The 72,089-nt window shown below is 39.3% G+C and overlaps 3 protein-coding genes and 1 pseudogene across 5 annotated transcripts; 3 read left to right on the top strand and 1 right to left on the bottom strand.

Annotated features, from left to right (window-relative positions):
* Positions 1 to 11,754: 11,754 nt before the first annotated feature.
* On the top strand, positions 11,755 to 14,040 carry LOC103715020 (3-ketoacyl-CoA synthase 4 pseudogene; annotated as a pseudogene). The gene has a single exon (XR_015968919.2). The product of XR_015968919.2 is annotated as a 3-ketoacyl-CoA synthase 4 pseudogene (transcript).
* Positions 14,041 to 27,545: 13,505 nt separating this feature from the next.
* On the top strand, positions 27,546 to 29,200 carry LOC103714997 (GATA transcription factor 15). The gene is made up of 2 exons (XM_008802497.6): positions 27,546 to 28,656; positions 28,748 to 29,200. Exons 1-2 carry the CDS (start codon positions 28,195 to 28,197, stop codon positions 29,066 to 29,068), a joined length of 783 nt encoding a protein of 260 aa, XP_008800719.2. The 5' UTR covers positions 27,546 to 28,194; the 3' UTR covers positions 29,069 to 29,200.
* A 5,988-nt stretch (positions 29,201 to 35,188) lies between these two features.
* Positions 35,189 to 46,758, bottom strand: LOC103714996 (sugar transporter ERD6-like 6). 2 transcript variants are annotated; one of them, XM_039131561.3, is made up of 17 exons: positions 45,987 to 46,758; positions 45,799 to 45,888; positions 45,611 to 45,670; positions 45,443 to 45,508; positions 45,283 to 45,348; positions 45,091 to 45,166; positions 44,730 to 44,794; positions 44,564 to 44,656; positions 44,315 to 44,395; positions 44,133 to 44,217; positions 39,856 to 39,902; positions 39,654 to 39,716; positions 39,508 to 39,567; positions 39,242 to 39,307; positions 39,098 to 39,157; positions 35,812 to 35,926; positions 35,189 to 35,665 (listed from the first exon to the last, which is right to left on the bottom strand). In XM_039131561.3, the coding sequence occupies exons 1-17, from the start codon at positions 46,269 to 46,271 to the stop codon at positions 35,553 to 35,555; spliced, it is 1,491 nt and encodes a 496-aa protein (XP_038987489.1). In that variant the 5' UTR covers positions 46,272 to 46,758; the 3' UTR covers positions 35,189 to 35,552. The 2 variants fall into 2 exon arrangements, with proteins under 2 accessions (XP_038987489.1, XP_088560787.1); XM_088704661.2 differs by having other exon boundaries at positions 45,611 to 45,705; positions 45,987 to 46,445.
* Positions 46,759 to 51,302: 4,544 nt separating this feature from the next.
* Positions 51,303 to 54,188, top strand: LOC103714995 (alkylbase DNA glycosidase-like protein mag2). Its single transcript, XM_008802494.6, has 2 exons — positions 51,303 to 52,046; positions 52,132 to 54,188. The coding sequence occupies exon 2, from the start codon at positions 52,851 to 52,853 to the stop codon at positions 53,922 to 53,924; it is 1,074 nt and encodes a 357-aa protein (XP_008800716.4). The 5' UTR covers positions 51,303 to 52,046; positions 52,132 to 52,850; the 3' UTR covers positions 53,925 to 54,188.
* Positions 54,189 to 72,089: the final 17,901 nt, after the last annotated feature.

Raw genomic sequence — 72,089 nt, forward strand, 5'->3', positions numbered from 1 at the left:
GCCCGAAGGGGCTGTCCCCACTCTGTTCTCATTTTTTTCAGCAGCCTGCGGTCTCTAGCAATCACGGGCTGCCAGAATAGCAGAAAAAGGCCTTAGATCTCGGGTGACCCTTCATAGAGTGGGGTCTTTTCCTTCGCCTGCTGAAATATTTATCGTTCGTATTGCTTGGAGCACTGCCTGCACGTGAATTCAGGTGCATGCATTTTGGCTATCCCATGTCACGTAGGTCCCATGTAATCTTCACTTCTATCGATCCATCAGCCATTGCTTGTGAACGTGTGTTACGCTTGCTTAATAATTTGTTGTTGTTTTGTTTAAAAAAATAACTTTTATTTTTCAATTTTGGAATTATAATAGTAGAGGCTAAGCTAAATATCAAAAGTTAGATTGGGATTGCTTTTAGATCTCTTATATTGATGCAAGAGATTTTACTAACTCAAAAGTTGGCGTCTTCCCATTTATAACGCCCGATTTTGTGAAAAATACACGGTTAAGTAAATGGTGAAGGCAACGAAGATGCAAGTTGAGCAATTGCAACTTTTCCCAATAAGGGTCGTCAAGAAAGCATCACCGAGCTTTTTAGTGGTGAATGTTTTGGTTTTCATTGATGTAGTCCTCAACTCCAGTGCTTCAACCATTATAATCAAGAAGTGAGGAGGGTGGCAACATGGATCAATTATTTTGAAAAAAAAAAAAAACATGGCAATCAGCCATTAGGCCAAGGTGAGAGGATTTTTATACTTTTTAGGAGCTGGTTGGAAGTATGCAGCAATAGTGTTGCTTGTTGCCATTGTCATTTGATTTATACGATACAGTACGCAAGAGAACTTAAGTGGAGAACTTGTTTGTGGAGGCTTTTGGGCCTTAATAAATCACTGGAACACTGTTACACTAATCAAATTAGATCGGAGTCTTTATGGCATAAAAAAGTAGAGGGGACAAGACAATGTTCGGTAGTGATGGCTACTTAAGCGCATAAAAAAGATAGCCACCAAGAGTGACAAGCAGTATTAGAAAGTAGGTATACAAGAAGATGATTGATTCGATGGCACAATTTGTTTTAATCTACTCCTATTTTGTATATTCTCTGTATTCTCTTCCCATCTGGCTGTAGCCTTTGAGGTCTGTACGTAGCTCTCTCTATAAATTTTGGTGGCTAATGTGGCTCCTTGCCCATTAGTCTCCTTTTAATCAAAAAAGTCAAAAAAAAAAAAAAAAAGCTGGAAGAGAAGTGATCCGAATCACCTGCATGCAGACTGCTTGTGTACAGGCCACAAATTGAAGTGTTTGGCTTGCCTATGTAATTGTGTCCTTTTTTAAGTTTGGAACCTTATGGCATTCAGAAGGTTTTCTTCCTCTATATATTAGCGTTCTTCTTCTGTATGATTATATTCAATGGATCTACTCACTTATAACAGAAGGATCACATACATATTTACCATTTCTTCTCTTGGGAGCATCTGGCCGATCCAACTACTAGTATCGATTGCTGTGAAAAAAACGAAAAATGAATTTGCAGTTGATTCACCACTCCATAAGTCCATATTATGTAACTAAACAAGAGAAGCGGGAAAGTGGAAGAGGTGCAAAACATTTTTTTTTCTTAAAAAAAAAGAGAGATAATCTTTATACTTTGATAGCCAAGGGACAAATTTCTCACCTCGTTGATTCACATTTTAAATTTTTATTAAATATTGCTATAATAAGCATTTGTTCTCTTAGAAAGCTATAGAGATATATTTAATATCAATTTTTATGTAAAGTTCAATTCTCTACATAAAAGCCTAAAATCAATTGCTTTTCTACATTTTGTAGGCTGCTGTATGGTTATGGTTTCTTTTAACATGGGATAGAGCTATGTAAAAGGAGTGTAGTAATTATTTTTTTTATAAAATATAAAAAATAAGTCGATTTTTTGTATATAATTAATAATAATATTATGTGAGAATTCATGCAGGCATATATTTAGTCCTACATCAGTATTCATCGGAAAGATCTTGGATATTTATACAGAATTAAGAAATTCAAAAAATTCCTTTTAGCTAGCATTTTTAGATGAGAACTGGATTGTTATAAATAATATCAGAGCGGATTTTGTTCATAGCTTATATGGATTAGAAGACATTACAGAATGGATTTATTATTCGTCAGGGTTTAAATGGAGAGAGAGTGTGAGAACTCTGTGATCATCTATATCTCTTTGATATCAAATCATTGTACAACACTTTCAATCTTGCTGCAGCTTTGATTGAGGCAAGCCTTAAAAGAAGATTGAAGTTACAAGTCAGCTCTGTTTCGACAACCATGGGTCCATGGCAGCTATGTGAGTCCAACAACAGCCGTATAGGTCCATGAACTTGGACGTGCTTACGTATGCTCTGTTTTGAAGTCTAGTCTGCGGCAATTTGTTTTATAGCTGCAACTGGTTGAAGCAGAGTTCTTGATTCAATGGTTTCTGAAATATGAAAAAAAAAGTTTAGACTAAAACAATGTTCACAAAATAACAATTGATAGATTTTAATGATTCTACAAACTGAAGATATCGATCTCTTGAGGCTAAGATAACTATGTCATTAAAGATTTGATATAATTTGTCAAATTCACTCACCGACAATCTTAATATGGGAATACCTCTAATAACTCTTCAAGTCTTTTGACGCACATTGCTCCTTAGTCCTATATAAGTACCTATAATTTTTCCAATGAATAATCGATGTGGGACTAAATAAACGTCTCCATGGGTCCTCACATGCTCTTCCCATTTAAGTTCTGACATCTTCATCGAAATGAGGGTCTAAGTTCATTTAAATTTAATTGCAAACACCACGATCTATGCTGCAGTGTTTCTTAGTCCACATAGGTCATAAGATGGGTCTGCTCTGATACTATTTATAACAACTCAGAACCTCACCTAATAAGACTAACTGAAAGGTATTTTTTGAGTTTTTTAGTCATGTATAAGTATTCAAAATTTCTCCGGCGAATAAATGATGTGGGACTAAACATATGCTGACACGGAATCCTCACAATAACAACCATGCAATTGAACTAACTTTATTGTGCTCTCGCAAGGTATAACATAACAACCATTGGTATAACATTATAACCATCATCCTAACATTCATGGACTCTCTTTGCTACGTGGTATATATAATAATGAGAAAAAGACAATGATCATTATAACAGGTTATAAAAGTGTATAATTACAAATGATTATAATGCATGTTATAACCCTAATTTCTCATTTGTATTTTTCTTGTTTTTTTCGTTGATTGTAATGCTATTATAACTAAATCATATGGAGATGGAGCAAATAACGGCTGTTGGATGGGATCCGCTGCAATGAAGCAACGGCATTACTGAAACCTTTATAACTCTCGTATGCAGGCGCTTTGAGGACTCAACTCCACCAGGCTGACCTCACCCATCCATCCTGCTCCATTTTCTCTTAACTTGGCATGACGTGGCCCATTTTAACTTGCCAACCCAATCCATCTTGCTTTAACTCAACCTGAACCACACGTCCTAACCCATCTCGTAGTTATCTGTCATAACCCAACTTTAGATTGCCAGGAAGTAGATTAACAAAATTAAGAAAAAAAGAAATCCAAGGGAAAGGAAAAAAAAAAAATCGGAAGTTAGTGTGGGAAGTATAAGAATTCAATGAAAGTTACACCTTGTGAATTTCTCAATCGACATGGACTCGGTATAGATTGTATGTGAAGGAGAGAAAATTGTAAGACGTGGAATATTCCAACAAAATTAAAAATTACATAAACAAGAATACTGAATTATAATAATACAAAAGAAGTATAATAATCTGGCATATTTAAAATGTGAATGGAGTGTAGAGTATGGTGGAATTCGGGTTTAGTTTTGATAACATTGCTCGAGCCTTCAATCAAAATCTACCCTGACTTTTAAACCATATTCACCAATCCAAATCCAATTCCACTTATAAGCCTAACCTGACACTCCCGACACGAACAACGGGTTGAATCCGAACCAGGTTTTGGTTGACCGGACCCAAGTTGCACCATGTGAAAATCAAGAACCCATCAGGCAAGGCAACCCGACCCGACCCGACCCAACCCATCTGGTGGTGCCATGAATGTCTCACAAAACATAATGAAAGAGGCCTTCATAATCTGGCACTGTGAACAATAGTGAAAGATCAAGATCGAAATTGCAGCAGATAAAGACCCATTGGAACAGATAATGTATCGCAAAAAGATGCCATGCCAATAGATTAGGACTCCAATTTTTTGTTACGCCCGTCACACCGGCAATGGCCATAGGGTTGTTTAATTGTTGCGAAGGAGGTCATCCGAGCCCAAAATTTACTCGTTTGCGGGCTCGGGTTCGTCCTCATTCTCATTGATAGGAACAAACGACCCGCCCGTTCCGGCCCAAATCGGTGCAAGGCCTTTTTCTACTTGTGTTCTGGGTGAACGTTCTCTGTGATGTGTTACGGATCGAAGATCTAGTTGAAATATTTCGTTAAATCAATCGTTATTCGGTGATGAACGCAGGTAAATCTATTCTTCGTCTAAAAGTTTTCTTAAATTTCCATCATGATATAGGGCATTCGCTTGTATTTCTTCTTCTTCTTTTTTTTTAACTTCCCTTCGAGATTAACAATTTGATGCTCTCTTAGATACCCTCGGAGCCGAATTCAGTTAGGATTTTATCAGTAGGTGGAATGTAGAAAATTTTGTAGCATTTGGAGGTGTAAAATCGTGGTCAATTTTTTTTTTTAAGATTAAGAGTGAATTTTCTGCTTGATTTTAAATAACTCATGGAAACCATTGATTTTACTTGGAAATTAATCTCTTTCCTTCCTCTCTTCATTGCCCATGTGGAAGGGATTGGAGAGAATGCTGAATGAATTGGGAGAAGTTTATTCTTAGTGTTTTTGAAGTCCAGTGGGCAAGGAAATATATCTTAAACTATATATAAGTATGAATAAAACTTCTGCCATTTGACCTTACTATATATAATTAAGCAAGGGAGTATCTCCTAATATATTCTTTCTCATATTAGATTTCCCTCTAGACTTGACTCAACTTGTGATTGTGCAGGATTGCTCCATGAATCTTGGTGCAAACAATGGAAGATTTTTCTGTCTGAATGGTGCTTGCTGTTGCTTGCACTAGGCAATGTTTGCTAAATTGGAGCAACAAAAGCAATATGATTTAAAATTTTAGCCAAGAATGATATTCGGATGCAAATTGGTTTGTGGCTCGAGTACACAGGACGCGCACTTAATATTACACATAGAATTGTCAAGAAACAGGCCCATATAGTCTGCTTTCAGATCACAAAAATTCCTTCTTTTCTTATATTACCATGCTGGATGATGAACCATCAGAGCAATAATGCTACAAAAAATCAATAACTAAGGTTTTTTAATTGATTACATCATAAACCCAAGAATCTGTGGGTACATGTAATTAACCCACCACTGATAAGTGTCTTTGATAGAGTGAAGCTTGATAAAGTTTGTGAAGATTTCTTTTTGGATTTAACTTATAACTTAAAGTTGAGGACTTCCTTTCTTTACCTGTCTCTGTTATAGATATACCACTACATAACTTTCTTTAATTTTGTGGTTTAGCATATGGACTCAGCAATTTATATTCAATTCATACTAAAGTTTTCCTGGAATACTTTCCTAAAGGGCAGGATAGATGTTGTTGTTGCCTTTTTGTCAGTTCATTTTTGGTTGGGTTCCATCTCTGTTATCTTTATGATCGAACGTTTTTAGAATAATTTAGGAGTTTAAGCATATTGCCTTGCCATTCAATGATAATGAGATTATTTCTTGCTGCTTCTCTACTTGCTTAGGCTTGAACTCATGAATAGTAGGATCATAGCTTAGATTACTCTGATAAGTTAATGCTATTATTTAATAATGGTTCAAAGAATGTATATATAATCTTTATTACTTAAGTAGTTATTAAAATCAGTATGAGCCATGTCATAAATACATGCATATGTATGTGTTTATGCACATGCGTACATAAAATAACTCTGATGTGAATACTATCAGATAAGGCAAAATTTCTTTTGCTACATTGCTTATGTGATGTCAGTATAACAGTATCAATCATCTAACATATGACCATTTTTGTTTTTTCTTTAATTTTTCATGTCCTTGAATTAGTAAATCCATAATGCTGCTCTTGCAAGCAAAATTTATGAATTGGAACTTGCAATTTATTACCTTGCTTCATTATTACCTAAAGTCAGCATGGATGCCAATATCAGAGCCAAATGGGTGTTGTTCCCATATTCACATCGTTCTCTTCACTAGATTTCATCAAATTACCATTTCTCATCGTAAACTTCAGCTTGTCTTCAGTTATTAGTATTGATTAACACTAAACTTACTTTGTATATGCAAGTATATAGACTCGGCACTTCTGCTCATGCTGCAATTAGGGAGTTCTTTGCTTTTGTTCTTTCATGAGAGTCATTGGCACAAGTTACAAAATTGAGGCAGAATGAACTACTGTCTGATTGAGCAAAATTATGGAGCAGAATGAATGATAGCTGCTACTTTTTTGCTGCATCAATGGTAACATAGCATTGGACTGTATCCTGCAAAGGATTCAGAGGATATTTGTGTATCCCAGATTTGGATGAGATATATCCTCTAAATGGTATCCTGGAGAGGATATCTATATAGTTATTGAGTTAGTTTTGGAGACTTTAGCTGCATCCATTTATGAGAACACCCCTACTTCATTTAACTGGTGATTTTTGGGATCTCAGACCTTGAATTGTAAGTCCAGTGGACCCTACAAGCCCTCCAACTTCAGCCCTCCTCTTGTCAACTGAATCATAAACTTGAACATTCAAATTATGTGTTCCACCATGAAGACAAATCATAAAATAGGGTAGCTGGGCACCAGTTTGGTTCACAATTTTTTTAAAAAAAAAAAAAATAAAAGGGAGTATAAGTTTGGTCGGCATGCTAAGACCATATAACCTTCCTAGTCCAATTGCAGGGAACATTTCCTTGTCCACAGACCCATATATGAAGTATCTTGATGTAGTCACTCTTTCAATGAGGATGTCAAGTTGGATTTAGGTGGAGGGCCGACATCAAGGTGGCAAGCTGTCGTAACATAAGATGCTTAAAATATGAACTGAATCTGAAGAAAAAATTTATGCTGCTAGTGGACCCTTGTTTCTTATGAGAAGAGATGGAGAAAAATTTTTGAGCTCGATACAATGTAGCTTGGTTGGCTTGCTAGTTATGTTTATTTATTTTATTGAGACGGATGTATGATTAGGTGCCTGATTTCTGCTTAACAATGTTCTTTTAGCCTTCTCTTATTTGCTTCTGGTATGATATCTTGAAACCAACATAGATAAGCTAAAGCTACTTGATGTCTTGATTTAGAATGGCTTTCACAGGCAAGGTGCAGGTTAAAGAACTCGCAGTATCATGCAGAGAGTTGCCAATTGAAGTGAATAGGTGCAGCATGACTGAAAATTTAGAATTGGAATTTTTATCGGAATCTCTTACATGCACCGCTATCATTATCATCACCTTATCCAAGCATATCATCTTTCCTCTTATTTCAAGAACCTTAGATCAGCTGGAACAAAATTTGGTACTAGAAATCTTCAATCTAAAGATTGATGTCAACCTACCTCTGTTAAGCCCCTTGCCTTCACTTGAGAAGCCTGGACTACAATCCTGAACTGAAGTCAAACAAGCTATACATGTATCTCAAACTGAAGTAGTGAACATAACTTCACCACAGATTACCTCTGCTCGATCAGCGCATCACCCTCACTTCTCGATCGGGCAGAAACAGTTCTAGTACTAATTTCGGAGCCAAACAACCCTATCAGTAACTACGGTGAGATATTAATGTTTCATCAGTCAAACAAGTAATGGCTATGTAAATTTTGAAGCCTTATCCACTCTATCCATTGTTTAGAGTAGTCAAAGGTTACCGCCACAATCATGTTGATTTCTTATAGCCCAAGTTTCCGTGTGTTTTGCATTAGGGGCATAAGTTTCCATGTTGAATCCAAAGTACGGTTCCACAAAATGAGGCATGTTTTTTATTGCTATAGAAAACAGCAGCTAATTTTTAAAAGGTTACATAACAATTTATTTTATGTGGTACCTAAGAATTTATGGTACATGTAATTGAAATCAAACTGAATTACCCAACAATACCTCCAGCATTTTTCTTCAGTCTGTCCCATCTAAACTGTACTGTAAACTTGAAATCAGCTTTCCCCTGGTGAACAGGACATCCTATGAATAAGTTAGCTGGGCATGCAAAATCCCACTATGTTGGTTTGAAAATATATTTTCATATGTTGATAACAACAAAATGAAAAAGAAGAAGAAGAAGAAGGAAAACAGAGGAAGTAGAGTATGTGTTTTTGGACATTTAATTGGCTGTTAGGAGAAGGCATATCTTGGAGCATAGACCCGGATCTGGTGGGTGCTGACGAAGTCATTCTTCAATCGGTCTATCAGGCTGATTGGTGGAGGGTTAACATCAATTATGACAACCAGTTGAGGCATAAGATTTTCTCTCTGAATTAAAAAACATGTGTTGATAGCGGATCTATTTTCTGATAAGGAACAGAGGAACTTCAGAGGTGGATTCCGTGTGGCTTCGATCAGCCTTGTTGGTCACGGTTACTCATTTTATTGAGAGAGATTTGCAGTTTGGTGATCAAAATCTGGTTAACAATGCTCCCTTAGACTTGTCTATCTGAATTCAGGTGACATATATATCATACAACTTAGGTGACCTTAGGCTATTGGATGCTTTGGTTTAAAGTGGCTTTCATATGTAAGGTCAAGGAATGATGTCAATGCTACCTCCACCAAACTCTTTTGAGGGTAAATGGAGGAGGCGAAGTGCTTCCCCCAGCTTTTCTTGAAGTGTACAAGTTAATTACAAAGATACAAAGCAACATGATTACGCAACATAAGGTAGAGGAACTACATCAGTTGAATTGTATGCAACTATGTTCCTGAACTCAGACAAAGCGTGTGCGAGGCTAAGCCGAAACTAACAAGCTAAAGCGATAACGTAGCATTATTAAATTTGGCATTGGGTCCTATGCCACACATTCATATACTAGTTTGCCCTCTTGTACAAGTATGCATGAGATTCGAGGGCCATTCAGTGATTACAGAGACACGAGTTGAAAAAAAAGAAAACTAAGTTGGTCATGCCTTTCTTCCATGTTTAACCTTTCACCCCACGAGAAAAAAAAGGAATAGAAAAGTAGCCACGAGAAAAATATGGGAATGAATTTGTCAATCCAATTTGGTAAGTATAGCTGTGATTTTTAGAATATCACCAAGTAGAAAACGTATAGCAGGTATTCGATGTTCTTATTTCATTGAAGAGATAATGCCTGAAGTCTTTCTGGCAAACATTTTAATTAGCCTTTTGAACTAGACCTTGCCGGCTGCGCTGAAGGATTTTTTTTTTCTTGATTGAAGTGACTTTTGATCGTGCGGCACAAGTTATTCGTCAGCAGTTGTGTTAGCAACGGGAGAAGTCAATGTCCTGTGCAATTAAAGAGTGATTCTGGCGAAGCCGGATAAGATTCTCCTGCTCTAAGCCACTGTACTTTGACTGGGCATCACACCTAAAATTTATTGTTTAAACTTTGTAACTCGTTTTATATGTCCAGTTGTTAAAGGGATGATGTTAATCTGCTTCTCTTTCTTCTTCACGCTGTTGAAAAGTATTCCAACCATTTTAGAGACATGTTTAGATTAGAAAAAGAAAGTGTAATGCGCTTCGAGATGTAATATATTTTGATTTTTTTTTAAATTTATATGTACTAGCTTGTAAGAAAAAAAAAATCGGTTCAAAGCGGTAGGTGGGAGAATTTGGAGCCCCGCTGTGATCTGACTCTCTCCAGGTGTCGGGGACTTTGACTCCATCCAAGGGCTGTCGCTTTTGTTTTCACTGAAAATCAGATTCAGTGTCGCATACGGGTCCATCCATCACGAAGTACAAAATCAAGAGGTTTGATCCGGTCAAAGTCCACCACAATATTAGATGACAGGTATTTTGTTGGGATGTTATTTTTTAGTATTTTTCCCCTAAAATTGGACGGATTAATTATGCTAGCAATCGTGGGCGTCCCAGGTATTCTGGCCCATTTGGAGCTCGCGCACCTTTTATTTATTGGTTTAATTACTTTAAAACTCTCAAACTTTTTTGGGGGTTTTCATTTTTATCCCGACCTTTCTGTAAGGGGATCACTCATAGCACATTTAGATGCTAGAAGGGACATTATCATTAGTGGATCTAGTCAGTCTACTTCTTCTCAGCCAGGCGCTCAAGAAAGTAGTGTTAGGGGGACTAACCTGTAGGGTCAGTATGTTGGATGGTTCCAGGAGGACTAAATTTTGAAACAATCTTAGAATTATTGGGCTGTCGGTTAGGGCTGCAAAAGGGTTGGATCAGACTGAGTCACGAGTGACTCCGATTCAATCCAATTCCATATTCGAATCCTAATGTTAGACCCATAAGTTCAATGTCTCAGAGCTATGCTATACAGTTGGCCGTACTTAACTTGAATGCAAAAATGTTTTAAGTTCAATTTGTTTTATAAGAATGTTTTATAACTTGAATAATATACAGGTGACTGCAATAGGATGAAACTAATGATATACATGAGAACTCTGAAACTGAGCTCAGTCGCAAAGTTTCAGCTAAAACTTTTCACTTACCTTTTGGTCAAAATCTCAGTTTCGAAGGTTTAGTGCTCCTAAAAAATAAGCTATCAAAGTTTCAGAGCCCTGAAATTGAGCTTAGTCTTAAAGTTTCAGAGCTCTGAGCTCATTCTCAAATTTTTAGAGCTCTGAAATTGAGCTCAGTTTGAACGTCTCGGAGCTCCAAGTTATGCAGTGAAACTTATCAATTTCACTTACCTTTAAAATGTCTTCAGTCCATGTTTCAGAGCTTAGCTTCATGGCTCTTAAACTCTCTTCAGTCCATGTTTTAGAGCATAGCTTCACAGCTCTTAAACTCTCTTCAATCCATGTTTCATAGCTCTAAAACTCTCTTCATTCTATGTTTCAGACCTCAGTTTCACAGCTGTGAAAACTCTCTTCAGTCCTGTTTTAAAACCTCAGTTTCATAGCTCTGAACTCTCTTCAGCTTCAGCTTTGAATTCATGGTCCATTTAATTCATAAAACCTATATGGTAATGCTAATGCAACAGAGTTCCACAACTGGCATGCAGCTCACAGAAAACCTATATAGCGAAGCTTCACAAAACTATTTGCCATTCATAGCATTCAAGAGGTCATGCCATGTATTACAGATGATCTTATACCAAGTTTAAATGCCATATGCATTTGTATTTGCATATTGCCACATCACGTAGGAGAGAAATTAGAAAGGAAATGGAAGGAAAGAAAGGAAAGCAGGATGTACTTCAGTCTACATCAACAACTATGTGGTTTTCTTGCAATATCAGCTTCCTCTATGTATCAATGATCGCACGGGTCAACTTCCATCACAGCCATCAGACGGGAGGACAGAAATTGCAACAATTTGAAAGTTCGAGGGTCTGATTGCAACGAAACAAAGTGTTGGATAAAAATAATTTTTTTTAAAATTTAAAATTTTTAAAATATTTAAGCCTTGTTTATTAGTGTTTGGTCTTTCCCCATCTCGCTTTCGATTTTTTTCTCGCACACACGCTCTCTCTCTTCTCGACGGCATCCCTCACCCACCACAGCGTCGGCGGGCCCAGCGGGGGAGACTTTTTCATCCGCGCGCGAGGGGGACAGCGCGGACGCCGTCGTTTGCTCGTGCCGCCATCACTCGCCTCCTCTCTGAGGATCTCTCTGTTCCGTCGCTTCTTAAAACCGTCGATAGCAACACCAGCGCCTACATCGCGTGGTATTATTCCACTCGCCAGTCCAATCCGTCTCCTACTCGATTTCTCCCAACCATATATTATTCTGCTCTCCTGCACGGGTCGGACTTTTTTTTTGGGGATATTCTTTTATTTCTTATGCCTATATAAACAGAAGCCAACCAGCCACCGAAACAGGGGGTCGAGGGTGAAGATACGTGCAAAAGACCAGCCTGGAAGCATCAAAAATAGACAAACCGTAGACGCAGATAGATAGCAAACGGGATCCTGCCCCCTTTCGATCAATCTATCTATCTGTTCATCATCCCCTTTCCGGAGTCTCTTATAGATTCAACTTCCAGGAGGGGTCCAGGATGGGCGACGGAGGAGCGGGTAGCGCCCCGATCCAGCATCCGGCCGACGGGCAAAGCCCGAGCCGGCGGCTGCCGGACTTCCTCCAGAGCGTAAATCTGAAGTATGTGAAATTAGGGTATCATTATCTGATCACCCACCTGCTGACCTTGCTTTTGATTCCATTGATGGCGATGATCCTTGTGGAGGCGGGGCGCGCCGATATCCGGCAGCTGTGGGTCCACCTCCAGTACAACCTGGTGAGCGTCGTGGTGTGCTCCACCTTCCTCGTCTTCGGTAGCACCCTCTACATCATGACGCGGCCCCGCCCGGTGTACCTCGTCGACTACGCCTGCTACCGCCCGCCGGACCGCCTCCAGGTCCCCTACCGCAGGTTCATGGAGCGCTCCCGCCTCTGCGGCGGATTCAACGACGACGCCCTCGAGTTCCAGCGCAAGGTCCTCGAGCGCTCCGGCCTCGGCGAGGAGACTCATCTCCCCGAGGCCCTGCACTTCTTGCCGCCCTGCCCCTCCATGGCCTACGCCCGCGAGGAGGCCCAGCAGATCATGTTCAGCTCCCTCGATGCCCTCTTCCGCAACACCGGCATCAAGCCCAGGGACATCAGCATCCTCGTCGTCAACTGCAGCCTCTTCAACCCCACCCCTTCCCTCTCCGCCATGATCGTCAACCACTACAAGCTCCGCAGCAACATCAAGAGCTTCAACCTCGGCGGCATGGGCTGCAGCGCCGGCGTCATCGCTGTCGACCTCGCCCGCGACCTCCTCCAGGTCCGCCGCAACACCTACGCCGTCGTCGTCAGCGCCGAGAACATCACCCAGAACTGGTATTGCGGCAACCGCAAGTCCATGCTCATCCCCAACTGCCTATTCCGTGTCGGCGGCGCCGCGGTGCTCCTCTCCAACCGCTCCACCGACCGCCGCCGCTCCAAGTACAGGCTCGTCCACGTCGTGCGCACCCACCGCGGCGCCGACGACAAGGCCTTCCAGTGCGTCTACCAGGAGCAGGATGACGACGGCAAGGTCGGCGTCTCGCTCTCCAAGGATCTCATGGCCATTGCTGGAGGGGCGCTCAAGACCAACATCACCACGCTCGGCCCCCTGGTGCTCCCCATCAGCGAGCAGCTCCTCTTCTTTGCAACCCTCGTCGCCAAGAAGCTCTTCAATGCCAAGATCAAGCCCTACATCCCGGATTTCAAGCTCGCGTTCGACCACTTCTGCATCCACGCCGGGGGCCGCGCTGTGATCGATGAGCTCGAGAAGAACCTGCAGCTCCTGCCTGTCCATGTGGAACCCTCTCGGATGACCCTGCATCGGTTTGGCAACACATCCTCCAGCTCCATTTGGTATGAACTCGCCTACACCGAGGCCAAGGGGCGGATTCGGAGGGGCCACCGGGTATGGCAGATCGCGTTCGGGAGCGGCTTCAAGTGCAACAGTGCAGTGTGGCAGGCTCTTCGCAACGTGAAACCTTCTCCCAACAGTCCATGGGAGGACTGCATCGATAGATACCCTGTGCACTTAGTTGATGGTATTCCTTCTTTACAGCCTCAGAAATAATGGTGGCTGCATCGAAAATTAGGCTGATTGGTTTTGGTTGGGGGTGGGGGGGGGGGGGGGGGGGGGGGGGGGGCGTGGTGGTCTGGTAAGGGACATGATTGGGCTATTCTTCTCTTAGGTTTTGTTCATCTATTATTCCATCTGCTATTTAATTATGGGACTCATAAGATTGGCTGTCTTAGTGTATCTGTAAAAGCACTTTAAATTATTGGATTATGGGATTGCTATTCTTGTACTTTAATAGTGTGAAAGCTTTCAGGCATAGTGCCCTCATGTGTGCTAAGGTAAAATGCCATTGGAACTGAGTATTGACATTATGACTCGCTTCCTGCTTCCGCATACTGCTTTTTCACCTTTTCTTGTTCTTCTCTAATGAACTTTCATTTCAACATGCTCATGTTTAAGGCTTCAGTAATAATTTCAGTGCCATCTAATTTTGTATGAAATCTAGTATTTATTTTATGATGTTTGCTTTAATTATCTCTGTTCCAGTTGAAGATTTTTTATGCATTTTTCCCTTCAATATTATACATGCTGGAGTTCTTTTTACATAATATTTTGTCTTTAAGGTACAATGCTTAAAACTTGGATATAGTAAATGTCGGTTCCTTTTATTAACATGTGATAAGTTTCTTTTCTTCACAAGATGCTGTTTTAATATATTCTTAAATAAATCTTTCTGTTGCATTTTCTTGAGTTTGTCTGATTGTTTTGCTAGGAGCTAATGTTCTAAGATAATTTGCTGAAATTGACCATCAGATTACCTGAAGAAAGAACTTTCTGGGGCAGCAAGAATCCTGTCATTATTTACAAAGCGAACTGAACGCCTACCGTGTTGTCAATTTTGCAAAATGGCTTTCTTCCGTTCGTCTCAAGGTTTTCCTTGAGGCCTTTGTTTGAATGCCATTGGTTTTTTCTTCGTTGACTATCTTAAGACACTACTAGATCCTGCACATGCCATCCAATAAAATTGGTACTTGTGTATCTTTATAATGTTGGTCGACTTGCAATATCTTAAAGAGATTGATGTTGATAAAGGTGGAGGGTGTTGCTTGAATACCCAAGGGACTGCAGTTGTGCTTTGAATACTGTAGTCATAGTCAATTCAAAAGAATGAATTTGTATCATAAGGTCTTTGTTGATTCCTGGCTGAATGAGAGTATCGGTACTCATACCTAGCTTGTATTAATTTGATCAGATATTGGTGTAAAATCCATAACATTTTTTTATGAATTGAACCTTGACTGGGAAAGAGCTTGTGGTAATATCAAATAGGACTTCCTCTTCGAATATTTAGTGAGTTGAGTTTACCATGATATTCAGGGAAGCAAAAAAAGGGGGAATGTGAATCTGCATCACTATGTCAAAAATAATGCATTTCTTAATGATTAATCAGATAGTTTATTTGGAGAAGAGCAAGTTATAAAACACTAGATCAGTCTCCTCATTTTGTTTATCTCAATGCTTGTCATCTAGTACTGATGCTAAAAGTGTCTTTGGTTTTTTGCCCCAGAGGCTTCCTGTTGCTGGTAAAAGTGGATTATAGATCAAACACTGACATCATGTGGATAAAACCTTATTGATGTGTAGTTTGGCAGGATGATTTTCTAATTTTCTATTTTTAAAATTTTTGCATATATTTTTGCTTCAGCCTATATGTTGATAGTTATTATATCTCTAGAAAATTATAGTTCACAAAGAACAAACCTTGATTTTTCTGCTTATTTAGAAAATAGATTGTTTGGCTATTTGCTAATTTGAGTTTGTTGTTTTCTCTTGTTTTCATTAGGTCCCATTATATTTCTTGTGAATATGATGATTAGTTTGAATGATCTCGAAAAGTGGAAGGAATCATGATTTGTTGTTTGGATGATAAGTGTAGCCGTGCTTTAGGTGGTGAACCAGATGGAGGTTGCATGACAGAAAAATCAAACCAATGCAAAGATGAGTGCACAAGGTGTAGCAGCTTGTATGGATTAGAAATTTGGCTTTAAAGAGTTTATGATAATTTTAAATTGGATTTCCTATTTGTAGATTCTAGTGATACAGGGAACTGCCTCATTGACCTTTGAAGTTGTAGAGAGTAAGGTATCCATTTCTGCCATGCTCAAAAATGCTACTTTGTATTTCCTGACATGGACGATTAACTGCTTTATATACATATATAATTTTCATAAAAACAGACATTATTTTCAGCTGTTTATTAGAAGTTTGAATCACAATCCATCCTGAATATCTGTATTGATTATTGTAAACTAACATGACATAATTATGATTTAAGCAAGCTCAAAATCCATGTTATAAACTTCATAAGGATGCCTGTAAATATGTTTACATGTTAGCACTAGTGTACGTGTTTTGCATTTATTGTCAGTACTTCGGAAAATTTATTTATTAGCATTATCATTGAAAGTTCATACGGTATGCATTACCTTGATTTCTAGGAATGTCTTGGACCGCAAAATTAAGTAATATGTAATTGGAGAATAGTCATATTTTTAGTTACTGTTGTTGCGCATTTGCAGGCTCAGGCCTTTGTGATAAAATGGGCAGATTCGGTGGATGGATCGCTTTTAAACCCTTTTTATGTTGATTTCTTATATACCTACCTGGTATAACCTCAATGTATTCAAAATTCTTATAATTTTGTTTCATATAACTAAAGCTTTATAAAGTAAATCCCTTCGGAACAATCAATCACTGGTCTATCTTATCATTTACAAGAAGCTTTTCATTTTAGGAGTCATATTTTGAGGGGTTCACTGTTAGATAAATTCTCACCAAGTGGTTTTGGAGACTTGCTACAGAAAATGATAGTTTACAATAACTAATCACTGAAAATAAGTTTTACAACAGAATGAGCTGGAATGAGAGGCATTCTGCAGACTATGTATTCCATTTTCTTTCTTTTAAAGTTGGTTTGGAAACAAAATATGCATATCAATTTAAGGTCACACATCCATAGATCCAAGTATTCTTAAGTATGTTAGGTCTTCTGTTTGCCTACTACAAGTGCAGTTCCAATTACAGTTTCTTTGCACCATTCAAGTTGTGCATGAAATCTTGTGTTTTTGCTAGTAAAAACCCTCAAAAGATCATTAGCTTCCCCCAACCCCCGTCCCATATGAGTGGAAACTCACTAAATTAGCATAAAATGATTTTAAACTGAAATGTGAGATATGTTAGTGATAAAAATTTGAAATAGAGATTATATGTGAATGTTCTGAGTTATCATGTTTCAATAACCTCGCGCATGCAGGCACAAGAAAAACACATACATACATATGTACAATCAATAAATCATTCAATATGATTATTTTGCTTCTGTCTAGAACCTTCCTCATCCTGGTGCCCAAGCAAAACAATTGACCGTCAATAATGCCTTGACTCAAGCAGTGCAGACTTTTATCATCCAATTTGAGACTGATTTTCTCTTTCCATACCATAGGATTAGAGTTGCAAATTGATTTATGAAAGGATAGATATCTGTTCCAGATTACTTCTGCATCTGAAATTACTGGAACAATATAGTTAACTGATAAGCTTGATGGGAGTTCATATCAATGTGGAGCTATTAAAGCTGGATGTAACAAGACAGCAATGAATTTAAAGCAGTCAAGATTCTCTGATGGCACAAAATTTGATTAAGGGTGATGCTCCTATCTGAGCATAGAGCAACTTCAAAATCTTCATATTTTCCTGCAATTAAAAAGAAGCTGCTGTGGTTACGGTTATGTTTTATAATACAGTTCACATGGCCATGCACACCCACTATGTGGCTGTGCTCTAGTGACTGCACCACCTCGGACCAATGTATATCTGGCTAGGCCACATAGTGGATTGTAAGTTGCAGCATTAGCATACTCGAAAGTTGAGCATATTGTTTTACATCAAAAAAAAAAGAAAAGAAATTTGAGCATATTGCATAGGGGGCTGTTGTCAGTTTTTAGGTTAACAAGTCATGCTAGAATAATTATGGAATAATCTTATAATATTGTTATCAAAGTAATTTATTTTTACAATATTTTCTAAAATCCTAACTGCATATGCACCCATATATGCTGTTTCATACTGCATATTCACTACCCTTGCTTCTTGCACCCCATGGGCATTTTTTAAAAACTTTGGCTGAATCTTGTTGGTCAAATAGCAAGGATGGTACTCCAAGAAGTTAAAAAGGGATGGAGGGGGTTGGAGCATTACGTGATGCATGATTATGAGGGTATACAAGGGATAAAGAAATACCATGGTTGCTGCACCATAAATCTACGGTATGCATTTCAAGATCCCTGATCATTGGTTAGATTTGCAAATACTGTCTGCAAAATGTAGATCTATTTTGGTTTTTGCTTGTCAATTATCGTAATGATATTTTATCAATACTATATGCTTTGTAGTTTTTAATTATTCTTTATCTGAACTTAACAGTATGAACTTGACCAACCGCCACTAAAACAATTGAATTCTGAACAGTATTCTTGTTAGTTGCTAGTAAAATGATAAAGCACCATATTGAAGCAGCAAATGCTGTAAGAGGGGTAATATTGATGTTGCCTGTATATCTATAATAGTGAACTTTTTTCACTTTAATCATAATTATTGGAATGTTGTCCAGAAATAAGAGTCTGGGAGGCAGTTAGCTCTATCAGTTTGCATCAACAATCTCTGCAAGATTGCTTTGTAAAAGAACTTTCTAGCTTTAGTTTACAATATCCAATTGTGATATCACTAAATTTAGTATTCTATCTGCATTTTTCAATATTATGCCTACATTTTTTGATTTTATATATGTGCAGCCAACTACTAACTATATCCTGTGTCTCTAAGATTATTCGCCTTGGATACAGGTATCTGATGCATATAGACAACAATATAGAAACGATACCTGCAGGATTATCCTTGATTCTTCATATAAGAAAATTCAACCTCACATGAAAGAATTCTTGAATTCTATAAACCAAAGAAATGTAACTTCTTAAATTCTTTTTTTACCTATTAGACTACTGTTAAGAGATATGGATGGAATTTGCTTAGGGTCCACTTGGATTTCATTCATTGATGCTATAAGCCTTAAAAAAGGACATTTTCTTATATCCATTTTTTCTATTTTTTAATCCACTAGATTAATGGCAACTCATATTTAAGAAATTCCAGGAATATAGTTATGAGATATAGATGGAATTTACTTAGTGTCCATTTGGATTTCATTCTTTGATGGACCAAATGAGCACAGTACATGCTTCACTTTTGAGCTAACTGTCTCCTTTTTTTTTCTAGGCTACAAATGGATTGAGTCTCCGCAAAATCCTAGTTAGATTACAATCTAGCAAGAGCCAATCCAAACCGCCCATATAAAATCATTGGTTGGGCCAGGTCTCGATTTAGACTCCACTAATATTTGGGATCAAACTTGGATCTTTCACCTTTTGACCCAGCTCTGTCTCAACCTGTAAATAACCTGAAGACCTTAATGAGTTAGGTACCGCAGCCAATTAGGCCCAAATGTATATGTTTATTTAGTCAAGTTCTGTGAGGAGAATCAATGAATGTTTGCTGAAATAAGGTTAATGCATCATTGAGTACTTAAGGCTATTTATATCATTGTTGTCATTAGAGGAGTTGCCTTTTCATTAGGACTTTGTGAATTTGAGTTGGATCAATAATAGTTCTATGAACTAAGGAGTAGATTGTCTTGCTTTTAACTACAACTAATAATGTGGTGTTTGTTTTTAACTACAATCAATAATGCGGTGTTGAGCTATAATGCGAAATACTCTAATAGATTTATCTTCAGGTAATTATACTTTACACATCTTTTTTTTTTCTTTGTTTTAAAAAAACTTACATGAGAATTGTAATAAAATGTAGTTAATGTTGTGGATATCTAGAAGATATTTGATGCAAGGATTCAATCATTCAAGTGCCAATCGTGTCATGCCGTGCCGTGTCAACATGTTCCTGACACCAAGCACACATGTGCCATGATACCTTTTGAGGACAGGTCTGTATGTCTTTATACCACTCACTACAGTGTCAATTTCTTTGTTATATTATATTATATTATATTTGCTCTTTTGGCATGCATGACACAACACACTTTGCCAGCCACTAATCAGCATACCATTGACGACACTTGAATCCTTGATTTGATGTAATTTGGTTTTCAAGGTAGGCTTAGGTTCTTTTTTTTCAGTTAATTTGATGTCATGTTTAGCATCCAGAAATTGCTTTATATCCCTTGTTTCAACCGTCACTTAGTGATCAACCTGTGGACGAAATATTTACTTTCTGGTCCCTTGTTTGATGCCAATTTATGTTTTAATCCCTTGACTATGTGAAGAGGAAAGGTACAGTGTGTGATAGGCACAAGTGATAAAAACAGGCATAACTGTGTTTAATATAGGCTTAAGCATATATAAAACAAAGCATGAGTATGTACTGTATATTACATACCATGTATGGTAATATGAATCTTTTTTAGGAAGGTCTGGATTTCTACTTTATTGTGATCTTCGTATATAATTTAGGGTTCAAACTTGGGTCTAGGTTGGATTAGGAAAGTTCTAAATTCATCAGGATTGCAATTTGAAAATAGCCTGGTCGCTTGTTAAGTGAGGTTCCCTAGAGTTAGAATTTTGCTATTTTAGGAAAGTCTTCTGGTGTTTTTCACTATACAGTACAGGGAAGGAGTCAGCAAGTGTCGTAGTCAATTGAGGACTGAGGTGTCATATCTAGTAATGTCATATGGTGTCTTTAACTTTATAAGGAGAAGTAGAGGCTATGTAAATTCAATTTTGAGTAAATATTGAATTATTAGAGGTTCTTTTCCTCTCTATTAGGACTCACTTAGACCTGGAGCAAACCTGCATTTTATTTAAACCTGTAGACTTTTGGGAAAGGTATGAGCTCAAAGATGGACCATAGGTTATCAAGGCGGCCAGGTCGTTCTAGCCAGTATGATCTGTGACTGCTTAGGTGGACTGCTTAATGATTTAGGCACTTGATTTTTTTTTTGAAGAAAAAGCAAAAAATCTCAAAAGTCTAAAAAGCAATGGATCGGACATAAATTAGGCTGCTCGCTAGTTTGAAAGGAGTTTAATAAAGAAAGTCAAATAATTATTAGAATAGTTAAATTCCTTCTCCAGTAAAAAAATTTGTAGAACATGGTGCACTTGAAGGTTATGAAATTTGTGACATATACTGATTGCTTTCTTTGTCCAAAGATTCAAGTCTTCTTGTTGAAACCAAGATCTACCACTTCAAGTATGGAAATGTACTACTGCTGCTGCTGCTGTTGTTGTCACTCTGATGTAGAGTTTTATTGCATGGTTATGGCACTACAAAAAGGCTATTATGATGCATTCTACTTCTAACAAGTAGACAAAGTGGAATTATACTGCCTTATTTTTTTGTGGGCAGTATTAGGACTTGTTATTGGTAATAATAAGATATCATCTGAAACTTCAAATGTAAATTATGGAGTTTCAGCATTATAATTTGTAGTGCCATGCCCCGTACAAATTTGGTTTTTATTTTGATGGATGTTAGCTGTACAAGTATTGTTTGTGTTTGCATGACACATGTTATGCAAACTGATATTTCTCAAAATATTGGAATGCACTATATTGATATATTAGATGAGATTTTCTGATTTTCTTCCAAATTTTAAATAGGTCTTTTTTTAGTTATTATTATTAAAATCAAGGCCTAAAATAGCAGCTAATTAGCCATGATTTTCTTAGTCGCATTTCATTACTACCCTGTGTGGGTATGCTAATTGCTGAACACTAAAATCAAGACCTAAGACAACGTAATTGATTATTCCTGTTTCTAATATCACTCAATATATCAATATTTCGGTCCATGTACATAAGTTGCAATATCTTACATTTTTTTGAATTCTCTAGCCTTCCGTCCTGACCAAGATGAATGAGATATCAGCCTTTGAAAATGTTGCTCAAGATGGCACTTGGCACATCACTAAAGCTTCTAGCTCATCGTTATGATCATTTAGTTTCTTTTTTCCAGCTTATCCATTCTCTAACTTTGTAGGGCCTTGAAGTCAAGATCCCTCAAAAGAACAGAAGCTATAATGACATGTAGGCGCACCACCAATAATCATCTACTTGCTTTAATCGAGTCATATTTTTTTGAATTTATAAGTAAGCATGGCTTTGCAAAGATGACATATGGCAATGGGTGTGCTCCTTCATGTCAAATTGCTCCCTTGATGAATTTTAAAAGATCAAATGGGGCGGGGGGGAATCCACTTGAATTTATTAGGGAAGAAAAGAGAGGATGTTCAAACTCCCAGAATGGAGAGAAACCTCCCACAAATAAGAGAACAAACATATGAATGGCATATTTGGTGGTACAAAGGAAGTTAGTTGTTCTATTGGTTGCAATTCTCTCCGTGGTTCTCAGTCCAAGGATTTCAGTATGGATAAAATTCAGGAGGTTGTCTTTGGGTCTAGGAAATGGCAACGCTTCTGGGCCTGATGGTTTCTAATTTTGTCTTTCAAAAGGCTTGGCGTTTTGTGAAGGATCATTTAAATTTGCTTATAGATGATTTTCATAAAGGTGTTGTTAACTCAGGTCCTATTGATTATTTTTTGATTACTTTGGTTTCTGAAGTTGAGTTGACTTCTGAAATTAAACATTTTCGATCAATTGGTCACATCAACTGTGTATAAAATTGTATCCATGATCTTGGCCAATAGGTTACAAGTTGTTATTGGATAATTTGATTGATTCTTCTCAACCTGTTTTTGTGGATGGAAGAAATATTTTGGATGATTTTTGCGGCTTTAAAACTAGTTTATTGGTGTTCCATTGCAGTGTGGAAGGTGTTTTGTTGAAGTTGGATTTAAAAAAATCTTATGATTACATGAATTGGGAATTTTTGTCTAGTGTTTTGGAGGCTAGCGGAGTTGCCCAGAAACGAATTGGTCGGTTCAGGGAACTTTTGTATCAGTCTAAGAGAGCTATGCTCTAAATGGTAAGCCTGGCAGATGGATTGAAGTTAGAGGAGGGTGAAGGCAGGGTGATAGTTTGTTTCCTTTTCTCCTTGTGCTAATAGCAGATATTCTTCCTGGGTTGCTTCAGGTTGCCTTTTCTAATGGTGATATTGCTGGACTTTGGTCCTGTTGGTTTTGAGGTCTCTTCACATTCCATCTCGGAGGTCTCTGGTTGCGGTGTAATTTTTGGTGCACGATTTGATGCATAAACCCAAGTCTAACAAATAATAGTTCTTTAATAATATGCTTAAGTAAAACTAATCCAATTTTACTTGGACCTGCATTATTCCTGATGGCTGTACTTTTTTGCTTTTGTTAACAGAGTGACCCACAGGCTCTGTTTTGGATTGGGTGTGAGTCAATTTCTCCAAAATTTTGGATGTTCTCTGTCTAGAACTGGCGCATTCACATCCCTGCTAATGGGTTAGTCTAAAAGCTAAAAGCCTAATTCGCACTCAGAATCATCATGACATTGGTACTCTGGATGGTCAGGTATACCCTCTGATCCAACTTAAGTTGCACTTGACTCAGTTTTTAATGATCCGGCCAGGGGTTTAGTTTAAGACAAATATCTGAAGTGATTTTTGGTTGACTGGACCCTATGTATAACTATAAAATTTTATCCAATCGCATATAGCATTTGCAGAATCTTGCTTTCAAAAATGAAAATGACAAGCATACACATTTCATGGAAATGTTTTTAGACATCAGAGGCAGATTACTTCTACTACTGAACTACTCTCTTGGAGAACAATGTTGATACTTAAATGATTAGCATAGGGTTACAATCATCATATTCTCCACAAGCCATGAAAATATTTTCTTTCTTTTTTTTAATCAAATGGTTAGAAGATGCACCAACTCAACCAATTGGTACCCTCCTTTGCCCTTTAAAGTCTCATAAGTTGCTGCCCAACAGAACATGTTGGTATGTCATGCTACGATATTCTTGGGATATGATTTTCATAGATATATTATGTAAACACTTGGACTAATAAGGTAAAAAATGTATACCTTTGAACCTTGGTCCCGTGTTAAGTGCTACAAAAATGTATGTTTTATAGCCCATTGATTATAGATCATTTAAGCTGTTAGTTTTGTAGATGCTTAAATGGTTGTTGGTATAAAACAGGTTGGGCAACTCAAACTAGTTGGTTTAAAGAAAACTTCCGAGCTTTCTTTACAACCGGAATAACAACAGCAACAACAACAATTGTAACAATAGTTGCAATACTAGAGCAACAACGACAATAGGGATAACAATTTGAAAGCTAAATTTATGTAAATTCAAAATCCAAACGCATTTGAGGAGTAAGATAATTTAGCCACTACTCCTACAGCATTGTCACCTTATGAGTTGTAATTGGCATACAATAGCACATCTTGATATCACTGCCATCTAGCATAATTGAATAGTAGGAACAATTTGGACCAGAATGAACATATTTGTCGTTAGATGTCCATGTCCAGTTCAAAAACCCTACCCCAAGTCCAACTACCTGGGATCCATCATCCAAAAATTAAAACCCAAAACCTCCAATCACCCCAATTCATTTCCATTCAGAAACCTTGGAACTGCAAAAATAACATCTTCGAGTAATTATCATGATAGCTCAAATGTTGCTTTTCTTATAGCAAGAGTAAGACAAGACCCTAATTGTTGGATACCCACTTCTCATCTCAGAAGAGAAAGCGAGGTGCTGCATGTGGGGGCCTTGTATGACACTCTCAAGCCTATATGGTATTCCATAATGAGGCATCGTTTAGGAATGCTTTGAAACCATCACTAATTGGGTCAAGGGTTGCATCTTTCGCGCGAAACAATGATTCACCTTTTTTTTGTATGAATCCAATGTTACATCGTGCAACTCACTTTTGAATATGTGCAGGTGAATGAATGAAATAGTTTGGAATCCTTTAAAATTTATGCAAAATGCAATCTAACTCTTAACGTCATAGAAGAAGATCAAACATTTTTTGGCACCATAGATGCAACTGAAACTTCACTAATTGGATGCATCAAATATTGCGCCCGTGTATTTTTGTTGCTTTTAAAATTGTCGATTCATCAATGCATATTATTTATCACTGGGCAACAAAATTCGTGCATGAATCTTTCGCCATATATATATATATATATATATATATATATATGCAGTCCTGGGCTGCTTGGTGAAAATAAAGTGATCCGTATTTTGCAAACCCAGGACATCGTCGACAGGAGTTGTTTCCCCGGGAAATGATAGAGCTAATGCATTGACAAATATTAAGTTGGTAGCTTTTTCATGGAGACATCACTGAAATCTTCCCCAGAGGCCGAGAATCCGGTCAATCTCGATTTCGTCGATGGGAGGACCGATTTTAAAAAGCCGTTGATGGTCACCGATACAAGGGAAAAGCGTTCGGGTGTGGGGGACGCAGGAGAGGGACCACATCAGATGGGTCGCATCCACACCGTCCGACAGTCCGCTACACGTAAAGCTAACGAACACACTGCCCTGGGCCACGACCACAAACACTGATGAGATCCTGTGTCGTGGTGACGTGGCACGTAGCAGCCGTCCAAGGTGGAACAAATCTTAGAACGCACGCCCGGGCCGCACACCAACACATGCAGGCTTCCACCAACCCGAAATCTCCACGTAAGCAACACTGATGTGGATCATGTCGTATGATGACGTGGCATTCTGTGATTGGTGCATGGGGTGTTTGGGTGTGTGGCGGTCACTTTAAAGCGTTGTACCCCGGTCAAGAGAACTCAGTTATCAAGGAGGGACAGGGAGATGGATGGGATAATTTTTTTGAATGGCTATTATTTTGGTATCTATTTTTTTCCTCGTTTTAATTTTCTCTTTTTCGGGGACGACGCTCGCTCGTTGTTCGCTAGGGTTGGATTTTATAGGCAGAGAGAGAGAGAGAGAGAGAGAGAGAGAGAGAGAGAGAGAGGGGGGGGGGGGGCATCTTTCGAAAAGCGGTGGTCGCCAAAACCGATCGCTCTCGCTATCACGCACACTCTCTCACATCGAACGCAGGACTCCAATCTCTAGGCCCGGCTCTGGGCGCTGTCGGGACAAACTTTTTGACGACGATCTCCTTGTGTGGATCAGCTGCTCCACCCATAACACAGAATACAGTGCATCAATCTAGCAGTTCAGATCGTCTTTTAAAAAACAGCAGTTATGATATTATAAAAGGTTAAAGTGGGTTCATGGGCTCCCATTATATTTATGTTAAGTATAATCATACGCTTGTAAGTTACGGATCCACATGGTATTGATATACGGTTCCTCATGAATATTTAACAGCAAAAGGGCTCAATAATATGCTGTAGCACCGTACATATTCATAAGGGATTGCCACAACTTACGTACTTTACTTTTATCTATACAAAAAAATTATGTATTATACGATGGATGATAGATCAAATGGATTTTCCACTTAGCAAAATTCGGATCAAACGTTTTTATTTGCTGGATTTTTCAGTTAGACAAACAAGGAGTTGAACAAACATGGCCGTGCTGGCTTAAATTATAATAAATTGTTTTCATCCATCGTGTAAGCTTGCCAGCACATCCATGTTCGGTCCCACAACCACGTGGCAGCTGATTCATGGTTCGAGGCCCAAGTATGAGCAGTGGCAAGGGCCAAGGGGACAGCTGATCCTGTCGGGCAGGGGAGGGGCTTGGTTGTTAGAATGATGGGCTCCATCAGCTTTCACTTTCTCTTTTATCTGAGCTCTCCCTTTGACCTGGGAAATAGACGCAGTAACAGCTCACGAAGCCGTGCCCAGGGGCAGGGAGGGATGATTAGCTACACAGTAGCCTAACTCCTTTTCCTGCCCGGACTTTGGATTAGATGGATGAAATAGATTGATAGATCTCCATGGTCTCTTCTGCTCTCTCGCCTTGATTGGTGTCAAAAGACGGGATCTTCCGCCACTGACCGACCGGTCCTTGGACCGATGTTTCGGCCCGGCTCCCTTTTGAAGCGTCCCTAATCATGACCGAAGCCGTCGCATATGAATCCTTCCTGCCTATATAATATGATATCCTCTCTTTTCCTTTTCTTTTTTTGTTTTTTCTTTTTCCTATTACGGACCTTACCACATCTCGTTGCAAGTCCCACGTACGTGGAGAGGTACTCACGTGACGGAGCTGGGCCAGGGGGGGCGGGGGGTGGAGATTGGCACGTGCAACCCCAAGCGTGATACAAGCTTCTGGTCCTTCGTAGCGGGCTTGTGCAAGTATGACACGTACCCCGTTTATTGGCGATCCGAGGGAGGACGGGGCAAAGATCTGGTGTGGGCCCGGGCTTGGCTCGTGCCTGGCTATCTAAATCCGTGCCTCGTGATCGGGGAAGTGTGAGATTATATGGAAGACTGTTCCAGGCGTCACGTGGGCTCTTTTGACCGCCCAGGGACCAACCCCATCTGTCTCCTCTGACCCGCATTGTTTGCTGCGCCTCCTAACCCCTCCTCTCTCTCTCTCTCTCTCTCTCTCTCTTTTCTCCGGCGTGTCACGATACATCGTCTTGCCATCACGTACATCCAGACCTTGTCATACGTCGTTGTTGTATAAGTAGCGCCGAGCAACGAGGAGCAACAACGCCTACTTGGTGGCCTAGATAAAATCGAGGAAAATATTGAGAGAAGCAAGGCAGAGAAAAAGATTCAGTAGAGAGAGATAGAGTACACAATGCCCAAATCACCTACCGACTGAGAGACAGAGGAGGTGATCTGACCGGCTCGGGCTCAGCCGCGCCCCCACTGCACCTCTGCATTGCACCCATCCCGGAGGAACTAATCCCTTCCCTCCCTCCTTCCACATCTCTCTCTCTCTCTCGTTAGACGACACCTTTGTACCGCTGCTGACTGGTCTTCTCCAACCCCCATGCATCCTAGCATTGTTTAATACGGCCTATGGATATAGTTATAAGCTCATTTCCATTTCCAATCTTTGTTTAGGATAAATTCTTTAGTTTTTATTCTCTCTCTCTCTCTCTCTCTCTCTCTCTCTCTCTCTCTCCTTCACAGAGCCTTAAAACAGACAAACCCCGATCTCCCACTTCCCTAGTTCCCACACAACGTCGCTCGCATTATTTTGTTTCCGAGCCACCATTATTCTATTCCATTAACCCGGCTGTCCCTTGGTTGCTGGCGCGACTGCATATATAACCACATTATATGCACACGCGCACACAGAGTCTTTGTAGCTTGTAGTTACCCCCGCCCTTTCCCATCCCGATGCCCTGCTACTACGTGCTCCCCTCCGTTGTTAAAAGCCATCCCAATTGAGTCTGCCTCTCCCCTGCCCCATCCTTTTATTGAGTTATTCTCCTCTTAATCCCTGAGCTAGCTATCTCTCCTGAGAACAATGCTGCACCAGTGCGGCCGCCATAGCGGTGGGGGTATCTCAACCCCGTGCTCTTGTGGCCTCCTCTACGGAGCTTGCGGCGGAAGTGGCAGCAACTCCTTCTCCATTCTCTTCCCGGGAAAGCAATCAGCCGTGGATGAGGTGTTCGATTCCGGATATCCTATCCCGTCCTCATCCTCGGTGGACTGCACCCTATCCCTCGGCACGCCATCGACCCGCCGCACCGAATCCCACAAACCCCCACCCTCTTCCGCTGCCATCCAGCGGCCGTCTTGCGTGTCTAGCTTGTGCTGGGATATCCTATCCCAGTCTAGCAAGCAACCATCCGTGGCCTCTCGTGGACCCACCGGGCCAACCAATTCCTCCAACCTCGGCGCGGACCCCGTCCTCCTCGCCCGTAGGTGCGCCAACTGCGACACAACCTCGACCCCCCTGTGGCGCAACGGCCCCCGTGGCCCCAAGGTAACGTTAGCCACCTCCGTTATTTCCTCGCATCGTGTTACGAAATAGTATGAAGTCTCTGCTAACTAGTTTTTTTTTATCCGGGATACAGTCACTTTGCAACGCGTGCGGGATCCGTTACAAGAAGGAGGAGCGACGGGCGGCGGCGTCGACGGCGTCGCCAACGTCGTCATCGGTGCTGTCGGCAACGGCGGAGCAAACGGGGATTGGGTACGGGTACCAACGGCAGCAGCAGCACCAAGCGTGGGGTTGTTATGGCTCGACGGTGGCGGCGTCAAAGAGCCCGTCAAAATCGATGTATGACGACCCGATGGAAGAGGGGGAGGTGTCCTACCTCTCGTGGCGGCTCAACGTGGTTCCCTCGGCCCAATTCCCGGTCCGGGACCGGCCCAGCCTCTTCCAATATAACTAGAAGTAACTACATGCAGATGTGGCCTTTAGTTAATAGTTAACTTCCTTCGTTATTTTTGACGTGCATGGTATCAAAATCAAGCCACATGATGATGTATTATTAACAATGGATGATAATAGTTTTGTTTTGTTGGTTAAAGGGCGAGTTTTTTTTTTCTTTTTTTTGGGTGGATGGCGTGGGGAATATGATGAGGGGGGAGAGGAAGGGAGAGAAATCCAATCAAGGGGCCGTACGGGACGTACAGTGTGTTTTCTTTCACGCATGAGGCCCACGCTGTCATCCATTACCTCAAGTCCGGAGTCCGGAGTTGCACTCGAGATTCCTCTCTCTGTGGACTGAAGTCAAGATTGTGAAACAAAACAAGCCCGGTCGGTGACATATTGTTGCCGGCGTGGACTTGCTTTGGGGCACGAATCCCACCGTAGAACACGTGTAGTATGGTTCACGGGAACTAGATCGTTTGATTCGATGGCCCGGCAGCAGAAAAAGGTAACCGGTTGGTGTGGGATCTTCTGAAGCTAATCAGGTCCGATATCAATCCTAAATGAGTTTGAGGTAATTGCATGGTCATGTTAGATGGTGATGTGATGGGTGTCTGAAGTGGATGGTAAGCAGATACAAGAGTTCTTTATTTAAACCATGACTTTGTAATGGCATTCTCATCTTCTTCACCAGCGGAGCTTTGAATAGGCTGAAGCTGAGGAGCCTCATTAATCAAAATATAGTTGAGAGGACGAATCTTCTACATTTTAACCCGTGACTAGGTATTGATGAGGGTACGTTATGGGTCTAGACTCCCATAAATTCATTTTGAGAACTCGGATGGTAGAAAAAATGCCAATATAATTAGGGTGAGGATGAGGAGGAGGGGAGTTAGGTTAGGATGTTTTTGGGAGCATTTGGCTCTAAACACTTACTAGTCAAAGACAATGAAATGTTTGGGAAAATGAAATTCAACAGTGGTGATGAATCCAAATTATTTATTTTTAAGGTTATTACCTGGACATCAAATCCAAAAATAAATTTACCATTTTAATGATATCTTATCATGTGCCAATTTTATTAATTATTTAGAAGCATCCAAATTAGTTGTAATTTATTCACATAGAGTTTTCAAATATTCAGATCAAGGTCCATGGGCTGGAATTGCAAATTAATGATTTATGCTATATTTGTATGCACTAATTATATTTCCCTATCCATTTTTCTACCAATGAAATAGAACTTCGGATTTTTTTTTTAATTTAAAAAAAGTAGTTTCCAAGTATTCTAAATATTGTAGATCATCAACAATGGTGCTGATTTTTGTTGTGTGATTTTTTTATTATTTTAACTAGGAAGCATTTGGAGCCAAATATTGAAATATCTCACCTTAACTGTATTTATAGTCATATTGGATTAGAGCAGCACGATGGTATAATTAGAGCTGATCATTGGGCGGGTCTCAGGCCTAAACTATATTCATTTTTAATCGAACTTTAGGCTAGACCTATGTAAAATTTGATATTCTCTGTGCTCAGGCCTATCCTATGATCAACTCTAAGTAGAATGAGTCTTGTTAATTCTGTCTTCAACCCAAGATATTCATGACGGCTCGCCAGATTCAATAGCTGCTCCAACACTACATTGGATCAACTTGAGAGTTCTAATATGGGGTAGATCGATCCAACCTTTGGTCAGCCGAGACACTAAATGTTTTTGTTTTGGAAGGCCCTTGACTCTTACGTAGCTGAGGCCCCCAATCCTCAAAAATACTTGGGAATGGACCAGTTCTGATTGATCCTTGGGCCGAGGGCGTTCGGTTTGAGCTCAGGACTTGCCAGTTGCATCATGTGGGATGAGATCATGAGAACCGAGTTATGGAGGTATAATGAAAGTTTGAGACTTAAATGTAGGTTAGAAACAAGTTGCAAGTAAATGATTAACTCATGTTAGACCTTCATGAAATGGTATATTGAGGTTTCCGAGTGTATCAACCAATTAATGGAAATATATGACACTAGTAACTCCTCAACAACAAAAATAATTGTTGCAAATAAAATAAGAGCTCGACTTTCTATTTAATTTATTTTGTTTTGGAGAAAAAAGGGGCCCAAAATTCCATTAAATTTTGGCACCATCAGAGTCCGATCTAAATTGGCTGGACTTGCCGAAAATTCCCAGAACTTAGGCTAGTAGGCGACTGTCTAGGTGTTAGTTTTTAAAGGCTAAAATAATGAGGCCGGGGAATGCTTCGCGGATTGGAACACTGCTGATATAGCCATGCCACTAATGTTGTTTGCGGATTGTTTTGGCACTTAGCAACTTTTGATAGATTAAAAAAAAAAAAACTAGAAGGAAAAAAAAATCGATCATCATATATATTGGATGTAGGTAAAGGTGGCAATTTATCATCCGGCTCGTCAATCCGACCTACAAACAATCTGCTTTAAGTAGGTTCAGGTTTAACATAAACAAATTTCGATCATAGATGGATCAACCCATCTAGTTCTGTTTATTAAATAGATTGGATTTAGGTCTAGAATTTTGACTCGTTTAATAATTAGGTTGGATCATTATCGGACCCATTTAATCTATATAAAACTTGTTTAATCTGATTGAAGCTTGCTTAATGATTTGTTTAACCCGACTTACTTAATTTGTTTAAATTTATTTAATCTATTTAATTTGATTTGATTTGTTTAATAAATAGATTATGCAGATCGGAACAGATTAATCGTTTAATAAATAGATCGGTTTCAAATCTTATATTTTAACCTATTTAACAAATAGGTCGGGTTCGGATCGATGAATTTTTGACTTAGATACGATATCGATCCAACCTGATTGCCACCCTAGATGTAGGCAAAGGATCCTCTATGACTCAGCCTTTTTTGGACTGCAGGTGATGCTTTTACTATGGGGAGGGAATGACAGCATATTGGATCTGAAGGTTGCAAAGGCTATAAAGGGGTGAGGGCTATCCATCGCCATCACCGCACCCCGTTCTCTTTCCATGTCTATTCTTTCTCGTCTGCTTATTTCTTCTTTCTTCTGTCCGTTGTGTCCAACTTAAGGCTTAGTTTGCAAAGGAAACGAGAATTTTCCGAGTCAGCATTTCCTCCCTTATCTTCGAATGGGACATTGACAGTGTACTCTCTCTCTCTCTCGGAAGAAAAAGAGAAAAAAAGAATGGCAGAGTGAGATCATAGTAAGGTAGGATAACTAGAAATTTGATTTAGCCAAAATGTGTTATATCCTATAGTTTAGTTGAGCTGACATTGCCCTTTTTCGGTGCTACCAAAACTAAGAAAAGAAAATGATATTTTGGTGAAATAAACAATTTCTTCTCATAATTTTCTTTGCTCTTGAACCGTTTGGCAATAAATAATAATATTAGATCACCATAATACTATATTACATTAATGTATCGACGATATATGAAATATAACATGATAAATCTTATACTACAGTACAAATATAATTATAATAATGAATGTACTTCTAATTAATATATATATTAATATAATATGTTAAGATAATGCATGATATTTTTATAATATAACAAAATGATATAATAATAGTTCTACTATTATTAAATATTCTATTTTACTAAAATTATGAGAGTTTAGGGGTATTCTTGAGTTTAAACAAAATTAGCTAATTGGGAATAGAAATCCTAGAACTCCTAACCAAGGTACCTACGGAAGGATATGCCATGGTTGACTAATGTCAAGTATAACATTCATGGCCCCATTGGAAGGTATTTTATAGGGATAGCAACATTTGTCCCCGGCTTGTTCCACTGTGATGACGACAAAATGGTGATGCCTTTTTCTCTGGGATAAAAAGGCTCGAACTTTGCCTCCGGGGCTGGCCGCAGGATCAGCACGCTACCGGCGTGAGGGAGTGGTGGGGGCACAAGGGAACCACTCATATCCAAGTTACTCAAGCCTTGATTTAAACTCGATCCGGCTATTATCGGATCCGGGTCGAGCTTGTGCAGCTCGAATGGTTTTACAAATCAAGTTTGAGCAGCAAAGTACTCGATTCGAAAGTTTACGGGCCTAATCGAGTATATATATTTTTTATTTATAATATATTATTAATTTAATATTTTAAAAATATAATATTTATATATTTTTGGTTCGATCTAACTTCTAATTTTTAATTATATTTTTGAATTATAACTTAAGCTCAAATTTGAACTTGAACTCAAACTAGAGTATGACTCAGTTGATATTCGAGTCGAATCAAGTTGATCTCGAGTATTGATTTTTTTTCTTTATCGGATCGAGTTCAAGCTTAGACATTAAGGTTTGATCTATCTCGAGTTGAGTTTTAAGCTCGTGTATTTTGAATCAAATCAAACTCGGATGCTCGACTTGACTCTGGCACGATTGCACCTCTACCTTGAGGTGGGGATTAGAGGAGAATTTTGTTGGTGTTTAATTGCCTTCTTTATTTTGCTTTGAGATTGGAAATTTCCAATCTTGATTTTGGGATTTCGTGTTGGTTTTGATGTATTTGGTAGTGTGTTTGGGTGGATCTCTTGCTCTGTTCTTGCTTTGCTTCCATGGGTTACAGTTCTCTATATCTTGTGCAGGCTTTTCTCGGTTGATGTTTTAAACAATATAGTATTATTTTTGGAGTAATCTGATTATCAGCTTCTCCTTCTATTTTATTGAAAAGCCACTCTGTCTCTCTCGGCCATTCTATTGCAACTCTCACCGCCACCCATGGTCGAGCCGCCGCCGCCGCTACCGGTGGCATCCATCTCTTTCTTTTCTCTTCCTCTTCCCTTTCTCCTTCCTTTCTCTCTCTCTCTTCGAGTGAGGAGGCGAGCTGCAAAAATAATCGGTGAACATCGAATAATGGCTGGGAAAAGGAGGATCCGCAAGGACGAAATTGGAGATAATGCAAAAGATAATTGAAAATGTTTGAAAAAGAAGAGAGTATTTTAGTCATTTAAAATAATAGGCTAATGGAGGTGATTGGTTGACGAGCCTAAGACTATTTTAGAATGATTTAAAAATATGAAAGTTCACTTTAAAAATTTTTAAACACGAAGGGATATCACCCAAACTTGAGATGATGAAGCTGTAATTTTTTCTTTCCTTTTTATATTAGAAAGATGCACGAATTTTTTTTCCTCATTGTAAATCTGAATTTTAAATATACTACACATCCAATATATGATGTTGATGTTCTTACTATGATCAATAAACACTAGCAAGCTTGTACTTTTTAAAAGCCTTCCAACTTTATTCACTTCATTCTTATATTTTCATGCTTCTAATTTTTCAAGCAGATATCCAAAATTTTCCAAATAGCAACCATGAGAAAATGCATATACTTAACATCTGCTATAGAATCAGCATTCCTCCTTACCGGGGTATTAACAAAAAAATTCCTGTTGGATTTCCAATTAGTGAAGTAACAAAACAATACTTTAAATATTTTTAGATTGTATATTTAAAAAATAATAACATAATAACAGTTTCTAAGCCACTATATTAAGGTGCAAGAAAAGTAACCCCTTAGTCAAGACCTTTGTTTCTCTGCATATTAGTAAAACACCATATCGACGTTGATCTCGAAGATAGCATTTTTCATAAAACTTCTAGTTCTTGTATTTTTTTTAAATTTTTTTTGTGGGGAAGCAATAAATCTTTGTTATTAAATGCTTTAAAGATCTTGCCAACAATTTCAAGAAACAAAAAGGTTTCATCATAAATGTTGTACATTGTACCCAAAAAATCATACATGTTGTACATTATACCTTAAAAAAAAATCATGCATATAGTCCGGTCCAGTTCATTTTCTTTTTGGATTTTTTGAAAACAAAATTAGAAAACAAAGCAATACCAAGCACCCTCAGCAAGTGCTAGAAATTTACCAAAAGCTTTCTTTTATCTTCCCTGTTTAAATTATTTAACCATTCATTCCTTTCAAACAAATTTCCATCCACTGCCTTGAATCTCAAGTTGCATCCTATCTATTACACTTCAGATTGACAAAACTGTTTTCTTTTGATGCAGGCAACTGGGGGAGAAGACTGGCCACCTTGCTCACCTGAAAAGGCCCTGCTGTTCATAACCGCTGCCTCGAGCAATTCCTTGCCCAGGTCCATGCCAAGAGTGATCAAATTCACATATTTCATATTCCATTTCGAGATTGCGAAGTTGCATTACATTTTATTCATCTCATCATATGGAAATTGAATAAAATATAAATAAATATTAATTTCAGTGCTTTTGGCAATTCCCGCTGCAAGCAGAGTTCACTCTAAACCAATTCCGGAAGATCTACATAAAATGACAAGAAGGTCTATGACGCAAATTGGAAAGCAAACTTGGCCCTGCCATCTGACTCAACAGGCAAGTGGTGGAGCTTGAATATGATATCTGTGCATACTGATCTCTCCCCCCACAGACGAGCATGACCTGGATTCATCTCAAGAAATCACACGATCGAATGGATAGTATGTTGACATTTAGAGAATTCATCTGAAAGACCATTGAATTTCCTCGAGACTTCTTCCCTTGGTCTCAGGCACCCATAGGATCACAAAAACTAGACTGAAGGCACAAACGACCGCATAGATGGTAAAGGTCCCTGGTGAAGGTGAATTATGACTTATTAGATTGCAATGAACAGAGCGCATACAAGCACAAAATGCAAGTGCCTGCATGCGCATGCACACGCGTGCACGGGCGCGCGCGCGCACAGAGAGAGAGAGAGAGAGAGAGAGAGAGAGCAACCTCCACTGCTCCAACTTAAAAGCAAATTAGCAGTCATTGTAATTGCCCATGAACTCAACCAGTTGCCAAGTGTTGCAACACTACCAGCAAGGCCCTTGATATTAACAGGAAGTATCTGCAATGGCAAAATAGTAAGCAATGTGCATCTAAAATAAAAGTTACAGTTTCAAATAAAATTTACAATGGCAAGCCAATTTACAATATATAACTTTGTCATTTGACAATATTTTTTCACGAGCATTCTAAGACTAGGGTATACTGGTCTGTCAGACTTGAAACCCAGGAAGTTCTGAAAAAAGATTTTTGTGGTTTTTTCATGAATAGCTAGCAAAAGTGGTCTAAATAGTACAAAACAAGTTCAAACATAAGATCGTCTGCTTATACAACATTCACTTCCGTTTTTTTACCTTTAAGAACTTCCGTTCAAACATAAGTGGCAACTCATGATGATTCAGATAAGAACCGAAAGGAAAAGAAATAACAAAAATCAAAGCTCCATAAAGTCTTGCATGAAAAGACACCAATCACTCTAACTTGATCATAGCAATCTTAGGACACCTGAATCCAGCCAATAGCTATATATGATCTCTAAACAATAATCATAACAAACAAAGGACCAATCATGAAAGTAACCCGCAAAGTCATTCTGACAAATACCAGAAATTAAACAACATCTAATTGACTATTGACTTTTAAAAACACTGTGCTATAATTAGTATACGGAAGCACACTATCATCAACCCACTCATCAACCTGTCAGTTAAAAAAAAAGATTCTTTTCTCAAATCAATGATAGGTGTAAGAAGTTGACACCCTCGCAGATAAAAAAGAATTGAATTCTCATATTCTTTACCATCAACCAGTTACATGATACTCATTCTATGTAATATGTTCAATCATGAGCACAACATTATTTGCATTTGCTCCAAAGCAATTGGCGATTGCACCAATGCATTTTCCATCTTCAAAACTTCATCATGAAAGTATTATTCAGGACTGTGGTAAAGGATTTTTACATAAGCGAATTGGTGAAGCTCATTAGCAATGGCATCATTTTTATCATACCTTGATAATAGGATTATTAACAATATCTTCCACATCTCATTATTTACAGGACATCATAGTTTCCTAGCTTGGAGGTTATACTCGATTTCAAGATGACCAAGGGGGTGCAAAGTTTCGCATGGGCAGTTCAAGCAATTGCTCGGTGTCAAACTGGAAAGAGAAAATTTGTGATGGTTCATGAAAAATGAAGAATCATATGAACAGGTTCAACCAGATTTTCAAAAGAAAATGAAAAAACAAAAGGGAAGAGAACTATAAAGTAAAGCAATAGAAAACAAATGAAAAAAGAACAAGGTAGGTTCAGCCAAACAAGAAAACATGGTCAGTGGAACCGTCCCAAACTGCCCGGTTCGGAGCGTCTGGAGCCATATTAGCAGCGAACTAGGACGGTTCCGGCAACCAAAACAAAAAACCGGCAACGGAAGGAAAGAAGAAGAAGAAAAGAGAGGAAAAGAAAAGGAGAAGGGGAGGGAGGAAGAGGGAGAGGAAGGAAAAGAGAGGGAGGTGAAGGCTGGATGGCGGAGGGCGGGGAGCCATCTGGTTTTTCTGTTTCGTTCGAAATAAGGGTCCCTAAGGCGAAGCCCCTCCTCCACCCCTCCGCGCGGCTCGCTAGCCCTCTGCCACCCTCCCTCTCTCCTCATTCTCTCCTTTTCTCTCTCCTGTTCTCCTTCTCCCCCGCCCCTTCTACTGTGTCGGTACGAGCCTGGCACAGAACAACATGGGGCCACACCAACCCTTGCCGCCGGGCAACCGATCCGGGCCTCGGTTCCGGCACAAAAGTCCTTGCAAGAAAACATTAAAGGAGAGGGAGAGAGGTACAAAAAGTTAAACCAAGGGGGAAAGGAACAATGGAAGAAGAAACTAGAAAAGAAAAGAAAAGAATAGAAATAAAAGTAATAAAATAAGAGTACATGAGAAATAAGAGGAATGAATCGTGTACCAAAATGAGTAGAAAGAGGACAAAAAGAGGAGGGTATAGAAAAAACAATAGAAGATCACAGGATAAGTAGGTTTTTTTTCACTCATATATGGGACAATAAGCATCCTTGCTAGGGTCCTGATAATTCAACAGAATGACGGTAGCCGATTAAAGGGTTTAAACTTAAAATTTAGTTAAGCATAGGCGAGCATAAAATAAGCACATATGAGTTAATTCCAATCTAATTGATTAAGTGATATTTCATAGTGTTTAATCCCACTGGGAAGGGGGCATCACGTACTTGTGAGAAAACAAGGGAACTAGAAGAGGGGTGTGGCTCTGAAACCATCCATACAGGGAAGAAGAGGAATGAGGAAAGAAATGAAGGAAAAAAGAAAGAACGGAAGGGGGAAGAAAAGAAAGGAAGGAAGGAAAGAAGAAGAAAAGAAAAAGAGAAAAAAAGGAAACAATGGAGAAGAAAAAGAAGGAAGCAAGGGAAGCAGGGAAAGAAAGAAGAAAAAAGGAAGGGAAGGAAGGAAGGAAGATGAAAAGGAAAGGAAGGAAAGAAGGAAGAGAGAGAAGAAAGAAGAAGAAAAAAATAAAGAAAGATGGAAATAAAGGGAAGAAGTGGAGAGTGATGGAAGGTATCTACTACAATGCTCAATCGGGACGGTCATTGGGGCGGTGTGGGACAGCTGGGTGCTCCGTTTCATGAAGAAATCGGGATGCCCCCATCCTATAAGATTTAAATCGTTGATATGAATAATTAAGTTATATATTTTATAACACAAGAAATTGTTTAATAATATATAACAAATAATAAATGTAAGAAAATCACACAGCTTGACGTGGGCACTTAACCGAACAGGTATCTAAATATTTGACAAGTTGCATAGCCCAGCAAAGCCCTAGGTAGGCTTTGCCTAGGCGACTGATGATGGTTAAGTGTTCATTATTCAAGGAGTTCCAAAATGCTGACACATCCTCATCCCCTATTAGTACAAAAGCAATAAGCCGTAACATGATCAAATTGCAAGGGTACATTATCACACTTGGACTCTGTGCAGGTGAATTATGTTCTTAACAATTAAATGGCATCACATTTGGAAGACAAATGGATGGAAAGCTAAAATGCATTCCTTGTCTCTAGAAGTTAAAAACAAAAACAGGAAGGAGATCATTATCATGATTCTGTTTAGGTTATTATTTTATTGATAGATGATAATTATGAGACAGATCATATGATTCATAGTTAACTTTAATTTTGCATGATAAACTACCAAGAAGGATGAGTTTACATACCTCAGACATTATGATCCATGGAATGGCTCCCAATCCAAGAGAGAAAGAAATGACATAAGCCTGAAGGAACATAAATGGCTTAAATGACCAAAGTGAACTTTACATGTAGAGATTACGGAAGGAGTTTGACATATAAAAGCATACCACAAGTCCAACCAACGAGAGCACACTCAGCGTAAAATAAAAATCAGAATCTTCAGAAATAACACCCTGTTTTTAACAGAACATAGAAAACATGAGAACAGAATTCCATCTTTTTTTTAAAAAAAAGACCTAATATGTGGTTATAAAGTATATTCATGACCTAAAAAATTGATGATGACCAGTATCAACAAATAAATTTACACAACATGTATAAAGCAGAACTGAAAGTGCATATAATCTGCAAAACAGCGAACCACGTAGCTTACCTTCAGATAAAATGCAACAGAAACGATCCCAATACTGATAGTCATTCCAGCAGTGGAAATCTGCATCCAAGGAAACAATTTTTCATAAATTGTTAAGAGTAATCAACCTGCATAAAAGGAGAAAAAGAATTGTTGCATAAACTCACTATAAGTAAAAGACGTCGACCAGCTTTATCAAGCAACCAAGTGGTAATTCCAGTGGCAACAACCTGAACAACATTCAGCACTAATAAGTGATAAATAATAAATCAAATATACATGACACTCAAGGAAATCATAAATTATATTTTTTTGACAACATCATGAACTACATGTTATGTTTCAGAACCAAGAAAATATGATTGTTACCTGAATAGCCCCAAGACCACATGTTGCTAAGTTACTATCTGAAAGACCTGTTCAAGACAGAATCAGAGATTGGAAACTTGAAAACTAATTACATCTTTCAATAATGGATAAGGCACAATAATTTTTTCCTATTTCTGCTGAGGGGACAAAAAAATCCATATATGCAGGAGCATAATAAATTCACACAATGTCAAGTAACAAAAAGCCCACATCTCCACATTCCAAAAAGTATAAGTACAGACCAGATCAAAATACATATGTCAAGATTCAAGTTAGGAAATGTCATCAAGGCTGATTCAAAATTCAAGCTTTGGCTTTATAGTTCGATTATACCCCAACCAAATATGAAGGAATAGAAGCATATTATCTACAAAGGAAAATTTATAGTAAACAAATTAATGTTTTGAACAATGAATAGTTATAACTGATGCCCATGCCCTACTGCAGCTCTAGTCACCTAGCTTACAGAAAATTCTGCATTTGTGTCATTGAGTAGCAGCTGTGAATAAGTACCAAGTGATGACACAAGTAAGGCCAGTTATCAGACTTTAGGTTAAGTAATGAGCTCCAGAATAGAACATATGCGATCAATGGCCTGTTATTGCATGAGACAGAAATGGAATACATGGCAACTAAGTTGCATATGAGAGTCAAAAAGGAGCTCAGAGGTTCAACAAAGAAAAGGAGCTCAGAGACAGTTTTCAGGTGGATACAAGGCATACAAGTTTGCATCACATTGACCAATGAAACCCAAAGGGCACACTTCAGCAGTTACTTGTCTTGAATCGAAAATGGCTTACTTTGGCAAAATTTAGTTTGGTTTGTGCAGAATTTGGATAAAAATCAAGTGGCTCATTTATGTATCTGTTTGTCTATACAAGTGTGTAATAATTACAGAAAATATTTGCAAAATTGATCTTGGAAGCAAATTGACAAAATGAAAGAGGTGCTTTTATACAAATTAGGATTATTAGGAAATAGATTAAGGACCACAGAGAAAATATATCAAGTAGCACTACATGAGAAAGATAAGTTTCAAAGATATGCGAGCACTTATCAAATGACATTACAACTATGTTCAGCCCAAATATCACGAATGGCTAATGACACTGGACAGTAGAGAGTTGAAAAAGAAGAAAGCAGGTTTAAAGTTGTAGCTGAAAAAGGAAGTGAGAAGTAGAGGGTACCAACTGGCTATGTTGGTGAAATCTCTCGGTGTTGATACAAGAGACCTAGGTTCAATTTCTGCCCCTCGGCATTATTTGATGGGGTTGTTACCCCTCCTTTCTCAAAAATTTTAAATGGAAGGATGCCCATCAAATAGTTTCCCTACAAATCAAATATTTAGAATTACCGGCAATTGGTTGGGATCTGGGCAAAACTTAAGCTATATGGGCTGGCTATCATGTTTGCACAGGCCATATTTTTCAAATTGCTAGGTCAAAATTTTGTTGCCCAGCAGTTGATGAAATAGAGCTAGGCATAAAACATGTCAATTTGGGTGATACAAATGGTCAAGCATTCTTTTCAAGATTTTAAATCCCAGTACCCTTTTTTCATTAGAATGGTGCAGTACCAATACCAATGGTATATATATATACACCAAAACTAGCTTATGTCAAAAAATTGAAAAAGCATTGACCAGTACAGCCTATATGATATTGCCGATACGCAAGGGTAGAGACTGGTACAGCCGGTGCGTACCAATACAGCTATTTTAGTGTCTTGGCACTCGTATCGATGCTGATTTTGCACTGGAACAATGCAGTACTAGTCGTACCATCCGATTTCGAGAGTTTTTGAAACCATGATTTTATTCATTAGAACAAAACATGGCAGCATGCACAGAAAGAAGTTTAGAAGAAAGCAAACTTTCGCATTAAATTAATATGCCATAGGAAACATAACGATTCAGTCATTGATAGTGGACATATGATATTTTTTTATCAACTAGTGGAAACCATGACTTTATTCATCAGAACAAAACATGGAAGCATGCACAAAATATGATAGTTTTTTATATCATCCAAAAGGGCCGTAGGAAGACCAAGACAATCAAAACCAAGGTTCGCCGGACCGACCATATTGGCGTACCGGTGAGCACCGGCACCGGTACGGTTCCGGTTCGGTACCGGCTTGGAACCGGTACCGAACAGGAGCCGCGCGAGCGGCCCCGCACGCGCGGACATAAAAAAAAACAAAAAAAAAACAACACGTCCGCACGCGTCCGGACGCGTCAAATGCCACTCTGTGGCATTAAATGGCCCACACGGGCTGGCAGCCCGAGTGGGCACGGTGCCGCGCGCGGGCGCAATTCCCTGCTGGGGAATCGGGCGCGCGTTCTCCGCTCGCGCATCCGTGCGCGATTCCCCAAAAAAAATAAAATAAACCGCATCCGCGCGGACGCGTTAAATGCCACAGAAGCCACTCTGTGGCATTAAGAGGCCCACGCGGGCTCCAGCCGCGTGGGCGCTCTTCCCCGCGCGCCCACGCGCGGGGAAAATGTGCTTGGACCGGTGCGAACCATGCCGGTTTGCGCCGATACAAGTACGGAACCAATCAATTCCAACCCAGTTTGGGTCGGAACCATTTTTATACGCTGTACCATACCGGTGCCCGTCGGCACCGGTTCGGTACAGGCTGAACCGACCGGTTCCGGTCGGTTCAGCATACCTTGATCAAAACCAATTCATCATCTTATTTAGGGCACAACGACAAAAACATGGTTTGAAGTTGGAACAAGATGTCTACTAAGTCGTGTTGGGGAAATATCAAGTGCACAAGTTTGGTGACTCTTTCCAACTACTACAACTCATATCCTCTTAGACCAACCATGGATCTAAGACATGTTTCCACGAGAGCAAAGTTGTAAGATTTCAGTAGGCAAATTGGAGAAATTGTTACATGTTAATATTGATATACCGCTTATTCCCCATATGGTGTTTACTGGATACATGGGGAAAACTAGGTTGTGATGAGATGATGGACATAATGCAACATTTTTTTTTTCCAAAGAGCAGGTAAGAGGACTGACCACAGATTGTTTCGAGTGTGAGAAGTTGGAAAGGGCACTTGATAATTGGAAAGTAAACTTGAAGAGTTTAAGGAAATAGTTTTTCAGGTAAAAAGGGTCTGAGTACTGAATCCATCTGCGCTTCTTTGTCCTTTTCTAGGGAAACCTACATGGCAGTACTACCAAAAGTGCTGCAACAATTCCTTGGAGGAGACTCTCCAGTTTATGTTCTAGGAAACGGCTAAGGGCATAAAAACTTCTACATCAGTCAGCTTCCTTAGAAGAAATTTAAGGTCACAAGAAGAGAATAAATGGATAAAAAAGAAGGCAATTATCTTCACATAATCAAGCCCCTCCATCGGAATCAAATCCCCTTGAAGATCTAAGGATAAATGCGAGAATTTCAAGTTGACAGGATAGAATGAAGAAATTGAACGGTATGCTTTAACTTTTGGTGTAAAGCACCTTGGAGATTTTTGTTTAGCACATACTTGTGATCATTTTGATGCAAGGATGAAATCAGAAAAAAAGTTATCAGACTATAGAATGTCATGTTGGTGCCAAATTTAAGTGGTGTGGACCTTTAATTCAAGTAATCTAGAGATTAAGTAATACACCAGCTCATTGGGGAAAATATCCTAGGAGAGAGCCTACTCTTAATAGAAAAGAGATGTAAATAGGAGTACAAGTCTAGAAATGATACGCGTGGCATTTTCCTACCACAAAATGAGCCCATGAGAGCACCACATAGGATGGTCGATCATCAAACGCTTCATAAGAGGTTTCTTATTTTCAGCCAAAAGGTCATGTTCTTTCTCTATTGAGGAGAAAACTTAAGGATTCTAACCCCACCTAGAGAAGTTTGGAGACGGTATTTTGAGTTTAAAAAGAGAGATTATCATGGTTATGTTTTCAAAACTTTATAAGAAATACAACCACGTTTTCTCGCATAATGTTTTCTGGTTTGATCTTCTTCCTCAGGTTGATTAGGGAAGCAATTTAATGCATTGATCTGAAATAGGCTAAAGAATAAAAAGAGTCTTTCACAACAAAAAGAAAAGGATCACTAGCGATTCCAATTAGAAGTTCAAATCCATGAGTTAGTCCAATTAGAAGACAAAACTGAATTATGATGAACCTTGTTTCAATAGCTCCATGCTTCCAGAAGACTTGTAAATTTGAGTAAACAGTATTCAACGATGTAAGATATGAAGTCACGTCAAAGTTTCAAGTCATGCCAATTTTTTAAATGTTTTGGACATACCAGAAGCTTTAAAAATACTGCCAGCATAAAATAAGATGCCATTGATTCCACTTAGCTGCTGCAATACAAGTAGACCAATTCCTATCTGCAGAATTACAAGACATAAAAATTCCTCATTAGAAAAAATTGTTGCTAGCAAAAGAGAATTGAATTAAACTAGAAGTGAAAGCTTGCAAAGTTACCAAGAGAGGAAGTTTATATCTTTTTTGTTTAAGATCTGAAAACCGGATCGTAGTCCTTCTGCTTGATGATGCTACTGATCTCTGCACAAAGTAAGTTGAATCTTAATATTCTAGAAGCTAGCCTATAGCTGGACTGAATGCTCATAGCTTTTCACTCGATTCAGATATACACACCACCTTGGAGAGAAGCACCAACAAATGAATAAGTAATTATGATGTTTACAGGATGGATGAAGATCAAGGCAATACCTTGATTTCATTCACTTCCACAGTAATGTCAGTATCAAATCCCCTCAATACTTGAAGGGAAGCTTCAAAATCTTCCGTCATGCCCATTTTTGCCTGGATTAGGAAGATTAGTTATATAAAGAAGCTTTCATTTTTGTTGAGTTGGCCATTACCTCATGAATCTTACCAGCCACCTTGGAGATTCCGGGATAAAGAACAGACCAGGTATCAGGATTGTGCATGGTAAGATTCCTGCAAGCCATGATAAGGGCAAAAATCAATTAATTGGTAGTTTTGGTGATTATACAAAAGTACAGAACTTGCAGTTGGACAACCCATTAACACGATTCTTAGAGAAAAATATGAATCAAATTGCGAATTGGTTTTCATTCATCTAAGATAACATAAACATCCACATGAGAACACTGCTTCAGGGGCACCACAATAACAAAGGCAACTGTGCATCATTGAATAATAACTTATATTTATGATGAATTCTCCATGAGAAGAAGAAAAAAAGACAAGACATATGAACAGCGAGGCATTACCTATCACTGCAAGCAACCTCCAATGAACAAACATACCCAACAGATAAGCAAACAAAATACCAATTGTTACAGAGAGCTGCAAACAAGGTGGAAATCATCAAGATGATTCAAATCTAACTTTTACTAGAAAGTAATCAATATCCAAGAACGACCATATCAGAAGAACAAGAAATTTGACAAGCAAAAACTAACCTGATTCACAGAGCCAAGACCACCTCTCATATTCTGAGGAGCTATCTCTGCTATATATACAGGCACCTGAAAGCATATATCAGAGCATAGATCAAGCGAACCAATTGATATGTATGTTTAGTAAGTTCACTATATTTTGGGTTGAATAATTGTAACAAACCGTATAGGATATGATGCCGACTCCGAATCCTTCCAGCAACCGACCCATGTACAAAAACGACGAATCCTGCATGGACAAGAAGCAAATACATCCATTCTCAGAACAGCCTATTAAAATTCTGAATTCAGGGGTAAAATAGAAAAGCCATGAACAAAATCAATCACCCACTTTGGCGAACGATATGGCGAGCCAGCCAATTATATTAGGAATAGAAGCAATCATCAGGGACTGCAAAAAAAAAACCAAAATAGATTTTGATGGTCCTGAAAGAGTGTAAAAAGGAAAAAGATAACAAAAGATGAGGTTTTAAATGTCCAGAAAGAGGATTAAAAACAAAATGATCAAAGCTTTCTAACCCCTTTACGCCCAATATACTCCGCAATCTGTCCGCTGGCTATTGCTCCCACCATGGCGCCCACGTTCGAAAGCGAGCCAAAGATCGAAAACTAGCACAACCCAAAATCAATCAAATCCGGTAAGAAACCTCGATCCAGAGTAGAAAGAAGCGAGGAAGGGACGAAAAAGGAAGGGTTGGTAGGCTGACCTCGGAGAGGGAGAGGCCCAGGTCGTTGATGATCTCGTCCTGGGTAGGGGAGGAGTATCCCCCGGTGAAGCCGAACTGGATGGGACCGAGGGCGACGATGAGGGTGCAAAGCACGACGGAGACGGAGGAATCGCGGAGGACGGAGGCCGAGGAGCCGAGCCTATCCATCAAGCTCGACTGCCTCGATCCCATCCCCATCCGGTACCAGCTACCTGTGTGGAGGAAGGGCTTCTTGAGGTCCCCCCTCCCATCCTCCCCACCGCTCTCTTCCCCTCTAAAACTCATGCTCTCTCTCTCTCTCTCTCTCTCTCTCTCTCTCTCTCTCTCTCTCCTCCCTCTCCTCTTTCTCGCTCGCTACTGTTTTCCTCCCTCACTTGTTCTCGCTTTCGCCCTCGCCTCGATTCGATCTCGAAGAGGCAAGGGGTGGCGGCCAGGACAAGAAAGAAGCGGATGAGCGGAGGAGAGAAAGAAACTGAGGGGGGGGAACCCGAGGGGGCCATGTGTCGTACGCGGATGGCCCTGGTCTTTCAGTACTACGCGGCCCCGACATACCAAAATGCTCCACCCCACATAGCCTGAGGAAATGTGGGTCCATGGGCGAACCACCAATTGTAACGTAACACGTGACATAGAGACCCATTCTGGTGCCATTGTCGGGGCTCCGAGGTATTTTCTCTGTTTGGTTAAGTGCCGACCGGTTAGCAGGTGGCTTTGGGGACTTGGATTGGGGAGTTCCGAAATGGCTTCTGGTCTCCTTCGTATCTCGTCTCCTAACAAGATTTGCTATATTGTGATTTGTGGGGGGCTAATCAGGCTCCTAATTGGTGAGGATTAGCATTTAGTTCTTTTAAATTAATGCGGCATTGAGGAGATAGATAAATTAGAAAATGGCTAAGGTGGAGTGAACTAAATGCCATTTCTAACAGGTGAGGGTTGCCCATGATTCTTTTTGCATATCTGCTCATTAAAAATATTTTCGTTATTTTTAATTTTAAACTGTTAATTTTTTGATGGTGTTAAATGGTGTGGACTCATATCTAAGAAAAAAAATAAAAAGTATATATGCAATACAAGTATTTTATAAGGATATACATGCAAATATCAATTTTAAGAGGATATTCATGCAAATTTTAATATTTAGAAGGATATATACGCAAAAAATCCAAACATAAATCCCACATCATGCTACGATGTTTAGTGCCAAAAGTAGATAAGAAAAATAAAAAAATAAATAGTGGTCCCATAACTATTTTCCAAAGAGAGAAGAACCGCTAGAGAAAGTATTTGTTTGATAGTATTATTTTCTTACGTTGCATTATTGAATGAAGATAATTTGAAAATATCATTTCTTGACAATAATACTTTTACTTTATTATATTAATATATTATAAGTATAATAATATATTGATTAATAATATTTATAAATAACAATATATTTAATATATTAATGTACTTATTAAATATATTAATTATTTATAAATAAATATTTATATACTAAATATGCTAAAATTTATTTTTAATAAGAAATATAATTAATTTAAAAATATTTATTAACTCATCTAAATATATTTCAATATTCGAAATTCTCAATATTAATAGCATTTATTCAACAATATTGTTGAAAGTTTTGTAATATTTTTATATAAGATTATCTCATATAGAATATTTTTTAATGCTATTTTAAGAATAATTTTTTCACCAACCAAACATACATTGTAAAAATTTATTTTCTCCTGTAATAATTTTTTAGTTAAATAATTTTTAAAAATTATCAAATTATTTCGTAATCTGATATATCCCAGCCAAATAATTTCAAGGCTCCACCTACCAGTCATGGATGGGTGCTTGATGCGGCATCATTTAGCTGCCACTTTCCATATTAAATTAACTTGATGAGATCACGTGGAAGTATAAAACATGGCGCTTGCTTTCCACATGGAGGAAGTGATTGCAATTGTTTCGGCTGTACTTAACCATCGTGTTGCCCTCTCTTAATTGGTTAATACCCATGAGCTGGAACGTTTTTGTCTGTATTCACGACGAGGTTTTTTTTGTATTCTTAAGAACAGGTAAAAGCCATCATCTCCTTTTTTTTGTTTTCAACCTTTGCAATATGTCTTACTTAACATGGCACGTGGAACTTGCCCTAGAAATCAAGAGATTCGCACGCCAGCTCATGAGGTTGTGCAATGATCGAAAAGGGACAAGCTTGCCTCCTTGTTTTTGAAGGAAGGTGTATTCTGCAAATCTTAACTTGTTGTTCTGGGTTTTTTGAAAAATAAAAAATAAAAATTGTTATGGTGACTTTTACAAAATTCAATTTTGAAACTCTCTTGGATGGAAATGTCTTGTGCTTCTGTTTCTAGCACTGACAGGTAGTATCATATTGGCTAGAAAACTTCATTTAGACATCTACAGAAGGTATTAGGGACTGGGGAGAGGTGTGCACCAGAACGAGATTCTTTTCTTTGATTTTTATATTTAAATTTGAATTTAAATTTGATTCGTTACCTTGCTTCTTAATCGTTGATGAGCCTGTAACAGCTAGCATTTTATATTTAAGTTGTTGAGTTTCTTCAAAATAATGAGGCGTTTTCACGTCCAATGATCTAAAAATCTGTTTTTTGTGATTTTCTAAGGAACTAGAATATGAACAAGCGTAATTGATAGAGTCTTTGAGGGTGGGTTGCTTTCGAGCACAGGATTTCAAGCCCCACACTAATCTCGATTCCAGCAGAAATATCTTCTATCTTAATTCTGGAAAAAGTAAGTTCCTGGGAAATTATCTGTATGCCTGCGTTGTTGGAGTAAATTGAATTCGCCATTGTTCATTGAAAAGTCAAGCCTAAAGCTTTTGCATAAAATAAGGTGATTGGAACTTCTCCAAGAAAGCAAGGATAGTGCTCAATATGCCTCGGTCCTCATATTTTCCTTTCAGTCTTGGTTATGTGCAACAAGGTCATAATTACTCCTTCCCTAATATAAGAAATTTTTGTTTAGATTTGCTCTGCTAGCATTAGTTGTAGATCGGACTAGTGATTACCAGCCATCTCAATAATCTCATCATCTTAGTCATTGGTGCGTTAGTTTCACATTGATTATTTGTTGAATAAATTTTGAGTATTTATACAGGATCAAAGAACTCAAATAATACCTTTCGGTTAGTATTTTTTGATGAGGTTCTGAATTGTTACAAATAGTATCAAAGCGAACCCGACTTGTTGCCCATGTGGAGTAGGAGACACTACAGCATATGTTCATTGAGGCTGACCCCACGTTAATCGTGGTGCTTATGAATAAATTTGAATGGATTTGAATCCTTAGCTTGGTAATAAATATATATACAAAATTAAAAAACCCAAATAATACCTTCCGGACAGCTTTTATGAGTGATGGAAGATCTATTTTTTTTTTATTTTTTTAATTATTAGAAGGGAATGGCCGAAGTGGAAGGATTGCTGAGATGGTAGGGAATCATGGACCAGATCCAAGCAATAATTTCTTCCACAATATAGCATATTTTAGATTTGGCCTATATTTGTTGAGACTTTGCTTTGTTTTTCATACTTTTCTTTCAACAATATGCCCATGAGTAACTCATTGAGATCATAAATGATGTTGAAGGTGGCATTTGAACATAGGATAATTTATCGACTTGATCATCCACAGACATGGCAGCTAATTTGCATGCTGTTAGGGCAAGGGAGTACGCAAGGTGGGAAAATTAAGGGTATCCACAGTCCACAACGGATACATATACATGCTTGTGGACCTCATGTGGACCAGGGGAAACAAAAACTAAATTGGTTCCCGTGTTGATCTAAAATCCATGGACAAACGTAACTAGGATGACAAATATGTGATTGGACGAGCATTCCCATCCTGCAACTGCTAGTCTTGATGCATTGACCTTGTCGATGAGAACTAGGTGTCATGCTAGCTTTAGGCAGGTGCTAATTATTCAGTTAAGAATTGGATTTAGCATACGATAGTTGCTGGACTTTTTATATTGGAAGTGACATGAAATTTGTAAATATTCATCATTTTTATATTGGAATCATTTTCAAGAGTGCAAAACGACGCTTTGTTTTTTTTTTTTTGAGAAAAAAAGGGAAAAGTATAGATGCATATATGATAATTTAATTTTAACATAGTAATATTTATATATTTTTGTCAGAACATTAATATTTGTATCAAGAAAATTTAAAAATGAAGAATCAATCAAGATGTTGCTTCACGGAGTGGGCATCTTTTTGCCAAGCATTCATGTCCACATCCTTTGTATGATCAGACCAATGATTCTACTCTCCACGAGATGATTGGTTATTTGAAAAGGAAGGATGGGCCCATGCATGGAGAAAACATTGGCATTAGTTTTGTGGTATCATCCCGACGATGTCATTTTCATGTATATTGGTGATGATGGGGGTTAAATAAAAAAAAAAATTGTTTAGATTATAAAAAACTACAACCACAATGTTCTCCTTGGTATCAAACGCAAGGATCAGAGAGAAATTTAATATACAAAAAAAAAAAAAACTACAATGGTGATATTAATGATTGGATACCTTATAGACCTTGTTTGAGGCAAGGAGACCCACTCTCACCTTCCTTATTTATCCTTGTTGTTGATCCATTATGTAAGATGCACAACATGGTAGTATGCAGATGAGACTCATTTTTGTTCAAGCTAAGATGGATCATCCTGAAGATCATTTGTATTCTTTTGAACTTGTTTCAGGGCTACTAGTTAACTATCAAAAAAACTCGGTTTCGGACATGGTAGAAATCTCTCTTCTTGGACAAAGATGTCCCAAATGGCTCGACTGTGGCTACTCACCGCTGCCTTTGAAATACCTAGGTTCATCACTTGCCACGAAAAAGCCTACCAAAGCTGATTGGATGGTTCTCATTCAGAAAATTGAATCTAAGTTGCTCACTTAGAAAAGCAAACTTCTCTCATTTGGAGGTAGACTCGCTCTCGTTAAATCAGTTCTCTCTTCAATTCCTTTATACGTCATGTCTCTTTTTACACCCATCTTGGGTGGTTAAAAGAATTGATGAGTGCAGGAGAGGTTTTCTCTAGAAGAAGAATCAAGCATCTTCTAAAAGCATCTCATCGAAGGTAAATTGGAGAATAGTTTATTTAGACAAAAAAAAAAGAAAAAAAAAAAGTAGCCTTGGCGTCAAAAATCTCCAACTTATGAAGCAATCTCTTCTTGCCAGATACGGTTGAGGATACCTTAAAAATGACCCAAGTCCTTGGAGAAGAGAAGTCCATTGGGCCTACTATAAGAAAGTCAAGTTATTCCCATATTGGAAGCCTAAAAGGGTCTCCAACCCTTCTGGAACAGGATTCGCTATGAAGTTGGAAATGGATTGGAAGCTTTGTTTTGGAAGGACACCTGGCTTCGTGAAGCACCTTTGAATGTACTGTTTCCCTCTCCATATAGCATGCAGGAAAAGAAATCAGGAGGGGTATCTCAAATTTTCACCTCAAGATTAATTTGATGGAAAAATCACCAGCCACCGTCGGCCTCTCAAAGAGCTCATGCTGAATTAACTGAGTCAGAAATCTCTTAGCTGAGGTCTCTCTTGATTTGGCAAACGTTCAGTTTGGAGAAATGATGTTAAAGATATGGCTTTGCCCTGGCTTCTCTTCAACAATTCATTAACAAAAGAGGAATCACTTGTTCTTTTGCAGATTCTCTCTGTTTAAAAAACAAGCTCAACACTTGAGAGATGTTTGGCAAGCATAGAGAATCAGTGGATCATCTTTTAATTAATTTTGCCCATTCACTCAAGAAATCTGGAATGCTTTCTGTTCAAGTCTGAATGCCTGCTCGCCTCCCCCCAGGCTTGAATCCTTCTTTTTTGTGTGGATTAAAAGCTCTTTTCCAAAGAATCATCGACCAATCATCCGCATGGCTATGGCTGCCTTCGCTTGGGCATGTCGGAAGGAGAGAAATTCGAGGATTTTTCTAAACAAAACTGCATCAGCTGCTGCTGTCGCCAAGAATGGACTCTGCTATCTTAATGACCAGCCAATCCGCTGTTATGGTAAACATCTCTAAGCCTTCACCTCAATCTGGTCAAAAATCAAGAAGTTGAACATTGTCTTGAATGACGATTAATTGTTTCGTAGATTCCATGCAGTTCAGTTTGGAAGACGAATTGTTTGTGCCGCTCTGATTATCCATGCCTGAAGGATTCTTCCACGACTTCAAAGCCTCTCCTGAATATTTATGAATATAAGCTCATTCTAGCCTGTAGTCTTATAATTTTACTGATTGTGCCAGCCCAACCTATGAATTCCATTGAATTTTCAGCCCAATCATCTGAATAGATCCTAAGAAGCTTCTGTTCTGTCCCTGCTTCATCCTTCTTGGACTCATCTAGACATTGGTTCTTCCCATCAATGATTGATTTCCAAGGACAGTAACCTGAACAGCAGAAACATAGCTCTGCAATTTTGCAGCTGCTGATTGGTTGATGCCTGAAAGACAAATCTTCACAGTTCCTCTCTTGAATAGCAGCTTGAGTCCTTTCACAGAAGGTTTGCATTCTCACATGTTTTACAAACTGGTTGCGTTCGCGTTGTTTTCTGAAACAAATTTCTGTCGGCATCTGAAAGACCGACTTCTGTTCGCCCTTCTCCTTGGACCGCAGGTTACGGTACCTTTGCACGCATCTCTTATACTTAAGCCTTAATTAATCAAGAAAGTTTAGTGGCATCTTGCCTGCCTTATCGTAAAAAAGGTTTCACACTCACAGGTAAAAACTAACAAGAACAGTAAAAAGAGCAGGCCCTCTCCCATTATCGTTTTTTACTTTCAAATTTCTGTTAATTTTTTCCCGTGAGGGATGACCCAACGCCCCTGGCCGCAACCCCACCCGCACCCGATCCCCATCTCCCCGATCTCACGCCTACCTCCTCCTCTCCGTCTTTCTCCACCCATGGGGGAACAAACCCTCTCCCAGCCCCACCTCTCCACCGCCGCCGCCCAAGAATCCCCCTCTGCCACCGCCGCCGTCACCGGCACCGCAAAGATCCCCTTCCGCCCTCGAAAGATCCGGAAGGTCTCGTCGGAGGGAGACCCCCAACTGGACTCCTCTTCCTCCTCCGCCCCCACCAAGAAGGCGGCCAACAGCCGCGCCCCCCTCCTCCGGGTCGTCCCCCGGCCGCTCTCCGCCGAGGGCGAGATCGACACCGCCCTCCGCCACCTCCGGGTGGCGGACCCCCATCTCGCCTCCGTGATCGACGCCCAAGAACCCCCGACCTTCCAGTGTCTCCACCCGCCCTTCCACTCCCTCGCCCGCAGCATCCTCTACCAGCAGCTCGCCGTTAAGGCCGCCGCCTCCATCTACGCCCGCTTCCTCGCCCTCTGCGGCGGCGAAGCCGGCGTCGTCCCCGAGGCCGTCCTCGCCCTCACCCCCTACCAGCTCCGCCAGATCGGCGTCTCCAGCCGCAAGTCCAGCTACCTCCATGACCTCGCCCGCAAGTACCACGACGGCATCCTCTCCGACGCCGCCATCGTCGGCATGGACGACCGCTCCCTCTTCGCCATGCTCACCATGGTCAAGGGCATTGGCGCCTGGTCCGTCCACATGTTCATGATCTTCTCCCTCCACCGTCCCGACGTCCTCCCTGTCAGCGACCTCGGCGTCCGCAAGGGCGTCCAGATGCTCTATGGCCTCGAGGATATCCCCCGCCCGTCCCAGATGGAGCAGCTTTGTGAGCGCTGGCGGCCCTACCGCTCCGTCGGCGCCTGGTACATGTGGCGCCTCCTGGAGAGCAGGGGCACCCCCACTATGGCTTCCATGGGCAGTGGGACTGGTGTGGCTATCACTGGAGGAGGAGAAGGACCAGGAGGAGGAGCTACGCCACAGCAGACTCAGCTCATTGACCCTATCCAGATGCTCCCGAATCTAGGGTGAGAGAAAGCTTCGCATACTGGTACTCTGCTCAGATCTTTGCTTATACTTCTTCTACTTAACAGGCCGAGTTGCTGCCTGTTTTCTAGTCTTCTGCTTTCGTAATGTTTTATTTGTTGGATGTCCATGTTGTATTGATAATTAACTAGCGAACTTCCAAAGCATTGCTTTTGAGACTCCTATTTATAGAAGATAGATTGGCATTTCCTCTGCCCATGTAGCTTTTAAAGAGAAAACACTTTCTAATATATACGGCAGAGTTTGGTACTTGTTTCGTACACATCAGCAGTTATAGAACTGTAAGCTTTGTCTAAGATTGCTTTTTGTTTACGATCCTATGCAAATCCAGGATAACTAAAATGGGTTATTTCACTGGAAATTAAAAGAGCTGCAAGCCGGTCACAGGCATATCTCCAACCTTATCCCGTCTAACTTTTTCAAAAAATGCAGTCTCTTCTGTGTCTCCATCTTGTGAAAAGTGTATCCAAGATAGTGCAAGCGACTGTTTGAGGGATCTCTTGTCCCTCAATTTTCTGTTTCATAATTTCCTTGAACCTGCTTTTCCTGAACTTCAAATTACAATGTAGCATTCACCTTACCCCACTCTTATCCTATATTGCTTGTCATTTGCAAGCAACAAGCTCTAGGGTACCTCCTCTTTGATAATGGTTAGTGTCGAATGCATAAAAGGGAAGATTAAATTATTTGAACAGTACCATATCATGCAATAGCGTGTCATGATGGGGTTTTACTGGGATAATGTTCGACAGCATGTTGTGTTGGGATTTTTCTAGCATAATATGTAGTAACATGTCATTACTGGTGCTTAGTTGGCGTGATGTTTGCTGGTGTCTTGTGCTGGGGACCTTGCTAACCCTTCATCTCTAAGAGGATACATGCATCAACCTATTATTTAATCTTATTGCTCCATCTTAACACTTTAATTTCTTTGCTATATCACCATGATACACGTTTTACGTGATGCGTATTTATAAAATTGATGCTTGCTCAACTGAAACTTTTCTCTCTTTTTTTCATTGGATATTCCATAGGAGTTACTTTTCTAAATAATGTTAATCTAGTATCAATTAACTGCCTGAGTTATAACGTAGTACTTACATCTCAATAATTTTCTTCAAGATCAATACTACAAATATGCAAGTTGCATTGTTTAATATTCATAAGAACCAATCATGTATTCTAATGGTTCAAAGTATCTTCATCTATGATTATGAAGCTACAAATTATTCTAAGTTTACCTAGACCATCTTTGTGTATCATTGGAGTATGCATCACAAGAGTTGCTTTTGTTTTTAAAGCACTAGGATGGTACATGTGATATGTTAAACATGTCATTGGGTCAAAGCCTATTGCCACCATGAACTCCCTGATTGGTTCTGTATTAAAAACAAGAGTTCTAAGTTTGGTGTATTTGTTAAAAGATTTTGTCTGTCAATGTCTATCCCTGCCACACCCTTAAAGGCTCTCATGTATCTCCATAATTCTATAATGGAATCTTATTCAGAGTTTATTCCAAAATTGTCATTTGCTTTTCTATGCAAATTTTTCTGTGCTTTTTGATTATCTGACTTCATCCTAAATTGCACACTTCTTCATTCCGATTTGTTGTCATACTTCTCTCTTCTAATTTTTCTGAAATTTCTCCTAAATCGCGATCCATAAATCACTCCTATTCAGTTATATGGTTTATTCCTTTTTCTCTATAACAAAGAAAAATGAAACAAGTGAGTTTTCTCACATGCCATATTTCCAATTATTCTATATTATTTAGATCACTGGATTTCTTACTCTTAGATCACTCCTGAATTTTGACATGGATCATTTTTACATTTTGGCGTAACAAAAAAAAAAAAAAGAATTAAGCTCTTCTCAACCATTCTTGCTTTGCTCGGTTAGTATATTTCTCCAATTCTTCCTACTTTTCTCATAAATTCCCCACTAGTGAATCACTCTAAGTTTATGATATGGAGTTTTCATTTTTGTAAGTTACAAAATCTATTCCAAACCATGGATTTTTTTTATTGATCCTTATTTTGCTTGTGTAATTCTCTTTTTCCTAAATCTCTACCAAGTCCCAGATCTTGGATCACCACTAAGTCTTTGGCATGAACAACCTTCTCTTCAATATATGGTATCTTAGTAATGGCTGTCTCTAATGTGCGTTGCATATGCTTGTTTGCAGTGTTTTCACAAGGCATTGTTTTGCAAGTCATCATTCCCTGCTGCATGTCTCCTGCCTTCTAAGATACTAGGTATCAAGGTTTTCATCTTGGTTAAGATATTGGGTTGTATCTCTATCGACAACTCACTAAAATGATATAATTGATGTAGACTGATATTGTAACAACCCAGGATCTCTCTCAAAATGGCTAGCCGGAAGTTATTATTTGAGTTTCTTGATCCTGTATAAGTACCCAAGATCTACCTAGCGAATAACCGATGTGGGATTAAACACACGCCCGCACGGATCCTCACATACTCCCCCTATTCAAGCCCTGACGTCCTCATCAGGCTAAGGGTTCATATCTATTCAAATCTAATCACAAACACCATGATTGGCCCATGGTCAGCCCCAATGGATCTGTGCTGCAGTGTCCCCTAGTCCACATAGGTTATGGGCCGGATCCGCACTGATACCATTTGTAACAACCCAGGATCTCATCCAAAATGGCTAGCCGGAAGTTATTGTTTGGGTTCCTTGATCCTGTATAAGTACCCAAGATCTACCTAGCGAATAACCGATGTGGGACTAAACATACGCCCGCACGGATCCTCACATACTTCCCCTATTCAAGCCCCGACGTCCTCGTCAGGCTAAGGGTTCATATCTATTCAAATCTAATCACAAACACCACGATTAGCCCATGGTCAGCCCCAATGGATTCGTGCTGCAGTGTCCCCTAGTTCACATAGGTTATGGGCCGGGTCCGCTCTGATACCATTTGTAACAACCCAGGATCTCACCCAAAATGGCTAGCCGGAAGTTATTATTTGAGTTCCTTGATCCTGTATAAGTACCCAAGATCTACCCAGCGAATAACCGATGTGGGACTAAACACACGCCCGCACGGGTCCTCACATACTCCTCCCGTTCAAGCCTTGACGTCCTCGTCAGGCTAAGGGTTCATATCTATTCAAATCTAATCACAAATACTATGATTGGCATGTGGTCAGCCCCAATGGATCCGTGCTGTAGTGTCCCCTAGTCCACATAGGTTATGGGCCGGGTCCGCTCTGATACCATTTGTAACAACCCAGGACCTCACCCAAAATGGCTAACCGGAAGTTATTATTTGGGTTTCTTGATCCTGTATAAGTACCCAAGATCTACCCAGCGAATAACCAATGTGGGACTAAACACACGCCCGCACGGGTTCTCACAAATATATTCCAAAATCTCAGCCGTATAATATTTAAATATTGGCTAATATTAGTCTTTTATATTTAATATTAGCTGACATTTTAATATCGTGGTTCCTATAAGTTTGGTCCAGATCTCAAGATATGTTGTACCCTTCCTGATTTACCATTTCCCACCTCAGTTGAGACAAATAGATCTCTTGGTCCATCGCTGTCTCTAACACCCACCAAGATGGTTAGATCTTGTCTTAAAAACCTAGCTCAATATGCCTCTTTCATCCCTGCTAGGTAATCTTCCTGGGCTGTTTGAGCCTTCAAATCAATAAAAATCATATATAGTAGATCTCATGAAACAAAACGATCACTTTAGAGTATCTGTTGTCCATTAATTTTATCTGGGGCTTCATTCTTTTTTACTAAAATTGCATTCTACTTTGTCTTTTATTTTGCTGATTTTTGAGCATATACCCTCTAAATCTTTCATCCTAAATCTAATTTATCAGCAAATAACATACAGATAGTACAAATAGTGTATGGAGGTGTTTGAGGTGATAAAACCAATAATGATACATAAAGGGACAATTGTGATATCACTTTTTAGTGGGTTGAGAGGAAAAATTGAGAGTACCATTTGTTTGCTCTCTTATATCTTATAACAAATCTCCCAGCTTCATTGTTATTGTTGTCTTCACTTTGAGGTTAACAACTTTGAAGATACATGCATGCTGATGCCAACACAATATATTGATAATCTGAACCAGATCCGACATCAAACAAGTTGGAGCAATATGTTTTTTGTAAACAGTAAAAAGCTTATAGAGAAAATTCATAATTTCATGCAGATGATATGGAAGGGGAAAAATAATACTCCATAAAACCCTTGGATCCTTTTCTGCATTATTGATGATTGATCATTATCCCAATCTTGTCCTCCACATTGAGTAAAATATTGTTTGGTGGTGTGCTATCAGCTTTATTATCTAGAATAGCAGAAAAAAAATTCTTGTATATTTGTTGTCCAACTGGCTGATTCTTTCATTATAAGATATGAAATCACTATTCTATGGCTACTGCATATCTGTTTTGGGTATACATGCTCTAAAAGATGCCTTGGCATGTGAAGTTCTTGCCCACTTCTTGAAAATTTAGTTGCAACCCTGGTGTTGCATCTTCTTGTCGTCATGATGACGACTGTCAAAGAAGGTGCTTAGTTGAATATGTTACCAGTGGCTAACTAAATGACTGTTGCATTCCTTCGGTTCAAGTCACTCTTAACCAAGTCCATGTATTCTTTTAGATCCTCAAATGGGATGCTAATACGTATTTTTCATCCCTTAAGTACAAGGTGAACTGTTCCTTCTTAGATAGGTTAATCCTATCTGGCAAACCTTTGCAGACCTTTAGATTACGAAGAATAGTTCCATGGCCAAAGTTTCAATTTATTACAGGGTAATATGAAGTTGTAGCTTTATGTTGCAGGTTCTTCATTTATTTTAACCGACCATCTCATGTATCTTTTCTCGTCCCCCCGAGGGGGAGAGCGAAGCGGGGGGAGAACCGACTTCTCTCTTCTCTGCATGGAGGATTTTTGAAGGTGTATTAGACAGGGAGATTGCTCTTATCCCAGCGCTTGCTGACTGAGTCTCTATAAGTAATATTGCAGTTTCATTCCATTTCCCCACAATGTTTCTTCCCATATTTTTGTATTTTTGTGTTTTAGTGCTCCCTTAGAATTTCCTAGTGCCTCACTGATGTGGTCCGGGTCAAGGAATGTGAGGTTTACATGTCTAAAGGACCCATTTGTAGGCCCAATTTGATTTTTTAGTCAAAAAAGACTGGATCTAGATCTCGACCATAATCCTTTTTGGCCTTAAATAGTCATTGTTTGAAGTTATACAGCCCCATCACTAACCCTGGTCAACTGCTACTTTGGGTATGCATATTAAGAAGGGCATTCTGGGAATCGTAACCCTCTTACTTTGGCTAATATCAGATCTTTACTGAATACCGAAAAGTTTTTGCTTCTCTTACTTTTGTCCAATTGAATCTAGTCTAGGGCTTGATTTGCCTCAGAATACTAATACGATCCAAATATCTGGATTTACAGCCATTAAGACCACTATTTTCATATTGTGATGACATAATATCTGAAATTCATATTCAGATCCTTACTAGTCGAAAAGGGTGTTGTGCCCATTTGAGAATTTTTCCTTAAAACTCAGTACTACACCTGCTTGCTAAGTTTTCTTTGTTGTAAATTTCATGAAATGTTGCGTCCCCACTCCAGCACCTGTACCCAACCCTTCATCTATTACCGCTTCAAGTAATTAAATTTAGATCTAAGGTGATTCATGAGAGGCAGAGTTAACAGTCCCCTTGCATGATTCAGCTTCTCTCTTTTATTTGCAAAATTCGGTACTCATTCATGCCTTTTTCTTTCGTGCTGCTGAAATATTTTCCATAAAAAAGTAGTAGTTTTTCTTTGCATTGCTTTCTTTACCATCTTGTGCTCTTCTTGGAGCCTAACCATGTTGCCTTTTGACTGCTGGCAACGAAATGATGATTTTTTTAAAGCACTTGATATGGATACTGTCCAATAAGAGTGAATCGCAAAGTTATCTCATGCAGCCCCCTAAGGCCTCTTTTCTTCTGTCAGAACATTGTTTGACTGACATGCATTAATCGTGAAGTTTGAGAACCTGGATAGAGCAGAATTTTGTATCCATGTTCATTTAGTCTTCTCATCTTCACCTACTAAATTAAGCATGTTGCTTCCGCTTGAATTACTCAAATGACGCTAAATGTGTTCAAGAATTGATTGTGAAAGGATGAGCCTTCTAAAGCTAGAACATGCAAGAATTCAAAATCAAAAAATTATCTGAATTGCCATAACTTTCAACAAGTCATATTCATTCTTTCCCTTTGATTGTTAAGAAAACCCAGTAGGACTTGTCCCCAAATTTCAAAGCGTCACTTTGCAGCACGCTGTTTTGTGAGGTATGTAACATTGCTGAGGGTTCGCTGGTCCGGTATACACATATATTTATCTGGTTTGGTATCTGCCTTGTCTTAAATACCAACCTTACATATTTAGGGAGTTAGATAGATAGATGTCGCACCAGGTATTTCCTCTGAAGTGAAGCAAAAGGTATTCACTGTTAGGCCAGCATATATTCCAATACATATCTGCACCTGTGATAGTTGCTCGACCCAAATTTTACAAAGTTCTTTTTGCCCTTAGGTTAAGTCAATGGTTTTTAGTTAATGATGTGGTATGATGCGACCAAAGCATATCCAAGAAAATTCGTTTTGTTCAATATACTTATGAAGATCAAGCACATATGATAAATATTTAAAGAATGCAATCGATTAGTTCTGAGGATACCCATGGTAGAATTTATTATGTCGAAGTAATATTTCCATATCCAAGAAAATTCATTATGTTCAATATACTGATGAAGATCGAGCATGTATGATAAATTTTTAAAGAATGCCAGTCCATGAGTTCTGAGGATACTCATCGTAGAATCTATCATGTCAAAGTAATATTTCCTAGTAAATGTTTTTCATCTTTCAAGTGAACATTATTAATAGGGTTATGCGTATTCTATACGAACGTGTTCCTGGTTGGTTTCTTCACGGTATGGCACCATACTTGGTACTCAGTGGACCCTGGGCATTATTCATGCTACATTTAAAGCTGGCTCGTCCCAAATTCTCAAATGAAAGCGTCTCACAAACTTTTGGGCATCTGTACTTGGGCCTGCATGACTGCATGGCATGTTCATTTTGATTGTTGCCGTATGCCGGTGCAGAGATCAGGAGCAAGTCGATTCCTTTTTGGCAAAAACACAGGTGCAAACATCTACCTTATGAGAAGATCGTCCCAGAACTTGGATAACCAGAGAGTGTATTCGCTTCGGTTGATAATCGTTTTTAATTTGTGTTCATTAGCTGCTGGATCGATGAACTAGGTACTGAATTAGCGGGTGAATTATCAAGCAGGGTTCGTGGACAAAAGCTAGTAGATAGATGGCTTGGTGTCCATTCGGTGATTCTTCGGCGGGGCAACTTGGTGACCGATCAACAGGTGATGGAGAAGCCGGTTATGGACTGCTACCTCAAGCAAGCTAAGTTCCAATACAAGTCGGCGTGCGCGTGGGCAAAGGACTCTAATTCCTCCTGCTGACCGTTTTCTTACCTCACTGGGGGCCTGCTTGCACTGGCCTCGCTTCTGGCTTGCTGAGCACATCCCTGAGTTCCTTCCTTCACGTTGCTCCAGTGGCAAAAAGAGTGAGGTATGGGCCAAGGTGAGGAACGTAATTCGGATCAACGAGCCCATGTGCAAAGACGAGCTTGTGGGCGCATCATCCGCACGTGTGTGGCTCAGCCCATCGTCGATCTCGCCAGCCTATGGACCGGCAGAGAATTGCACCTTTGTCTCCACCGGGGACAGCGGAATCGGCAACCAAATATGCCGTCCCGCAGCAAGGTTTTGCCTTCGGCGAGGCTGTCGTCGGCCTTCCTCCTCCTCCTCCTCATCATATGAAGGAGAGGAGATGGATATGATCATCGTGAACGAAGAAACCTGCGAGCCAGTGAGAGATATGGGTCTCTTCTCGGACACCCATCCTTTTACTCACGAAGTGCTTCGTGGGATGCTACGCAAGGAAGATGAGAGGTATCTTTACGCAACGTACTCGGTCGGACCCTCGATGGGATTAGGATGCATGATGGCCGGAATCCTGTATGCGTGCAAACTACATCAAGACTGCTGCCTATAGTAGTTGTCCCCAATGTCGCATGGCGGATGTCGAGCAAGAGAATGGTATAGGCGAGGAAAGAGGGGGCCCGGAAAGTTGGTATTTATGGAAGGATATGTGAGGTGATGAGAGAGTGTGCTGTGAAGGAAGACGGGTTCCAGGTTGTGTGGGCGGTGCTGGTGGAGTGGAGTGTTCTGAAGACAAGCAGTTTTTTGAAGCTAGCTAGGGAGGTGGTTGGCGAAGGATATGGTGTTGAAGGGGAGATTTCCAGTGGTCCGGACTTATCGGTGGTGGTCGAGGAGATCAGAGGAGGAGGAAGTGGGGAGTGGCGAGGTTGAAGAGCGAGTTAGGAGTTGACGTTCCAATGCTGGCTCTAGGAAGTGCTGGTCGATCATTGTCCTTGTCTTCCCTTTTGTGAAAGAGGGGATTTGCAAGGGGGATCTGAGTTCAGCTGGAGTACGGAGGTTGCTTCCCTACTGTGACAATACTGAAGACAACAGTTTGTTTTCCTAGAAGGAAAAAAGTTTCAACAATATGTTCCGAATTGATGCATAGTTTGCTATGAATGCCACAATTAAAGGTGTTAATTAGTTTGCTGGTAACATATCTTGGATTTAGGTTATCAGAGTGGAAGCTGAATTCTTCCTCTGTCAAATTTATAGGCAATTTTCTTATATGCAACCAAAGGTTGCCTTCTGGCTCCATCTTCCTTTTCTTCAAAAAAGCAAACAAAAAATTGCAATGGTTGTCAGAATTAATCTGCTGGAGCGTATGGAGCACGGATCATTTGTGATGCATGGTTTGCATTGCAGAGTAGTGTGCAGTGCTTCATGACCGCCATCAGAAAATAGACAACTATCAAATAAACCATATACGGCGTGTTGCTGTTGATAGTTGTCTATATCCTAATGACAGCCATTGAGCGCCGCACAACACTCTAGGTGGTAAGGTGTGACCAAAAACCATGTTTTTCTATTGTTGCTCGTCTTTGTCCAAGACTGATGAAACACAACTTTCTTACTAGTGTTTTAAAAGAAAAATCCAAAAGCAGAACACTTTACTTTTTGAGCTCTCGACCACTCATTGGTCTTCGAGAGTTGTCAAAGAAACTATTTGGAAATAGAACCGTTAAACCTTTCCAGCAGATTTTTTCCTTTTTTTAATGAATAGAAGGAAATAAAGCCTTTAAACTGAAGTTGGAAACGATACATATTTTTGCTGCACAAAAGCATTGCTGCAGCAAAAACAAGTTAAACCATGTCCTGCTACACGAGAGAGAGATCTTCAAAAATACCATCTCACATGAAAGAAAATGCCGGTCTCTCGTTAGCGGCTCACTTAGCTCTGCAAGTGATAGGGAGGACGTGCCATCACGATCATCAACTAATTATTTGTTTACTTGGTTATCACGGTATCACCACTTCCCATCAATCTTAGTTCTTGAAGCTGAAGTTTGGGGGCCCTGGGTAAGGTCCCAGTGCATGACATGAAGGCTAACCAAGTCACCATTGAGGGTTAGTCCTCCAATATCTACTTCATATTGTTTCAGCTTATTGTGCAATTTGTGTACTTCAGATAAGCTTGCAAGCCTCGCAGCCTAACATGAATGTGGACAAGCAAATGAAACCAGGCCATAATATTATTCATGTTGGGTCTATTCTATGAACAGATTCTGGTGTGACCTAAGATACAGGACTTGATCAAATTGAAGATTTTGGTAAGCCAAAAAGATTTAGTAGAATGTCTCCTTCCATTTATATCCAGGAGCCTCTTTGAATTGCATGCAGCCAACAAAAATTGGCCATCTTTAGAAGTTCTTTTACCTGCAATTAAGGTTGAAGGTTATTTACGCTCAACCGAAGATAGTTAAGGCAATCACTTAGGTTATCACAAATTTGCAGTTTACAAGAGTTTCAATAGTGTTAATAACAAACTAGCTTCGAAACTTTGTTCATCATCATAATAGAAATAATGGCATCAATTGTTGATTCAGCCTTTTTCTTGGATTTATTTCAGATCAAAGTAATGAATGATGCAGTGATTAATATTATTACTAAATAAAAATATTGAAAAAAATTAACAACATGCTGTTTAAATCATCGTTGATCAATAAAGCCTGGAATGTTTCTACGAAAAGGCTACGACTTCCATTACACAATGGTCATTATGGCGAAATAATAGCCAAATAATGGCCAAATCATATCCATTATTAAAGTGCACAATATAAGGCGTAGGATACTGTTATAAATCACTATTACTACTTCGTTGTTGTTAAGTCCCTCCAAGATTTTGTGTAAAAACAGAAAATAATCTATGTTGTGGGATGGGGTTCCCAGTTTAGTCCCACATCGGATAATCAGCGGAAAGGTCTGTGCCTTAAATGGGGGGTGCAAACACCTCTTCTCACCGAGGGCCCTTTTGTAGGACAAAACCGTGAGGGTAGGGGTAGTACCTCCGCGGACCCCCGCGCCGGCAGGGCTCGGGACTGTCATTGGGCCACGGCCCTGGGCGACCTCCCGCAGACCCGAAGCGGCAATCCCAGAGCGGACAATACCTCGGGGAGGACGCGGATGCTTTCCCTGCTCGTCCGGTGTGCGGGCTGGTGTCGGGGTTCCGACCCCGCATCAATCTACTTTTTCATATCCTTAGACGTAGGAACAATCTAATGTAGATTTTATAGGACCAATTTACCTCCATCCTCACATGAATTTACAGATTTATCTTACTCTATGCACACATATCTGCAGACTAATGCAAATTGATGCAAACCTATGTAATTTTTATCCGCAGCTTCCCTAAGATTTAACCTTGTTACAAAGCAGAGGGAAAAAAAATGGAGAAGAAAAAAGTACAAATCCCCATGGACCAATAATCTTACATTGTGCTCGTCTCAAGCCACGGAAAATGCTAAGCGGAGGCCCCAGTCCCAGGGGCAATCACATAGGATCCCCTGACAAAGAAAAAACTAGAGGAACCAGAAAAAGGCTTCAGAGGCGAGGGAGGAGGTCCACTGAGGCAGCCGTGGTACCTTCCATCGTATTACACAGTTTTTCCGCAAGATCTCCCCACAAATCCTTTGCTGCAGCCACATGTCTCACATGCCTCCACAGCAAGCCCATGGTGGGCCGAGGACTGACCACTTCTTTGGATCCCTCTCAGAGAGCTCGAAGGAGAGACTGGGGGCCTCACTAATTAGCTACCATCCACTTTCTCTGTTTGTTAAGAAGGAAGGGGACACACTGTGTGCTGTTTGAGTGGAAGCTGATTGAGCCTGGTCTTTTTTTTTTCTTCTTTTCTTTTCAGTGTTGTCAGGGAACAAAAGAGGTTTGGTTTTATTATGATATCTCTAACCACAGTGCTTTCTATGGAACTCATTTAGTCGCAGAATGATGGGCCATCTGATATGGCTTTGACCTAATTGTGGTAGTAGTTAGGTATGTAATTTTTTCACATCAGGTTATGGCATGTTGATTCCAGTTGTTTGGCTTTGAGTACGACAGGTTTGGTTGGCCTAAGTCAGATTTTAATTAGAAGGCTAAAACTTAGAACACCTGGGGAATCGAGCATAAGAACTTGACATGGTTGGGTCTAGTTTTTGCACTTCAAGTTCCAACTTGGTATGGACATATGAGGTGTGTCCAGTTCAGCTTTCAAGCACAAACATTTCAGCTCTCAAATTGATCTCCCGTATCAAACGAAGCTTCCATGCATGGCAAGCACAAGCTGGATGACATGGATTAAAGATTGTTTGTCTATTTTCAGAAATATGCATGCCTTTTGCTTGATGGAATATCATGAGTACTCTCCTTACCTTCGAGTGCATGCTCAGTTTGTGGAAAGTAAAATCGGCAAACAAGTTGCATCTCGAATTGGATTCACAGGATTTTTTACATCCCTAGAAGACCTCGCGAACCCATACATGTGCATTGGATTCTCTTCATAAGGTTACAAAATTATGAACATACAAGAAGAACCTTAAGACCATACAAGAAACCAAAAAACTCTGATGAGAGAGAGAGAGAGAGAGCTTGAAACTCAAGATGAGAACATGCAATGTCAAAAATGTTCTAAAATATGACCTAATGCTGTTAAAACTCTTGCAAAAAATGACCTAATGATTTCATCAGACTCTCTCTTGTACTGTCAGATCATATATAGAGATGTGTAAGGTGTGCAATACTTTCATGTCTTTATCATTAAGATGTTACACCCTGCATCTTATGCATCTTTATCTTCAAGATGTTACGCACACCATGCGTGGATGTCCAATACCTTTAAGACGTTAAACCATTAAAATGTCCAATCCAAGCATTAGACCTTACGCATCTCATGTCAGAACCATGGAAAAATAGAAGGCCGAAGCCCTCTAGTCGCTGTAGTACAGTGGTTCGTACTGCACAAGATGATCGTTGATTACAGATTATCATTGGTAGGTAGCTCCAGTTAATTCCAAACTTGGTATATCACTCTCATGACCCCTCCTCTTCATATGATCGGTAACAAGTAGCGAGCCAAAATAAACATGCTATCAGAAGATAACAACATCGATACTGAGGATCAAACTGGTTGGGAGAATCATTCAGTTTGATCGTCTGCATCATTGCCTGTACTCACCGACAGAACCCTTACCAACATTTGTCACAACTTTGGAACATCAAGCCTTGAATAGTCCCTAGAGGGACATCCTCTAGGTGGTACCCAAGTAACCATTGGCCACTCAATGAATTGTAACCTAGCCTCCAATGGTAGATCATCCATACAAGAGTCTCTATAGCCCAGGGAGCCTGTATACAAAAAAAGAAGCACTAGTAAAAGCAGTTCCTCAGCTACAAAAGGCTCGGCAATTTGATGAAGGTGGAAGAGGGGGGCCAAAAAATAATGCCAACGGGGGGTTATGTGTCTCGCCTGCTGGCCGTAAATGACGGTCTGCTGTCGAACTCCGACGTTGCTCGTGGTTATGGTTTAACTTTTAAGACTAAAGCATGCGAGAGGTTCCTTTTGGCCTTTAAAACTTTGGATTCCTCCCACCCATGGCTTCCGGCTTGCCGTGCGAATATCTTTGCTGAGATTGCTTCACTTGCAGCGAAGGAGATCGTGTCATTGTGTCGGCTACTGCGGGCTCAACACGTTATCAAGCAATCTAATCCTTTGTAAGCCTTCATCCTTCTCTTTATGGGATTCGCTCAAGAGGTTGCAGGCGTACGTCCACATAGTCATACTATTGGTGGCAATGGATCTGTTTCGTCAGGTTCATGTCATGTTAGGGCTGATATTTTGATGAAATTGCTAGGTTACATTTTAACTGATAAATTTGTAAGCAATCGAATAGTTCATTTAATACATAATTGGTTCGAGAGAGGGTAAAGTGACTCAATTAGTAAAGCCGCTGGTGCCGATATTAGTGATCTAGATTCCAATCCAGTCCTCATTTGATTTAACCGGGCTTCCTCTCATCCGTATGAGCTCAAATTTTCGTATATTATGCGCTCGATCTAAATAAATTTAAATTTTGCTATGACGAGTAAGCTGCACTTAATTTGAATTTTAGACAATATGTTATTTCTACTATGCATGGAATCATTGAATTCTAACTTAATTAAGGAGTTTTTTTTTTTTTTTTTGGACTCCTCTGTATCTAGTAATATTAGGATCGTTTTTATAGAAATTTGGTATGATTTAAGCCTAAATGAGAGTTACTATGAACATTAAAAGGTTGGGACATGAAGCTGATTTTGTATTAATTTAGGATATGTTGTGAATCTTTTCTCAAATTCTTGCCAAAAATTCAACAATAATAATTGATGGTTTTTTAAGCTCCCAGCTGATTGAGTTGGTAATACCTCTTGGTGTTGATATTAGACTCCTTGGTTTAAGTCTAACTAGCCTCGATTCCCACCTTCTCTACACCAGGTTGCCCACCGTATATATCTCAGAGTGCTCTATACTCTATCATTTATATACCTACTCAAATCTTAAAGTGCTCCGTCTTTTATCATTCATTCACCTGCATATATCTCAAAGCGCTTGTGCTTTATCATTCATATATGCCTACTCAGATCTCAAAGTGCTTCATTTTTTATTATTTATCTATCTTCACATATCTCAAAGCAACCAATGGATAATTTTATTGGATCATTTTGATTTTTTTTTTCAACAATCTTTTTTTCCTTCAATTTTTGCCAAAATAAGAACCTTCCTCTTAAGTTAGTAATAAGGGTTTTTTTTGAGATTTTACAAATATTTTGCTATCACATAACCATCACATGATAATGATTTCCAATGAAGATAGATGGATGGATCATATTCGAACAAAAATTAAATTTTTTTTGGCTAGTTAAAATTTTTATAAAGTTCAAGATCAAAGTATAACCGACTCAAAGCTATAGTTTTTCTCTTTTTTAAAAATATGTTAATATGTTCGGTGTACTATTTTTTACTTTAAGAATAGTTTTTTTACGTACTATCGGACGTGATGTTTTTGGTCGTACTCTAATATACTCTAATTACATCATTATAATATACGGACCCAAACTGTTATGAAAGCGCGTTATTTTTAAACTTCAAAAGCTGACCGTCTGATCGCACGGTCCGCGCCGAAAGCCAAGAAAAAGGAGGGCGTGAGGAGACGGCTCGGGAGCACGGACTTTGAGGCGTGGAGCCACTCGTGGTCCGGGATGCGCCACGTGTCTCCATCTTGATCTTTTATTTTGTTTTTTTTTTGGTGAAGTATTTTATTAGCCTTTCGTTTCAAACAAATAGATAGATATGGTGTCGGATTTAATTAATATCAATAGATTTGCTGTGCTTATGTCTTCTAATATAATCTAGTTTTGATTGCTCGGATACCGTAGCACCTGGGAAACCGCTCAACTTGGCGTGGTATTCCCAATTTCAATAGTGACGTCCATTAATACTTTTCTTTTTTCTTACAGCGGGAACGGCCCCACCGCCATAACCAAACAAGTTTGGTCAAACACGCATCTCCGACCAATCTCTCCGTTTCACCGAAGAGCGGGGCGGGAATGTCTTCTAAGCAGCGGCCATGCATCACACTAATCAACCTTAATAAAGTAATCACTGAGACAAGCATATAATATATCGGATTCATTAAAAAAAAATAATTGGCATGATTATCCAAATTTTTAGTCGATGAAATTGGACCTTTCAATTATTATATAAATTTTTTTCTCATAAAATATAATCTTTTTTATTTTTTTATTTTTTGTTGATTATATTTTTTAGTTTTTGGCAAACAAAACGAGTCATAAGTTGGTTGGAAGGTGGGTAGTTTTGGAAATCTATATAATTTGGTGGAATTAAAGACTGGAATGATCAACTGGATTTTAGAATTTTTTATTACTTTGAAAAAAAAATCCCTTTTAACTCATAATTTTAACTTTGATACCGCTTCGTCCAGTCGATCCGAATAGTGAGAACCAAGGGGGTATAAAGATAAGATGCAACATGATACAACCCAACGGACTTCATAGACTCAGGATGATCAAAACGGATCTTCTCAAACGGTGTTCGGACTCTTTCAAGTTTAGGGAGCGGACTCAAATTCCGACAAGTTGGCGGTTGTAATGGCTTTTTCTCAACAAAAGATCATTTCGAACGGGGCAATTTCGGACCATCCATATCAATCAGGAGACGAACAGTATGGTCGATTGAGTTGCTTTCTTCGTGGTGTACCACTTTGAAGGAATTTTTTGGAAAGGCATAGAGTCTCTCCCTCCACCATTTTATCGACTCGTGCTTTTTGACTCTTACAGATGCACTCGTATGCGTATGGTGTAAGTTGTTGTATAAAAAAAAAAAAAAATCATCCCGAATGGGCCGATGGATTCAAAGCCACTTATGGCATGTTGTACAATCATGAGGCTCACAACGTGCATAAATAGCATCTCTTGGTCATTCCACCAAATTAGATGATCGAAGCTAAATGTTCGAATCTCCAATGTTCCCAAGCATCAGCACATCTATGTCATTATTGATGCTCTCCATGATAATATATAGGGGTCTTTAAGACCGGTCAACGAGAACTTTTTGTTATAGCGTGGTTTTTAAGTATGTGTAGAGAAAACTTAAATGTTTATAGAGAACACTTAACTGTGCGCATCACACAGTTAAGTGTTCTCTGTACACAATTACGTCTTCCCTGCACACATTTAACTGTGATGCATAGAACACTTAACTGTATGCAGAGAAAATTTAAATGTGTGCAGAGAAAATTTAAATGTGTGCATATAAGACTTAATTGTGTATAGAGAATATTTAACTTAACTGTGTGATGTATAGAATACTTAACTGTGTTGAGAGAAGATTTAAGTGTGTGCAAAGAAGACTTAAAAGAAAAAGGAAGAAAAGGAAAGAAAAAGAAAAAAAAGAAAACAGTGAGTGGCAGTTAGGTTAGTAAGCTTGGTACACATGTAATATAGTATGTCACATATTTAAGCAAGCTTAGCACATATTTAATTCTTATTGCTAAGCTTGCTTAAATATGTGCCATACTATATTACATGTGTACCAAGCTTACTAACTTAACTGTCACACACTGTTTCTTTTTTCTTCTTTTTCTTTCCTTTTTTCCTTTTTCTTTTAAGTTCTTCTTTTTCGTTCCTTTTTTTCCTTTTCTTTCCTTTTTTTTTCTTTCCTTTTTTTCCTTTTCTTCTTTTTCTTTCTTTTTTTCTTCTTCTTTTTCTTTCTGTTCTCTTCTTTTTCTTTCCTACTCTGCACACAGTTAAATATTCTCTGCATTACACAATTAAGTGTGTGCAGAAAAAACTTAATTATATATAGAGAACACTTAACTGCGTGCATTACACAGTTACGTATTTCTCTGCACACACCTAAATCTTCTCTGCACACACTTAAATCTTCTCTGCACATAGTTAAGTGTTTTATGTATTACACAATTAAGTTAAGTATTTTCTGTACATAATAAAGTTTTCTCTGCACACAGTTAAGTTTTCTCTGTACATAATTAAGTATTCTCTGCACACATTTAAATGTTCTCTGTACACAGTTAAGTGTTCTATACATTATACAGTTAAGTTAAATATTCTCTGCACGCAGTTAAGTGTTCTCTGTACACAATTAAGTCTTATCTGCACATACTTAAATCTTCTTTTTCTTTTCTTTTCTTCTGTTTTGTTTTGTTTTGTTTTCTTTTTTCTTTTCTTCTTTTTTTTTCTTTCCTTTTTCTTCTTTTTTTTTTCTTTCCTTTTTCTTCTTTTTTTTTCCTTTTTTTTTCTTTTTTTCTTTTTCTTTCCTTTTTCTTTTTTTTCTTTCCTTTTCTTCCTTTTTTTTCCTTCTTTTTTTCCCATTTTTTTCCTTTTCTTCTTTTTGTTTCCCTCTCCTTTTTCTCTTTCCTTTTTTTTCTCTTCTTTTTCTTTTTTTTCTCTTCTTCCTTTCTTCTTCTTTCTTCTCGTCCCACGAGCCGACGGCGCTGGAAGGGAGCCGGGGGAGAGGGCCCGGCCGTGGCGGCCGCAGAAGGGGGCCACAGGAGAGGGCCCGGCCATGGCAGCTTTATTTATTTATTTATAATTATTTTTTTATTAAAATAAATTATTTATTTATTTATTTATTCATTTATATGTATTTATTTATTTATTTATGATTTATTTATTTATTTATTTTTCTTTTCTTTTCTTCTTTTTCTTTCTTTTTTCTTTTCTTTTTCTTCTCTTTTTTTTTTTTTGCTTAAAAAAAAAGGGGAAGAGGGGGGAAGGGCAAGCCCACCCCGCGTAGCAGCCCCACACTGGGCCCCCACCCCGCCAGGAGCATGTTCGATGCGGGCAGAATGACCGTTTGGTATAGGCCCAGCTCACCAGACCCCAGCCATATTTTACTCATACCCTCCCCACCCGTGGCCCCGGCTCAGTTACCCCACTGGGCCCTGGTACGAGTACCCCGTGTGAGTACGTCACACCTGGCACCACCCAGGCTACCAGCCGACCAGTAGCACTTCCAGACCCCGTGTCCAGGCGCGGGGCATCCGGTCCCCAGATTTAATCGACGCCCA

This window comes from Phoenix dactylifera, chromosome 9 (genome assembly GCF_051530095.1).
Source record: "Phoenix dactylifera cultivar Ajwa chromosome 9, Ajwa_hap1_PhDact_Kaust_v1.1, whole genome shotgun sequence".
Lineage (NCBI taxonomy): Eukaryota > Viridiplantae > Streptophyta > Magnoliopsida > Arecales > Arecaceae > Phoenix > Phoenix dactylifera.

Excerpts from the sequence above, each read along its gene's own strand:
- LOC103714997 (XM_008802497.6), top strand. The coding sequence starts at position 28,195 with ATGCTGCACCAGTGCGGCCGCCATAGCGGTGGGGGTATCTCAACCCCG. Across the intron at positions 28,657-28,747 it reads ACGGCCCCCGTGGCCCCAAG|TCACTTTGCAACGCGTGCGG; the intron begins GTAACGTTAGCC and ends TCCGGGATACAG.
- LOC103714996 (XM_039131561.3), bottom strand. The coding sequence starts at position 46,271 with ATGAGTTTTAGAGGGGAAGAGAGCGGTGGGGAGGATGGGAGGGGGGAC. Across the intron at positions 39,568-39,653 it reads GTCGACGTCTTTTACTTATA|ATTTCCACTGCTGGAATGAC; the intron begins GTGAGTTTATGC and ends CCTTGGATGCAG. Across the intron at positions 35,666-35,811 it reads TTTAAGTTGGAGCAGTGGAG|GGACCTTTACCATCTATGCG; the intron begins GTTGCTCTCTCT and ends CACCTTCACCAG.
- LOC103714995 (XM_008802494.6), top strand. The coding sequence starts at position 52,851 with ATGACCCAACGCCCCTGGCCGCAACCCCACCCGCACCCGATCCCCATC.